The sequence below is a fragment of the Pelecanus crispus genome, chromosome 1 (assembly GCF_030463565.1).
Source record: "Pelecanus crispus isolate bPelCri1 chromosome 1, bPelCri1.pri, whole genome shotgun sequence".
NCBI lineage: Eukaryota > Metazoa > Chordata > Aves > Pelecaniformes > Pelecanidae > Pelecanus > Pelecanus crispus.
The window spans coordinates 108,728,256-108,800,344 of NC_134643.1; the positions used below are offsets into that span (position 1 = coordinate 108,728,256).

General features: G+C 39.6%; 2 protein-coding genes across 5 annotated transcripts; one reads left to right on the forward strand and one right to left on the reverse strand.

Moving 5' to 3' along the window:
• The first annotated feature begins 22,692 nt into the window (after positions 1-22,692).
• POU1F1 (POU class 1 homeobox 1) lies at positions 22,693-35,705 on the forward strand. 4 transcript variants are annotated; one of them, XM_075723576.1, is made up of 7 exons: positions 22,693-22,834; positions 24,870-24,875; positions 25,678-25,743; positions 27,811-28,056; positions 29,874-30,038; positions 31,511-31,571; positions 35,492-35,705. In XM_075723576.1, the coding sequence occupies exons 1-7, from the start codon at positions 22,693-22,695 to the stop codon at positions 35,703-35,705; spliced, it is 900 nt and encodes a 299-aa protein (XP_075579691.1). The 4 variants fall into 4 exon arrangements, with proteins under 4 accessions (XP_075579691.1, XP_075579669.1, XP_075579677.1 ...); XM_075723554.1 differs by lacking the exon at positions 24,870-24,875 and adding an exon at positions 26,666-26,783 and having other exon boundaries at positions 25,594-25,743; positions 27,815-28,056; XM_075723562.1 differs by lacking the exon at positions 24,870-24,875 and adding an exon at positions 26,666-26,783 and having other exon boundaries at positions 27,815-28,056.
• Positions 35,706-40,032: 4,327 nt separating this feature from the next.
• CHMP2B (charged multivesicular body protein 2B) lies at positions 40,033-52,434 on the reverse strand. Its single transcript, XM_075715112.1, has 6 exons — positions 52,374-52,434; positions 49,061-49,152; positions 45,882-46,076; positions 43,219-43,321; positions 42,037-42,143; positions 40,033-41,880 (listed from the first exon to the last, which is right to left on the reverse strand). The coding sequence occupies exons 1-6, from the start codon at positions 52,405-52,407 to the stop codon at positions 41,767-41,769; spliced, it is 645 nt and encodes a 214-aa protein (XP_075571227.1). The 5' UTR covers positions 52,408-52,434; the 3' UTR covers positions 40,033-41,766.
• Positions 52,435-72,089: the final 19,655 nt, after the last annotated feature.

Consider the following 72,089-nt stretch of genomic DNA (forward strand, 5'->3'; position numbering starts at 1 on the left):
CTGGAAACATTTTAGAATTAAATGGATTTGGAGGTGATGGTTTTGCTTCTCTGGTTGGTAGGCGTAAGCATAACCCTTGCCTGTCCTGGAGGCTGGGGACCAGGAAGCATCAAATGGTTCTGGGCACAGCTGAAACAGTGTCTGCTGAAGTACCAATCTGTGTCTGGCATTCGAGACTCTGAGACCTGAATGAACATGCCAAGGTCCTGTAGGCTGTCAGCTCTCTAACAGACTGAGCTCACGCTGCACCTTCTGCCCTGCTGAGCTCTGTGCTCAGCTGCTTTTATTTTGTAGTCAAACCTGGAAAAATATGTATCACTGAGAGACAGCTTTTGGTGTGCAAACAGATGGGTACACACGTGCACGTTCACGCGCACAAAACGTGACTGCTGAAGCCCTGTTTCCCTGGGGACATAAGCTAGTTGTTTGTTAGCTCTTGCTGTTGTTTGGGGGTGTTTGTTGTGGGTTTTTTTTCCAGGAGTGGTAGTGTAGTAAACGTAATCACGAGGGTGATGCAATGCCATAATGCTGTGCCTGTTCTCTGAACGTGACTGCGTGAAGACACGGAGTGTGTCCGTGGATCGTTTTGCAGTGTTTTGCTGGCTGTTTGGGGTTGCCACCTGCTGGTAAAAATACTGCATAGCTTGTTTTCTCATCTTCTGGAAGGAGACAAAAGTACAAATGAGCTGCAAAAGTACATGAGTGGGTTTTTTTCCTGATGAAATTATTTCCTTTTTTTTTCTTGGAAATTTGTTTTGAGTGTAGCTATAGTTATTGTGTTTCTCAAATATAATTTATGTGGCTTTAGTGTTCTTTGTTTTTTGCAGATTATACAAATCTCCAAATACTTAAAGATCAATGTTTAAATTATTGTGTAAATTGCCAGGGCCCAGTTCTCATTTATTGCAATTTTTTTAACCACTGTAACAGTCAGTTTTTCAAAGGGGCCTAAAGGACCTGAATTTTGCAATTCCATTAAAAGTCAAGGGTTTCAAATTGCCTACAGCAGCTTTGGAGAACTCATCCTGAAATGCATTTCAAAAGCTGGTCAGGACAAAAAAGCATTTTTGTGCCCAGAGTTGAATTCAGCATGCAAAGACACCATATATTGCACAGCCTTTATTTTGCCCAAGGAAGATGCCTTCCTTGTTCATTTTTCAAAGTTTCAATACAACATCCTCTAGAGCATGACTAGATGACACTAGGAGGTAGGTGCTCTAAATTTCCTCCCAGAATTAAGTGTGACTGCCATTGTTTCTGCCTCAAGCTCCAGCACGTGACTTGTGGTGATTTGCAAGTTGTCATATTAATAGTGCTACTGTAGTAACTGCCCATGCACATGTTCCTGCTCCGTTGGCTCCCTTTATGTATGTGACCTCTGCTAGCTTGAAGATCTTATGCACTGTATGGCTTTAAAAGCTTGCATCTCTGCTGTTCGAATTCAGAGATGTGTAGCAAATGTGCCAGGGGGGTGAGGAGATGGTTTTTGCTCAGAAACTTGCAAGGACCCCACAGGAAATGCTGCTTGTGTGTGCTACAGCCCTGCACTGACCATTGCTGGTCAACAGGGACCTGCTGGTTGAAGGAGGTCAGCTTTGAAAAACACGCAACTGGGAGCCTTGGGGAGGGGTAGTGGTGAAGTTTGGTGGCCCTTTGCTAGCCCCATAGCAAAGGGGATGTGCATGGGAGTGGGGGCCTTGAGGATCCTATTGCTTTCTAAGTGGTTACTCGTGAGTGCCAGCTTAGTGTTGCCAACCTGTTTCAGGAACTAATCTCATTGTCTTCTGCATAACACATATTTTTGCACTGTACAATAATTATCAGCTATCTCCTGGTAATTAATAATTTAAAACCCTGTAAAACGTGTGCCATTTGCTGCTTGAACAGAGATTTGATGACTTGTGAAGCGGGAGCTGGGTATAGGTGAGGTCTGAGACCTCCTGTGGCAACTGCAGGGAAGGGGAGACAATTCAAACGACTTGTGTAAGGACCTGCAGGTCAGATGCTTGAAGGGGACTTGTTATAGCAGGGTGGTTTTATTCAAGGCCATGAAGTCTGTGCCGCGTGGTCCTGCTCCACACCATTGTACATGCCTGTTATTTGTCCCTAACAAAATTAATTTTCAGATGGATCTGTGCATATGGTGGTTCTGCAAGGGGACCTGCTTTTCCTCTTCTCCGTGTGGTTGTAGGGAGAGAGAGGACACTGTGCTCCCTCTGCTTCCTTTTCTTTTTTTTTTTTTTTTTTTGTCCTCCCTCCAGTTTGTGAAAGGGTTGTTTTCCACTTCTCTCCTAGCCTCCCCTATTGATGTGTGTGGAGACTGGAGGCAGGACAGGTGACTCCTTGGGCTTCAGCTTTAATTCTTTCAAGGCATTATAATAAATATCTATTCCCTTCCCTCATGAAAAATTGGTTGAGTTATAGCCAGGGTTGCCTATTGTTAAGGCTGCCCAGCCCTTTGTCTGATAGCATGTTGCTTGTAGTTATTTATAGCTGTCAGGCTTTGACAATTCAGGATGAAATTTTTCATGCTTAGTGGGAGTCTCAGATGAATTTTTATGGACAGTTTCATCAGTTCCACTTTCTATAAGAGAAGAACAAGGGAAAATACTTCAATTGTGTTTAAAAAAAACCCAACAAACCAAACAAAAACCCCTCTCTCTTGAATTGCTTCTGTTTTGTCCTCACGATTAAAATTTGGAATTTGGATATTCTTTTGTCAGAAAGATGTGTTTTAACATACCTTTGAAAACTGGTTTGTGCTTGGTCAATGAACTGGCATTGAAAAACTGCAGTTTGCTCCAAAACAGCAAACTTTTTCTGGACATTAAAAGGGTGCAATAATGAACATTTATGAATCTTCCTTCTTGAAGAAGGTGAGGTGAGTGCAGCAGCGATGATAAACCAGAGGTGTGGGGACAAATATGAGATGGGGGCAGACTGGAGAATATCGATCAAAAAGGGTTCAAATGTATAAAGAATCGGCAGTAGTGAAGACTGCATATGTTAATGCCACTGAAGCCTTATTCAGGATATGTTTATTTTGAAGGGGTTAGATAAATATATCCTTAATTTTGAGATATCTGCATTCTGAGTATTTGACTTTGCAGATATGGTGTGTGCCTAGGCAAGAGCAAATAATTGTTTTGATTTGCTTGTAACTAGTAGGTCTATGGTAAACAATAGAGGTTGACCTATTAATATGTCAGAAAAGTTACTCTGAAGATAGGGCTTACAATTTTTTCTTAAATGTTTTTTCTCTTTTACAATACAACGAATACCACAAAGACTACCATTTTGCCCAGAAGAAAATGCAAGTGAGAAACTGTACACAGAACCAGGCACAGCCCCAGCAGAACTGGAGGTCAGAGGCTGTATGTTAACATGCCTGCATTGTGCTATAGTAGCATCTAGCACAGTGGCGAGCGCTTTAGCAGAGATCATAGACCCCTTACACTCCTCACTGCTTTGCAACTGGGGAACACGTACGACTACAAAATGTTTCAGGTCCGGCTAATGGCATTGACTTTGGATAGACGCTGAATATGCTATTTCATCGGGGAGGAAGGGAATTGAAAGGGGAAAGGAAGACCTTGTTGCTAGCCACAGGAGAATGTCACGTACTCGTGCCTGTATTTTAAGGGTCCATGGGGAGGCAAATCTCTCCCTCCTTCACTGAATGCAGATGAGGTACTTTTGAAAGCAGTCTAAACAGCTACCACTGAAAGCCTAAACCTTTCAAAGATTGTACCTTGGTGTCCCCCTAAAGAACTGTAGCTCACCAGTGAAATACAGTCGTCCTCAGACTTCAGTCCTGGGCCTCTAAGCTCTGAATATAAATGGCCCAATTTTAAAGGCTACAGTGCAACGAATGAGACTGCTGAGACCAGGAAGGTGATACTCTCAGCAGCTTGCTCATGGCTCTGGGACTGCCCTTGGAGCGTGTAGGAACAGCTAGCAATTTCTTAGCTTTCAGAACAAATCTACTGCTCCAGTCATGTGCATTACGTACGCTCCTGGCTCAATAAGTAGGAGAAAAGGTATACGTGTTTTATCTTTCTTAAATGACAGTTCACTTGAATTTAAAATCAAAGCTTTTCACCCTAAGATCAGAAAAAGGAACAAAGACCATACCTTATGGGTTTAGGATGGCAAAGCCCACTGTGGTGAGCGGCATCGCACAAGAGCAGTGGTGGCATGGCTTAGTCTTACTAGTGATATGTGACTTAATGCAAGTCTCTGTCAGTCATAAAGTCCAAATCAGGAACCCCTGGTGGAGCAGGTGAACTTGAGCTACGTCAACAAGCCTCCTTACTTGTGCCAGTAGTTTGTAGCTCTACTTTCTAAGAAGTGGATCCACATATTATGAGAGAGAGGTATTCAGACAGAGTAGCTTAAGTATGTGTGATGTTGGGAAAGAAAAGGTGTGGGACACTTGTTAAAGCAAGAGGTCAAGAGTTAGGTGATCTGAGTTGCCATTTCTGACTGGCACTTGTTGTTTTGTAAATCCTCACTTAATTTCTGTAGAGAAGCTTGCAACAACTCTTGGGTACCAATTTCTCTAATTGTGGGGTCAATAGGTACTGGCACAGAACAAAGAATTGGTTGCTTCTGCCTGAAGAATTAATCTGACATAAAATTAAAAGAGAAGACAATGAGACCGACCTGTAATTAAGTTTTATGGTATCTGATTGAGTTTGAGCACTGAAACCTTGCCTAATTATTTTATCCCATTATTCAAAAATGGAAAGAGTAATGGTGCAAATACACACCTAAAATTTCTGTAGGGCAATGTTTCTGCCTCTCTACAGAAAAACTAGATGAAGCCTACATAGACTAGAACACTGGATTGACTGTGAGGGAGTTAATTTATCCACTGTGCTTTAGCTTGAATATAGGTACAAAATGCTTGCTGAAACAAAGAAACCTTACTTTTGATTTTTGATGTGCCAAAAATTCAAGCCAATGCTATGGAAAGGTTACAATATAGAGATTAGTGTGTGTGTGTGCATGTGCGCATGAGCACACAACTTTTCATAATCGGTGTCTTTGTAACATCCGATTCATTTTTATGCTAATTTTTTCCATAGAAAAGATTCAGTGTGTTGTAAAATCTGGCAGCAAGACATATTGAATGCTGCCAGCTACTTCTTTTTTTTTTTTTTTTTTTTTTTTGAAAGATGAAACTCAAATCAGTTTTATTGCTCCTTTATTTTTCAATTACTAAGAAAAAAAATCCAGGCAATTCTTTTTTTTTAATGTTTCAGTTTACTTCATTTAACCCTAATTCCCAAGTTCTTTTCTTAGGTATTTGATATGAAAGTTTATCTGTTACATGTGTCCACATGTCTGTACCCTCTCCAGAGGTGATCTTATTACTGCAGTATTTGACTATATTCCCATATTGTATTGATCACTGAGGTTGACTGATGTTCTTAATGGTGATCATGTTTGTAGCTATTTCATTAAAAAAAAAAAAATCTTGCAACAATTTAAGGTATGTAAGAGTGGTTTTGAGGGGCTAAGAGGAAGTTTAAATGTATGTGTGGTTTAAATTAGAAAACAGAAAGTAGAAGGGTACTAAGTAAATATAGTGAGACTTGTGATCGTTCTGTGTTGAACCAGTTGCTAAGGAAATTCTGTATGTTACACAAATAAACTTTATTCCTCAGAAAATTTAATTCAAAGATTGCATTTGGAAACCACATTGAACCTCAACTCTTGGTGATTTTTTTAAAGTATATTTTGAGGTATTTTATTTAAAGTATGTAATAGCTCTCACTATCAGAGAACACAGATTTATTGGCTTAAATCCACATTCATGTACCTACTTTTACATCACTTTCTATTTTCCAAATTTCAGTTAAGAGAAGGTTGTTGTAGACGTATTTAGACAATCTCAATAAACCCAGACAAATGCTCAACAAAAATGGGCATAATGCTTTTCAAAACATCTAGCCTTTATTAAACTTTTTCCTCTCTGCAGGAATCCAGGTTGGCAGCTGAGGAAAGTTGAACTAGCTGATATGTTTGAACAGAGCCATAGTCCACCTTTCACTTAATTCACTTTCTTCCAGTTAAGGAAAGGGGGATAATTCTTTCCTTGTTTAAATATGTGTTTCATTGTTAACTTTCCCAAAATGACCTGTATGCAGGATGGTGTTTGGGCATACATGAAGTTTGGAATGGGACTGTGGAAGCTCTAAAATCCCCCAAACAACTTGCCTTTCAAAATGGAAGCTTTAAACAATATTTTCTCTGAAAACAGTAGTGAAAATCATTATTTCAAATGGTATTTCAGATTTAATTTACATCAGTGTAAGAAAAGTAAAAAAACTTAGATGACAGTTAAGTACAAATGGGTATTTCTATTTTATACCAGTTATCATACGACCCTCACATGCCCTGGTATCTCAGCTCTCTCAATACTTTTCAGTCCTGTGCTTAATGATATGACCAAAACATATCAAAAGCATTTTATTTTATTACTCCTACTATGCCATTTGCCAATACTTTGGTGTCTTCAGCTTTTCTGGAAATGGCTAATATTCATGAAAAATATGAAATTATTAGTTCAGAGCATCATTTCATGGAATTAACAAAGATCTTAATTTTAGAAAGAAGCTGTATGGATATTAAATGGCCATTTTATTTCAGTCCATGACATAAGCACACAGTCTATCTCTCTGTCCAAAGCAAAGTTGTGAAGTATGTATATATATTTGCATATAAATGAATATATTTTGTAAACTATGAGCATTTTTGCCTATGGATTTTCTATGCTTATAAGATGATTCTTGATCATGGAAAAATTGTGATCTTGCAAAGTTACCTTCTGAGAGTCAACAGGCTCACAGTGAGAGCCAAGCATGCTGCCAAAACTACTATTAGAATAGTAGCCTTATTTTTAACATGTAGTTTAATGTAAGAATCTTACTGGGTTATTTAGGTTTTTAAATCCAAACACACTGTAAAATGGTGTCTTGCCTACCTCTTTTATGGCAAATAATTTTGTGTCAGCATATACCTCCTTTCTAATATTCTTTAGTATCTTTCACTACAGGTGATACTTTTGAAACAGACATCACCTAATGTGATACTATACTGGTTTATATCATTCTTAACCATTGAGCAAATAGTGAAAATTAAATAAGTAATCTCTACCTAAGAATGATTATTTAAAGCTAAGCTATTAATAAAATCCTCTGACAGGTGGAGGCACTTAGTAATATCAATTAGTTCTCTCTTTAGATATGAAGTATTCATTTTATAAATTTATTTATTCTCTATATAAAGTTTGTTGCCTCTTGAAAAATGGCTTGCTATTGGGAATACATCATGCTATTCATTTAGAAGAATATTCCCTAGATGATATGGACGTGTTTTCAACAGTTTGGGGAAAAAAGAACAAGTGGTTATGTTTTGCAAACATGAAGATGAGTCTGAGTGTTGGATTAAGAAAAAGATTAAGAGATGGCTTTGTGGAAATCTTCCGCTCAGGTACCGCGTTTACTATGTGGAGACGCTAGGTTATCGTAGGCATTACTAGTGACATATGGTTTTTTTATAATGCCATATTTCTTAGTTAGCTTTCTCTGTAAAAGCTTTTGTGAACTCTAAGGTGATTTGTTTCAGGCTAGTATAAAACAGTCGCTGAGAGTGGTAGAATTTCATTGTAAGGACTTAATTAGTCATTCAGATTGCTCGGCTGATGGTCTGCATGAAAGCTGTATAGCAGAATAAATAACAATAGCTGTGAATCACATCAGGATGGGGATGTTAAAAAAAAAAAATCAAATGTGTTTATCCCAGGCATTTGGAAAAGTCATCATGCTCTCAGTGCCCTGGAATAGAGAGGAGCAATCTGATTTTGTGTGCCTTTTGCTCTGTGTCAGGGTACATGATGCAAACAGGGGGGGCAGGTGCCTGCATGCTCCTTGTCAAGGAGCAGTCAGGTAGTTCACCAGCTTTTTTAAAAAACTCCAACAAGACTGAAAATCAAAAGCTGGTATTTATTCAGATCTAATGAAGGCTTTCTCCTGTGGGGAAGGTAGCTATTTAGTCAGTCTGAGACAATCCAAAGGGAAGTTCTGGAAGAAATCAACTTATGGCTAATATCACTAGTGTTAAATAAAAGCAGTTGGAATAGGGTGGTATTACAATGATCTGCTTCTAGTAAATGCCAACTGGCAGAGAAAACGGTGGTGGTTTTCACCTTTACTATAGTTTTGTGACAGGGGATGTGCTGGATGTTCCAGTTAAATATAAAAAGGTTAGACTGTACCTAATCTCTGAACAAGTGTGCTAAAACTAGCTTTCTTTCAGACATGCTGGCTCCCTTTTTAATATATTGTATATTTTTTTCTACTTGTAGTTTTAAGTTTTACTGGACAACAAGGAAAAGGTGGTGTCCACTAATGCAAGTGATTTTGCACATGTGATCGAGTCAACTGAGTAGTTGGAGGGAGCTTAGAAAAGGGAATTGCAGCCAATTCTAAGCCGGAAGGAAAGCAGGGACTGAAAAGAGGTGGAAACAACAAAGAGAAGTAACTAGGTGACAGAAAAGGGAAAAATTTCCTCGCCTGTTTTGTCAACCAGAGGGTGTTGGGAAGATGCACTCAATCAGATTACATTTTGCAGGGTAACGTGCTTCTTGTAAATGCTCGGCTTGAGGTTTTTCTTGTGTTTTATAATGGATTGTGTTATGGAAAGATCAGTAAACGTGGCCTTTTCCTTTTCTTTTTTTATTTCTTTTTTTTTTCCTTCTTCACTTGAACTGTTGCTGTCCACAGTTATGGTTGTAAATGTATTTCATAGTGCAGTGGTGGGGATATGGCACCATCATCAGTGTAGGTCTCGAGACCACACTGAAGTCAAATATTTTGTTTTCAAACCATCTCTCTGTGCTTGCTTCTACTTTACTTCTGAAAATACTCATTCATGCTGATCTGAACCAGAGAGGGTGAATGGTGAGTGGAATTCTGTTAGAGCTCTTCCATTGCCCCTTCCTAGGCTGTGTTATGTAGATAAGGAGTTCCTTTCATTTCTGTATATTCACATCCTTTGTCCAGATAGCACGGGTAGGAAACGTTAGTATTTCCCTGGGAATAGTCCTCTTGGAGTATGTAGTCTGCACAGAATCCTCTGTATTACTGACTTGTTACTCAACATCACCCATGGATAGCTATTCTTGTAAAAGAAACCCCATAGTTTGACAGTGACTTATGAAGAATACTATTTGTGTTTCTTGGTGTTAAGTTACTACAAAGATTGGCTTCTGCCTTCCTGGCAATACCTTCCTTATTTCCCCTCAGCCACTGCAATATCATGGTAAATGGTGTAAAAGGTGTGGAGAATAGTGGTCAGCGTGTGCACCTTGTTCCTTCCCTACCCCATCCTTTCTACGCAGGGGAGGCTGCAACAGTGACTTCCTCCCCTCATAGAAAGGGAGTGTGTGGAGAAAAATCATATTTAAAGTCCCTAGATGGGTGTGTTGTGCTCCAAACTATGGGAGTGCCCTGATTTAATGCATCTTTTGCAGGAGTGTCCTAATGGAGACTTCCTTAAAAGCCCAGTTCCTGCAGCCACCATGCAGTCCCAAGATGGGCATGGCAGGTGAAAGGAAAAGGGCATCGCCTAGAAGGATCCTCCAGGTTCCTTGTGGGGTTCCTGCAGGCACTGGGGAATAACAAGCTGGGGAGCATTTGACTGCTCTGGAGGGGAAGAAATCCCCTTCCAAAATGGAATTCCTGCAAAGTTATCTGACTGCTGCACCTCACACATGAAATACAAGAGTTCCCAGGTGGCTGTCTCTCATGCTGATGTTCCCCAGCTGCCTGCTGACCCCACAGGACAGCTGACAGCCCCAGGGGGAGGTGGAGGCTGGCCAGCTGCCTCTTTCCAATGGTGGTGGAGCAGGAGGAAGGCCTCCACATTGCACAACAGCTTCAGATACAGTACATAGTACAGGAGGTCACCCATAATGGAGCCATGCTAGGAATCAAGCTCCCTATCTGCAGCCTACTGCTGCTCTCCCCACCCATGGCCCAAACCCAGGGCTTCCTTGCACAGAAATAGAGGGGATTTCAAAGTTCCAAATGCTGTTAAGCTAAACTTGGGGTTTCATTTGTCCAGGGTGATTCTCTGTAAAAAAGTCCCTTCTCCTGCTTCACAGCTCTCACATACATGTTCGAGTTGTACTTGTTTGTTTTAACACCTGGAAAATGGCACGGTATTTTATTTAAATATCTGCTCCTTCAGGCCAGCACACCTGCTGGTATAGTGAGAAGCTTCTTGCCATGTGTTAGATGTGTATGCTGTCAGATTAAAATGCAGTGCTGTGATTTAAAAGGAAATTTCAAAGTCCTATTGTGCCTGCCTCCCAGCATGGTTTCCATAAGCACAGTACCTGTCTGGTCAGGCATTTTAAAGGGAGAGCAAGACCTTAGTTTGCAGAGCAGTGATATTGTGAAAGGGCTGTAGACGTAGTTCCAATGAGAAGCTTTAAAATACTTGCCTAGGGGAGAAAGGAACACATTCACACAGTTTCAAACAAGAAGCAATTCTCATAGTCCCATGCCAATTCTTTATGACTATTGCTCCATCATTATTGTTTGAGTTTAGTTGTGTTTTGCTTTGGGAAGATTCCCACTTTCCGACTTTTACCTGAGCAATATTTTAAGATGAGTGCGTATATGAAGAAGGTAATTTTACTTCTTACCTTTAAAAAAATCAGAAAACACTCTCTCCCTAACTGCTGTTCTCACATTTGAAATGAGACGATGATCTCTCCCCTGCCAACTTGTACTGAGACTGAATCAGCTCAGACCTTGGACGGTGGCTCCTGAATTTGGAGACTGGATGAGTATTGTCTTTTGCTCTTGGACACACCCTGGAAAGTGCAAGTGAAATTTTTGAGTCCTTATGTCCACCTAGTGAAACATTTCAGGCTTTCCTCCATGGCACAGGAATACATTTCAAGGCTGTTTAGTTTTATAAGTGAAGCATTGATCAAAATGTCAGACAGATCTGGCTGCTATCCCTAGGCTGGCCACTGACTTTGTATTCTCTTGGGTGAGCTGCTTAACATATCAGTTTCCTCACCTGTAAAATGGAAGCAATACCTTTGGGGGCAATGATGAGGTCTTTAGATGGAAGAAGATATCAAAGGGTGAAGTGGTGCTATATGATAATGGTTATTCTTTTACTGAGAAGCTGCACTTTTCAGGTTTAACACTGCTTGGAAATGATTAATTGAGTTGTGTGGATTAAATTTTTAGTGAGAGTTATGAAATACTTTCCTAAAGAATAATGCATTTTAAATGTTATGTGAGATTCAAGAATTAAAATTTTGTCTCATATTTCAAAGAATTTTAAATGACCTTCAGACTGAGCCAGTCAGTGGTTTGAATATGCTAATGAAATCACTTTGCTCGCAAGATGTTTTGTTTGGTAATGAAACTCAAAACTACTGACCGTGTTGAGCTGATGATGTTTTTCTGTCTAATACACTACTATTCATCAATGCAGTGTGTGCAGGCAAAGTTCAGGTATGAATATAGATGACTAGGATTTTCTGGGAGCTCATATAATAGTCTCTTTTAGGTCTTGATCTTTGTAGCCAGCTGATGACCTTTATTTTACACTGGTAATGAAAGAAGGCAGTATTATTTTATCACTTAGCTCCATGAATACAGAAATAATTCAGTTCTCATCACTAACCATTTTAGCAAATTAGAAAGTCCCATTTAGCCCACACCTTGCCAGCTGTACTTGTACTGAGTAGTGGTTTTGGAGTACTTTGAGACTGCTTACTGCTTAACTTACTGCTCAGTGAGGATATCAGTGTCTGACCCTAATATTTTGAATGTATTTCAGAGTCTAGTTTTGGGGTTGTTTTTTTTTTTTTTTTACTTGATTGTTGCTGTCATTTTATTTAGACTGAATCTAGATGAATATAGGTAATTTTTCAGGATGAAGTATGAACGTTACAGTCATCTTGGTAAGAAAGAGCAAATTGCTTCTTTATAAACTATGATCTGAAGTATTGGAGTTGTTTAAAAAATAAAAGGCAGTAACCTCAGAAGATTCAAATTAAATTTAGAAAAATAAAAACTTTTAATTTGTGTCTTTACTACTGTAAATGTTACTAAGTAACATTGTAATCCTATAAATTATCACAAATTTGGATTAATCCCAAAAGAGTGAATGTTTTAAGTTGCAGTTTGTCTGGAAAGCTTTCCTCCCACAATTTATTCTATATGTACTATATGCATTAAACAGCACAGTAGTACTGCAGATCAAAAATCTTTGAATATTCCATCTAATGCAACCTCAGATAATTAAAAAAAAAAAAAAGGATTTGATTTATGAAAGCTCATCAAAGATGCCCAGAGCATTAGGTGAGACCTTTGATATGATTTCTGAAACTTCGAATGACTTTTTATTAAAGCTGAAATTTTCTATTTAAATAAGTTGATTGTATTTATTTTATGCCAAAATTGTTGAAACCAAAGATTTTGCTTTTAGTTTTGGAACAACTTTATAGCTGAAAATTGTTCATCAGTTCTGCTGGTTGGATATCCAAATATAATTGGGAACATACACACCTGTTCCTCTTTCTTGTGACCCGTAATGAAGGAGGAGTGGGGAGTAGGGACAGGAGGCACTGAGCAGAGGAGGGAATTAGATGAGTACACCAGAGGGTGATTGTTATGCCAGAGGGAGAAGGAGGGGGAAAAGAAAAGAGAATCCTCATTAATCAGTACATTTCCTGTGAGCTTTAACTTATCCTTGTCCCAAGTTTCCAATAAAGTTGAGCAATGGGTGGGCAAAAGTAATAATCACTCTCCCAGAATGTGATTTCAATTGTTACCTATTACATGCCTCTCAGACTTCCCTAGAGAGGCACAGGCAGATGGGGCACACGTTTGTCTCTGGCTGTGAATCATGTGAAATTGATGGCAGCTTATAAGAAGTGTCTAGACTCCCAAAGTTTCTTTGGTATTCTTTCTAATTAAGTTCATTATGAAGAGTTGGAGATGAGGTCACAAAAAGAATATATGGTAAAACACGTTCTTTCACAATGTGGCATGAAGGGGGTGAAGATGCTCATGAGGATTGTCTTGCTATAGCAGAGACTTTGCTGTGATCCACCAAGAGCTGGAAATGAGCGTAAAACCAGGTCATGAAATACATCTTCCCAGGAAAATAACAGAAGGTGTATGTTGGTCAAAGAAGGCACAGGCTGTCATTAAAGGCATCTCACTGTGATAAACAGCCATGGAAGAACGTTTTGAGCCTTTAAATGTACTCTGATCCTTTCAGGATTTTTGACCTCTAGAACAGAATTTCTGAAATCCTTTCAAAAGGTCGTGAGGCTAGTCTTTGATGCCCTGTCTGGGAATTAAAAAGAATTTTTGCTTTTGGAGATATGTGAAGTGAAAAATGTTTTCAAGAAAAATATTTGGGGATTTGCTCATTTTAATTGTTTAATACACTTGTTTAATTGTATAAGTCCAGTTTCTGAGAATAAGTTGTTTGGTAGATTTTTGCATTTTGGATAGGGGAAAGCTTCTACTGCCAGTTAGATTCTAGTTTTTATGACAGATCTTGTCATCTTTAATAGTATATGGACTAATTCATAGCAAAGCTGCAGAGATTAGATGATGTGGTCTTAGGCTATATGTAATGTTGATGAATTTCTCTATTAGGTCAGTAGGTATTTGGATGGCCGATCTGGATGGTTCCAAGGCATTTTCTGGGAAGAGTTTTATGAGTTCAGGGATCTAGGTTAGCAGCTTTACCCTGGCAAGCTGTCTCTCTTAGGTCTGATTCATTTGCTGTACTTTCTTTGCTCTGGTGTGCTTACTCTCATTCTTTTACACTTTTATTTCCTTCCACCTTTGTGTTGCTTCAGGGTATAAAGGAGCATTTCTGTATGACCTGGAGCTGGTCAGTCCTCCTTTCCATTTTTTTAATTTATTTTTTAAATAAGCATGAATTTTTTATTAACTGCATTTGGGAAGAAACTGTTTTGCTAATGAAAATATAAACTGAGAAGCAGAGGATGTATATCTTTGCACCATTTTAGGGAACATGAAGGGACCTTTGCAGTACAAGTGAATGTAACTCATTTCTATGCTTCTATAGTAAATTTTAAATGTTAGGGTTTCCCAAATATTTCATGTTACTGTCCAGCAGGCAAAAAATAAAACATATCTAACAATTATTTGTTTGCCCAGGTGCCACGCTGAGAGCTTTTCTCTTTTTAAGAAAGTACTGTGACATCAAAGTCTTAGCAGGTGATACCATTTTACAATTTTGATTGTTACAAACCTACTCTGATTTTCTTGTTGTTTGTTTTAACTAAATTTTAGTAAACACACACTATATCATATGGATGAATGATCTGGTCTTTTGAAAGTAGTTTTTTGTAATGGAACACATTTCTGAATCTGAAAATGTCAAGAAATGTTTTCTGACTGCAGAAGTTTGATTCATAATTGAAAAATCAGCTTAGATGCAGCTAGATAATGAATTCAAATATTAATAACTGTTTTTATGACTCCGTCTGACATGAGGGGAGTTTATTAACTTCTTTTAAAAAAATTTTAAAAAGGTTAGTACTTTGAAGCTGCGAGGCAATGTTGAATTTGCAAGGTTCACAGTACCATTTACATGGTGTTCAGTGTACATGAATATTTACAAAAGCTTTATGAAAGCAATGTTTGTCTTGTAATATAAAAGGGAAAACTAGGAAAGGATTAATGATTTGGCTACTGTAGCACAAGCCCTGTTTGCATGATAAAAACTTCCTATTATTACAGACACCCTTTCTGAAAGGACATAAGAAAAAATGAAAGGAGTCACTTGGACAGGAATAAAAGTGCTTACCAAAAAGTTAGGTTGTTAGAAATAGCACTGTGTGGATTTGAATTCATAACCAGGTATATGAAATTGAAAAGTTCCAATTTTCCAAATGAAAAATTACATGGAAAAATAAGATTTTTGCCACTGAAAAGGATGTTATGTGGTCCTGAATTAACTGAAAATGAGTCATACATACCACATCCAAGTTTTAAACCTGGCCTTTAACAATTGTGAAATAGTTATTATTGTCAGTATTTTGTAAATGTTTTAAAGATGTTAACTGTAACTTTTTTTTCCACACACTTGGCTAACTTTATGCCTGGTATAGGTCCACTGGCTGGGCCCTGTCATGACTATTTGCAGCCTGATCCTACACTGCTTTTCACTAGAGTTACACTGGAATGAGCTTGGACCACTGCCATGAAGTGTCAGGGTCTCTGTCCAGCAGTGTATGTGTAATATATAACGTCTTGAGAAGTACCAGTCTGACTGGGAGCATGAAGCAAACCAGTGGAACTGGTATATCTGTGTTATTTAAGTTTGTAAATCTTATCTGTAAGTTTAAACATATTTTATGATGCTCCCTGTATGGGGAGCTGCTGACAAGGCTCAGGTTGTTCTTTGAGAGCCGTGGGAACACCACCTTTCCCTGCAGATAACAGATCATGTCTGTGCTGTACGTTCAGGGGCTCTTTTCTGTGGAGATGATCTAACATTAAAGACAGGTGGTTCAGAGAAACAAATACTCTTACGTTCTTTTTGGTCTTTATCAAGTAGTCCCACTTGGTCTAAATCAGGCTTTAAGGCTATTGTTTGCTCTAATGCAATTACACGTTTTTTACCAGACTCCAGCGAACCAGACTTTGGCAGCAAGACTGGATAAGCCTTCTATAGGTTTTTAAAAGTGAATTGCATTGTGCTAGTCCCTGGGAAAGTGTCTTCCTTAATATTTTTAACCCTCCCTCCCTCCCCATCGTTTGTGGATGAAACTATCCATGGCATACACTGACAGTTAGTTAGTCATTTATGTCTTACCTAAGAAAGAAGATTTTTTCTTTTTTTTTTTTTCCCTGTGTACAGTGTAGTGCACTTAGAGATGTCTTTTTCATTTATAGTGTGGGAAGTAAACCATAAATCTATGATATCCTTCTGTCTTTTTAGTATTTCAATAACACCACGAGCATAGTAATTTCAGTTAAAGATCTTTCCAGATAGTAAAAATAAAGGGAAGAATTGTGAAACATGCAGATCTTTAGAGCAGTTGTGAACTACTGAAAATATTAAAGTCTTGAAAAAATGACACAGCATCTGCAATTATAAGACTGGTGTTTATTTCTGTCCAGGTCACTGGTTTTGTGTAATAATACTGGCATATTTAATGCTTACATTTCAAGACATGCTGAAATCTCTCTCAGCCTTGCCTTTTCGTGATGCTCAGTACTTCCAGCTCATATTGATACCACCTACTGTTGGGACCAGTCACTGTATGAAGGCAAGTCCTTGAAAAATAAAGTGCACTTGTGACACTGAGGAGCAGCCCAAGCATCTGTGTTTAAGGAAAGCTGGGGCTACTCTCACTGTTACCGTGGGCTTCACAGACCAGCTTTCCCATGTAGCCTGTGCAGCAATGATACTGAAATACAGACTATTTCTGCCTGAGGGCCAAGACCCAAATGTGCTACTGAGTTGACATGGGGAGAGGAGGAACTGAGCACTTCCTGTTTCAATAAGGATCTTTCAGAGTCTGTGTGCACATGAAATGGCCTCCTCTATGCTTTACAGATGCTCTTGTTACACAGCATTGAGCAGGCAGAGCTTGGATGCTTCATGCAGAACACTTATGACAGAGTCCTCAGCTTTGCATGATTACTGAGCAGTGCAGAGTGTGCCAGGAGTAAAATAAATTAAGAAAATACCTTACACAGAGGAATGATACAACTGAAAGCCCAAGTAGAGCTGGGACTCTTTGGAAATCTGGAATGCAGCTGAAGAATGCTCAACCTGGTGTTTTATCATGTATCTGCAAAAGGCTGTTGCTAGCAAAATAGAAACAAGTCAGAAGGTAGTTTTCTCTTTCCTTTCTATGTATTTTATAGTTTTTACCCAACTCAGTAAATTGAAATTATGGAATTGAAACCTGGGAAGATAGGTATTCTGCATAAAAATGAAATGTGACATAGGAATTTTTACATACAAGTACATTGTGCAAAAACATACAGGGGTGACACAATGCAAATTGTATCAGAAATAGAAAAAGTTAAAGATCTCCCACCCCATGTGCAGTAAAGGCAAAAGTGAAGCTTAGTCCTAAAGGAACCAGACATTCTCTGAGATGTCTATACACACACACCCTCTCCAGAGTGCAAAGGTGCATGTAGGAGATTATTTGAGTGGGATGTTTCAGCCGTAGGAGTTTCATAGTGATTATGCTTGTAGAGACTTCCATCTCTACAAGCTCTTTATTTGAACAAGCCTTATATTTGCAACTTATCTAGAAGGTCTTTGAGACCCAGGAAAAGGAATGAATGAATGATGCTGCCAAAACTTGCATAGTGCATGGTTTCCTTTGCAATTATGTAGTGCTTGGCAAAGGTGAGGACGAAAGTCTATGTTGTCGATCAGCATGGGATCATCTCTTGGGAACAGAGTTGCTGTGCTCCTGTGGAGCAAAATGATGGTGTTTTCCCTGGCTGTCTCACAGCCAGTCCTGAGAGCCTACGATGAGAGGCTCTCTGAGTTGAGAAAACCATGTGAAGAGATCTTTCTGCCACAAAAACAAATAGCTTAGTTCTGTCTAAACAAAAACTCAAAGGTTTTTTGAAGGCTCTCTTCAGTATTTTTGGATTCAGTCAGAACAGTTTTAGGGGGAAAAGAATCAGTCTCCTGACATGAAGTAAAAATTGGAGATAATTTAAGGGAAGAAACTAAAGAGAGCTCAGCATTATCCCATAATGGACATTTTAAAAGGGAGCTCAGTCACTAAAATCTTCATTTTCCCTAGTCCTCCTTATAGAAATAATAGCTATTTGAAAGGCCAGTTTCAACTGAGGATTCAGGAGGGGGCAGAGGGGCTTTACTGTGACATGTACCAACAACATATCACCATCCAATTGGAGAATGGGGTCTGTGTCTCAGGGCAGAAAACCCCCACTAAATTTTTGAGAGCAGTTTTAAGTGTAGGGAAGGGATGACCTCTTTCAGTTGATGGCAGCAGGTCTGAAATTGCCTGCAGAAACCCTCAGCTGAACTGTTACACTTTCATTTTTAACTGTTAGATGATGATTCAGAAATAAAGGAAGAGAAGGCTCTCTGGGTGTTAATGAATTCCATGTATATGACTTGGTCCACTTGAGTATGTCCAGTGAAGCCTTTCTTAATCATCAGGCACTCTCTCACCAGAAAAGGACACATCCATTTGGCTTCCATAAGCTGTCCAAATTTGGGATGCTGAGTGTTGAGATTCAGATAGTGATTGGGATTTATTAGTACATAATTAGTACAGTCCTGTCTTTAAGATCTGGCCAAAGAATATAATTTGGAGGAAGGACAGGTATAGGCCTTATATCAAAGCAAGGGGGAGTATTTCTGCTTTAAAAATATAGATAAGCTGGCACATCCTGTTGATTTTCCAGGAGGAAAAAAAAGGACCTTGAGTGGCTTTTACAGTCCTGTAAGATTAAGATTTTTTTTTTTAACAAAAACAACAAACCAACAAAAAAAAACCCCTATCACTCCAAGTCTCCCATTTCTGGTCTACCAGGCTGGAACAACTTGGGTCTTCTGTGAATGTAGTCAGAGGAGAAAAAATGCTGTTAGTTCAACCTGACTTCTCCAGTCATAAAGTCTGGTTGCTTCTTAACACAGGAGAGGAGCACTGTATCATCCTTTTTGCTTATGATTAGCACATTCTCATGGCCAGAATGGAGTATCCTTGGACAAAGGCATAGATTCCTGACATGTCAGCATGGCAGTAAGGAGGCAATTCTCAGGCCCATGCGGCCTCCCTAAACAAGTGGAAGAGTATCTATTACTGCAGATCTAGATAGGAGTTGGGATAAGAAGAGCAAATATCTGCAAAATCTTTCTGCTGTGAGGCAGAGTTTTAAAACTGACCATGAAATTACAATATACAGAGCCATAGGGTAATTTTGGGTAAGACAAACAATCTGAAGCCCAGCCAAACAGCTGAGTGTGGCTGGTGCAACAGGGCCTCACCACCAAGGGATTCTTCTTGGCAGAACAGAAGTAGTAACAGACTTAGCACAGTATCCACCGAGGGTTGTAACAAAGCTTTAAGAGAGGTGCTACTCTCATTAGAAATGAGCTCTATTATTCTACCTGATGAATGTGAAACTTGTCAAATACCTAGTATTGGTAACAGAGTCTAGCTATTCAGGATCGTCAAAAATACCACCAAATAACTTTATTTTAAACTGATTACAACTAAAAACTCAGTCATAATCAAAACAAAAATAGTGAAGTTGTTACCTGTAGTGAGAAGTAGACAATGTGGCACAAACACATAAAAATAAAAATCCAAGTAATTCAGCAGTATGAAATACAACACTAAATAGCAGTGGCATGAAAAACTCGTTTGAGGTGGTGTCTGGAGTGGTGTCACAAAAACGCTTTTTACTGTACTCTGAGAAAAAGTTCAATACCTCATGATTGCTGGCTGCACGTACTTTCCCAGTCTTCCTTAGTCCCAGCTTCTGCAGGTGAGCACCCTTCAAGAACCTACTACCACCTCCTCTAATGAACTGTATAGGTCTGGAAAGCTTGAGCACCTGGGCAAAGTTAGGTAAGTCTCCTGACCTCAGGAAGAAATGGAAATCCGGAAGTGAGCTCCATCTCATACTTGGGGACAGGCTACAACTTCTTTGCATCTAGCTATGAGTTTGCAGTAGAAATATTACCTGTTGGGATTTGAGAAAAAAGTATTGTCAAGGCCAGGGCTGTAAAATTATTCTTAGTGTTTCTTTTTCTCCCATGGCTTCAAAACCCCAGCAGGTAGGTGGACTGAAGCTTCTTGTGGATGTATCATGCTCCTTGTTGAGGGAGAAAAGGTCACCAGAGGTGAAAATGTTTAAAATAAGTGTTGGATTTCCACTCACTTGAGTAGCAGTTTATGCATAGCACTCTGGCCTAGTGTTACACATCTGCCATTGGAGCTAACAAAATTATTTATGTCATAGAAGGATATACCATTTGAGAACGGTTTATAATCTGTAGGGTGTTATAAGACAATGTCATCATTGTTGACTTCTGTCCTAGTTTCTTTCAGTGCCATGCTCTGATCTGAGAATTTTATGGATTCCAAAACCACCCTTAGCTGAATGAAATGCTAGAGTTCTCAGTTCTCACTCATTAGTCAGCATACTCATGAATCCACGGACATTAATATATACTGGGCCAAGCCCAAAGTAATACAGATGGCAGTTCATTTGATGACAGTATCTTCCATAATATTGTAATGATTATTTTAAAGTTTTTGTATATTTTGTGATATGAAAGATCATGTATAGATAGTAGTTATGAGCATAGAGCCTCACCACTGTTAAAGCACATGTGCAATTTGCTATATGCAGTAATTCTTCTGAAATTTTTCAATAACCTCAGAACAGCCTTCCCCAAAACACATTTACAGATAATATCAAGGATTCTCCAGAATGGCTCGATGCAATACCACTTTTCTGCAATTATGCATGAAAAAATGACACAATAACATGTATGACTGCTCCCATATCATAGAATCGTAGAATGGTTTGGGTTGGAAGGGACCTTAAAGATCATCTAGTTCCAACCCCCCTGCCATGGGCAGGGACACCTTCAACTAGATCAGGTTGCTGAAAGCCCCATCCAACCTGGCCTTGAACACTTCCAGGGATGGGGCATCCACAACTTCTCTGAGCAACCTGTTCCAGCGCCTCACCACCCTCGTTGTAAAAAATTTCTTCCTTATATCTAATCTAAATCTACTCTCTTTCAGTTTAAAGCCATTACCCCTTGTCCTGTCACTAACATGTCCTTGTAAAAAGTCCCTCTCCAGCTGCCTTATAGGCCCCCTTCAGGTACTGGAAGACTGGTATAAGGTCTCCCCGGAGCCTCCTCTTCTTCAGGCTGAACAACCCCAACTCTCTCAGCCTGTATTCACAGGAGAGGTGCTCCAGCCCTCTGATCATCTTGTGGTCCTCCTCTGGACTCACTCCACCAGGTCTATGTCCTTCTTATGTTGGGGATCCCAGAGCTGGACACAGTACCCCAGGTGGGGTCTCACCAGAGTGGAGTAGAGGGGCAGAATCACCTCCCTCGACCTGCTGGCCACGCTTCTTTTGATGCAGCCCAAGATACAGTTGGCTTTCTGGGCTGCAAGCACACATTGCTGGGTCATGTTGAGCTTCTCATCAGCCAACACCCCCAAGTCCGTCTCATCAGGACTGCTCTCAATCCACTTTCTGCCCTGCCTGTATTTGTTCTTGGGATTGCCCCAACCCATGTACAGGACCTTGCACTTGGCCTTGTTGAACTTCATGAGGTTTGCATGGGCCCACCTCTCAAGCCTGTCAAGGTCCCTCTGGGTATCTGAAGTCTATGCTGTCAAAATGCTAATGCAGACATTTGAACCGGTTTGGAATACCAAACACACAGAAGGTATCATTATCTTTACATAAAATAAAAGGTCTGACCCAATCATCTTTGGCCACAAAACCCCCAAAAAACCACCCACCCCAAAACCCCTCAAAACCCAAAAAAACAGACTGCAAAAAAACCCCCTCCACATCAATACATTTTAGCTCCTATAACATAAAAATAAATGAAATAGATCATCTGCATAATTTTTTTCCTTTAAAATATATGCCATATACATAGAATATGAGACTATGGTGTACTGCAGTCATTTCCATCATTTTTAGGGTAACCTGTATGTTCTTTACTGCTCCAAAGTAATTCCCATCTCATGACAGCAAATCAGTTAGTAAATTCTTTGAGAAAAGATCCTGCTTTTACTTAGTGTGTAGCACAATAAAGACCAGGACCTTCTGGATGAGACTGTAGATACTGCAGTAGTATAAATTAATAAAAGGAACTGTGAATGAGTTTTATGTGATACTATGGATTCTTTCAAGAGTCTATCTTAGATAAACATTTAGCACTTCGTGCTTATGTAAAGCTATCTGTTCAGAAAATTCCTCCTGGATACAGCTGCTCCATATTACACATCTCTGATTTATACTAGTATATATTAAAACAAATGATCACTGTGCAACTGCTGGGAATTAGGTTAATTTAGATTATTTTGCTATCGGTTCTTGACTTTTGCAGACTTTCGATTGAGGTCTCAGCCTGGTTGCCTTCCAGAAAATTGCCCGGATGAGATTTTGGGGGCAGGTGTTAACTGTGGAAACCTACTTAGTATTAAACATACCTGTCTCGTTGCTACTGACTTCGGAGACGATACTTTTATATGTTTTTTTCTGGTCATTGTTCTTCACAAAAGACCTAATTGAAAATATCTGACAAATCATGTCTCTGGTTTCCCCCTTCTTTCCCTGCTATTAATTGGACACGTATTGTGTTTGTGTGGGAAGGAAGGAGGCTCTATAGCAGTATAGCAATATTGCTGGGAAAAGAACATTAAAATGGATAAAGGGATTTCCTAGTGGTATAAATACCTGCACACGACCTCCCTGTGCTCTGGAGCCCTCCTGTATATGTATATGCAGGTAAAAAGCCTGGAATAGAGTTTGAGCTGCCGTTAACCGCGCAGGACCTGTTCTGTTAGAAAATAGGGGCAAGTGGCTCTTTTGCCTGTTGGAGGGTATGACTTGCCAAGCGTTTGCTTCATCTGACACCTTTGTACCCTTGAATTCTGACTCTTCTCCCTCTCTGCCTCTGATAATGCATCACAGCGCCGCAGAGTGCCTGCCGGTTTCTAACCATGCCACCAATGTTGTGTCTACAGGTACTTTTTAAAAATAATCTTGCTCTCAGTAACTCTCATTTGTAATGCTTTTAGATGCTACCTGTTCATAGAGTTCTGCAATATTTAAAGCGTTTGGTATCAATGCTGTGTCAGATTGGGACTACATTAAAGTACAAACACTTCCACAAAACTTTGCATGATGAGTAAATCAGGAACACCCCAAAGGTTTGTGTTTTAGCTAATGTTTGTGTTTAATCTAGCTGTAGATTTCTCTTAGTTTGTTACAAGATTAGGGTCAAGTATGCTACCAATGCATTAACTTAAAACAGGTTCAAACACTGTCGCTGTTGTAAAGGCTATATAGTCTTCAGTGACAAGTATCATATAAATTAATTGAAAGTTTGTTTATTATATAACCACAATTTAAAATAATATAACTTCAAATAAGAAATGTATTAAAACAGGTCAGGTCTAAATATCATTTGGGGAAGCTTTCAAGAAAGAAAAACATTGCTTTACAAAGCATATTGCATACTGAATCAAGACTAAGATTTAAGTGGGATGTTCAAAACTAGTGGCAGAAATCTCATCAATATTTTTGAATTTTGTGTGTTTGTGTATATAATCCAATTAATTGCATTTAAATACTAGGACTGTGTAATCACTGAACTATCTGAGAGAGAGACAGAGAGAGAGAGAGAGTTTTCTTGCAGCCTTAAACCTGCAGAAGTGGGATTCTGGAATACAGGAATTGTTGATGGAAAGCTTTCAGGAACAGAAAAAGAAATAGTTTTGATTTATTTGAAATTCTATTAAGGTAAGAATTTTATTTGGAGTCTTAACAAGGAACCAGCCTTCTTCTGAAATGCATTGGTAATAAAACATTTTAATAAGAAGAAAAAGCATGTAAATGATGAAAACAGAGCATTGGTGATAGATAACAGGATCTTATACATTAAGTAGGAGGCTCAAAATATCCTAATATGGCTGTTGGTTAGCAGTGGTAGAAGGGAATAGTAGAATTTAAATTTTGTATGAGGCCAGATTTATGTATCTGTATCATAGCAGTATTTTCTAGATTCATCTGATTCATAATAAAAAGTATATGGTGACAGCCAGCCAAAAGCATTTGCTCCTCTGCTTCAGGTTTGGGTTTTGATATTTTGTAGTTACCACCCAAGAACAAATACCACTGTAGTCAGTGGGAATTTTGTTTGTGGGATCACATCTAGCAGATGACCCTGTGAGAAAGGAAGCAGCGACAGAGGGTGCTAGCTATAATGAGTAAAGGTTTACAAACTTCACACATAGATTCAGAAATTGTAATAAATAATGTCATTCTGGTGAAAGCATCTAAGGAGAATTTGTGCACAAAGTAGACAAAGAATTTTGAATAATGACTTATGTTAAATGTCAATTTTTTTTAAATGCATGTGACAATTCTGCATAACAAAGGAGAGGTGAATATACTTCTGTTCAAATACTATACCACGTCATGCAGCTAATGTTTTGCAGTATTCTTAACACTTTAATTGTTATTATTTAATTTAAATAACATTATCCTCACTATTTGATTTTAAATCCTTATTAACATGTTGAAAATACTATTTTTATGGATAAAAGTTGTAGTCTATGGATTATGAAGTAACAGAAGAAAATAAACACCAGTAAACACTTAGATCTTATCTCAACAGAAAAGTTGCATTGCTCTAAATGCATTAGTATTATTAATGCAATCTTTATTTTGGGTGTATTTATACAGCATAAGCATGCCTGTTTTAGTAGATTTTGTATCTGTATAAGTGTATCTAAACAGGACATTTTACTGTTGTGATTACTGTTATAAAAAAAAGACATTCTAATCCGTAATTAATTATATTGTTTTGAATAACTGGAATGTGTGCTCTAAAGTGCAGTTTTACATATCTGAATGTACATGAACATGAATTTTTAATATTATACTTTATAGCAGTTGTTAAGAGGGGACAGTACATGCATTTCTGTGCCTACTTATGCATAAGAAACAGCCATATCTCTCATTTTGCATTCAGTAAAAAATTGCCTGATTCTTCAGGCACTGGTGATTACTGAGCACAGATCTGAAACACCCCGGTGAAAACATTAGAGAGAAATTAATTGTGTGTTTGTTGGTGCTGATGATGGAAAATGTTGACTTTTTAGAAGAGCCTAAGTCTATTGTCCTATTTCCCTAGCACCATGCCAAAGCACTGTGAAATGTTTTGGGTGGCTTGGCACTTACGAAAATGTGACTTCTGGATGCTTCAAAGCAAATGTCCCAAACGGCTGCTTTTGGAAACCCAGGTCTTAGACATGCATAAAATATCACTTTCCTTGATGCCTGTGTTGACTGGGGTTTGCACGACAGTGAAGCCAATCAATTTTCTGGGAACATAGAACAAGCTTTTATGTAAGATTAAATGAAATGGTGTGTGAGTTTGGATGGGGAGAGGAACTGGTCTTCTCCTGGAGAGTTCAATGCTTCCCTTGCTCAGCAGTATATGTAAACTGAGTTATACCCATAGATTGTACTAAAAATAATGGATCGAGACCACAGCATGACGGTTTCTGGTCTTGGCTCAGAGCGTATCTCACTGTTTATACTGGCAGTCTCATCTGGTGTGACCTGGCCAAGTGTCTGGACTTCCAGCAGTGTTAACCTGATGGTTATGGCCCAGAGTTAAATGCTTACTGAATGCACACAAAAACTGCATACAGGGATACTGTCTGCCTCTGAACTTAAAGGCTGTGTTTTGAATCCTCACACGTTTTCTTACCAGTCCCGTCTGTTTTGTCTTTGATCCAAACTCCTATATGCTCCTGTGCCCGCTTTGCTCTGACGACTCTGGGAAACACTTTGGCAGGCCTTCATTACTCTGTGCCTTCCTGTCATTATGGAAATCAACCGTCTACCTATGGGGTGATGGCAGGTAAGAGATGTACACTCAACTGGGTGAGCTACTAGCATGTTGATTTTGGTCAGTTTTCCTTTAGAGGGACTGATTCAAGGCAGTTGCTTAAAGATGACAGGACTGGGGTTAAGGTACTAGAAGGGGTTAGGAAATTAGGCGCCAGTGCCCAGAGTTTCCCCAAACCTCTGCATCTCTTGGCAAATCACTCTGTACCTTATTTCTCTCTACAAGACTGAGGCAGTGCTGCTCTTTTTGCTCACCTACGTCCACTTTGCCTGGTGATCATCACTTTTTGAGAGACCAGGAGTGATGTACCTGATATATCTATGTATTACTAGTACCTGGGGTGATGGAGCCCTGACTGGAGCTATAAAATAAAATGGTGGCATAATGGAAGGATAGCTGAATTCAGTGGGCAGATCATACAGATGATTGTGGATTTTTACACTCATGAATGTATGCTAGGAGTGTATGCTAGCATCCTGCTCAGTTTTGCATGTCCCAGGCTGAGTAAGAAAGAGGAACTGTTATTCTATGCAAGTTCAAGTAGCAGTTAATGAGATAACATGATAAGCCAAATTTACATAACTCCCAAGATATAATCATGACCCAGAGCTAATCCAAATTCAAACTCTGCATTTTATTTCACTTAAGATGAAGGAAATATTACAGTAAGTCAGCATAGATGAATATATCTGCATAAGGACTTTTTACGGATGGTGAGTAGACTTCCTTCACTGTGTGTAAATGTCCAAATGCTCCTATTTCATTGTCCATTAATGTACCTGTTGCAAATGTTCCTGGTATTGTTCAGGTCCCCAGAAAAAGTCCATAGGTATTAAACAAAAGGTATTGCTTGGAAGTTCATTATGTTTCATTCCAAAATAAACACATCTTCATTTTTCTCCTTTCTTTTTTTGCCATTACTTTTTTTTTTTAGGCATCAAGCCTGCAACTCCAGAGATGTTATCAGCAAGTCTCTCCCAGAGTCGCATCTTACAGACATGCAGCATGCCACATCCCAATGTGGTAAATGGTGTCAGCACCTTGCAAAGCAAGTCCTTCTCTCTCTTTTTTTTTTTAGTCTTTTCCTTTATTTTTTGAGAAAATCTTCTTTTGCGGTTATTCTGTGTGAAGCGTATGAAGTATTCCTATGGGGTTAGAACTTCCAGTGCTGGTGAGAGCAATTGGGTTAGCGAAGACAAGAAAAGTAAACAGAGGAAGGAGTGGGAGGCTAATGAAGCTCTGAGTTCTCCTACAAGGTTTTGTGTAATTTAGAAAATTGGGAAGGATGTTGTCAGAACCTGGAATTTACTGGCTGCTCCAGATACACTGAAGACTGTTAGCATTTATCTAATTCCACACACCCCACCCCACCCCACCCCCACCCCCCCCCCCCCAGGTCAGAGACTCTTCAGCTCTATGTACAATATATAGAAAAAAACCCAGCCTTCATTCTTAACTGAATCTCCTTGTTAAGTCTGATATTTGTGAACAAAAGGTAGCATGAGATAGTTTTGTTTTGTCCTTGAGCAATTTCTTTTTAAGCCAGAACAATCATTCTGAATGTGTTCTGGGTTTTGTTTTCTTTTTTTTTTCCTTTGAGCTCTTGCCTGTGCACTTTCCTCAAACAAATTTTATACTGAAGCTAAACCAAGATAGTATCTTGTCTGAGCATCAAATGGTATTTACATGGAAATATTCTTTGTACCAGAAAATAGAGACTGGCACATTTTAGGTGGCTCAAAATGACATAAATCCATCAATCTTGTTGTGCCACTTAATTCCAGCTGAGGCCTTGGATTGTTATTTGTTTAAGTTTGGACCATTTACCATCTTATTTAAGTGCATCACAGTTTGCTAAGAAATAGCATAGCTGTGGTCTGTGAAAATGGCTGTTGGTCAGTTTTCATGTATTGGGACAAGACAGAGACCATATTTCCTCGGAGATCCTCACTCTTGGATACTTTTGCATATGTTATATAATAAATATTACAGGCATGGATTATGAGATGATGAAGGTATTCTCTACTGCTACGCAATAAAAACATAACTGTACTGAGTTTTCTTTTTGGTGTTGCTCAGGTAGCCTGACCCCTTGCCTTTATAAATTCCCGGAGCATGCCCTGAGCGCCAGCTCCTGTGCCCTGGGCCATGGCTTCACGCCCATGCACCAGTCCCTCCTCACAGACGATCCCGCTGCCACAGACTTCAAGCAGGAGTTCCGCAGAAAAAGCAAGTCTGCTGAGGAGCCTGTCGACATGGACTCCCCTGAAATCAGGGAACTGGAGAAATTTGCTAACGAATTTAAGCTGCGGAGAATTAAGCTGGGTACGTGCTTTATGTCCATGAACAAAAGGCTGAAAAATTCCAGTGAAAGTCCAATTACTTCCAAATGTTTTATTGTCTAGCCTCTGCAGTTGTCTAATCATAACTCTAATCCTGCCTTGCACTGCCAAACTTTCTCCATTTCTAGAAGACTTGCACAGAATTAATGAACTTCAGCTTTTTGCGACTTAGTACAGAAGAAGTGACTTTAAATTTTCCTGCCCTTAAATTATTTGTCTTAAGTACAGAGAGAATTATTGCTGTTCATTAAATTATGTTCAGTAGCAGGTGTGTTATTTTGCACAGCCCCAAATTTTCTGCAACTTAGGACAGCGCATGCTCTAACCTCTCATATCGATCATCTTCCCCATGAAGTGTTTCATCTGATGGTGCAATGTGATTTCAGTATACAAGATGGGTGACATCCATGGCAAATCTTTCATACCAGAAAGAAGCTTCTCTTTCTGGTTTATTTTCTTGTGCCAAGGCATAGGTACAGCAGCTACTGATATCTTTGTTGCTGTCTGATAACTACTGGGGCTGATGCGAGATGGATTGCATTAGAGGGTCTCCAGTGAGGTGCTTGTCTTTCACTGGACAACCTTAGCTGAGGGTGAAGGTGGACTGAGCCCTGTCTTTCTCACCTGTAGGGGATAGAGGTACATTGCAAAGTAAAAACTTGTCTCACCCTTGTTTGAACTGTACTGAAAAAAAATAACATCCAGCACTGCAGATTCAGCCCACTTATAAATACTGGGTACTCTGAAGAGTTGCAATTTTGACATTATTGCTTATAACATTACATTGTATTGTTACAAAATAGGGCATCCTTCTGGCTTTATAAATACAAGAAAATTATAAGGTTATTACAGGTATCTATGCGTTATCTCAACAGCTAGAAAGTTAACGTGTTCCATTTGCAGTGTAAAAATAAGGACTGAAAAAAAAATTAGGGCTTAAAATAGTATTTGCAACTTGGTCAGTTTTGCTGTATAACATGTATTTAATGTCAGCCACAGCAATGGAAAGGTTTGCTAGGCCCCACGCTGTTAATCACTGTAATTATTACTGCATCTTCAGCCTGAATTTGTGAGGGAACAAAACTTCCTCTTACAGGCTCTGTGTCATTTGTTTGCATCAGACTGGGCTTAATGCTCTGATGGGAAAAATGCAATTTGCACAGGAAAAAGAATCTGAGGTTGAGCTTTACAAGGGAAGACAGAGTTAATATGGGCTGTGGGTCTGAGACAGAGACACAGAGTTAATGCAATCAAAATGGTGGTAAAAAGCTGCCTCGTGAGACATTCAGCATCTAAAGAGATCCTGCCTGTTCCCGTGCAGAGACAGAAAGGGAGGATGATGAGCCAGACCCCTGAACATGGCAGGTATACATTCAGGACACTGAATGGGAAGCTTCTGTTACAAAGTCAGTGTCCGCATGGAAACTGCAGAATTTCTCCGATTGCTTAGTTGTTGCAACAAATAACAGGAGACCAGAGGTGCCACCAGGGATTAGCTTATTGCCATTGCACCATCTGTAGAAAGAGAGATATACGCTGTCTGGATCCTTCTCAAATCCCTAATCTCGGAGTGCAATACTCCATTAAATCAGTGTAAAACTCCACTGAAACCAACAGGAGAGTGAACGTGTCTCTGAGGTGAGCTCAGAGTCACCCACAGAGAGCTCTGCAGAAAGCCCGTCCAGAAGATACTGCAGGCATACACTGTTCGTAAGTCAGCAGTGAAGAGCTAAGTGTCTCAAGGAAAGTAACCCTTTCTAGAAAGCTCCAAAGTTACTTTTTTCTCTTTGTTTTTGACAGGTTATACACAAACCAATGTTGGGGAAGCACTGGCTGCTGTGCACGGCTCTGAATTCAGCCAAACTACTATTTGCCGGTTTGAAAACTTGCAGCTGAGTTTCAAGAATGCATGCAAACTGAAATCGATACTGTCCAAGTGGCTGGAGGAAGCAGAACAAGTAGGAGGTAAAGAATTGAAATCCTCTAAATATTGATTTGCATTTAAACCAAGTATCCTGTAAATATGTTGAAGGACTAGTATGTGTCTTCCATAGACTAAAGTTTTTGTTTTATGAGCTTTAAGTGCTAAGGTGTGCTTATATTAAATTTTGGTTATCTTTTTTGGGTGACCAAGGAGGAGCAAACTGAAATGTATGGAGGGTACAAAATAGCAGAAACATTGCTTGGCCTACTAGAAGAAATTTCTTTCAGTCCCACCACAGCAAACTAGCTCCATTCCTGTCGCATAGGTCAGAGTTGCTATTAGGATCTGCAGGACAGCCTGTTTAGCAGCGTACAGGGATTCTTCATGAGCAAAGGACTCTTCCATCCAACCTCTGGCATATGAGATGTGGCCATGGGGGAAAGGATTTGAGTTCAGCTGAGGCAGTGGTCTTTAAACCCTGAAGAAGAATAGCATGGCATAGAGGTTTTTGATGTGACCTTTTTGCTGCTAGAGGATTCCTGGATTCCTTTCCTTTTGCCCAGTTACTTTTCAGTGGCAGGAAGAGTCATGGGGTTCACTGGGCAAAGTGTACTTTAGAACAGGTTGGTTGATTTAAAGGAAATGGGTTGCCTTAAAGAACAGCCTTTTCAGCTGGATGAATTGCGATGCTGGGAAGCAGTATGTCTGGAGGTGACAGCGAAAGCCAACACTACCACTGTGCAGCACTCACCTGGCATGGGAAGAAAGAGAAGATGATCTTAATGCTCCTTTTTGGATTTGCCATTGTATTCAACAGTAGGAAATGCTGTTAAACAGCTGCTTCCTCCACACACTTCAGTTTCCTTTGAACCAAATGTAGAAAGCTTCCTTCCCCTGTAACTGCACTAGAAACCAGAGGCTCTCTTAATGTGGCTGGCACATTGCGATAATCGCTTGTGAGGGGTTGTGGTGGGTAGTAGCTGCTGACCGCCTGAGCAGCGTTACAGGCTTGAGCGGCAGGGTAAGATCATGCGTGCAGGGAGAGGCCTCTGGGAAGCAAGGGGGGACTTGTCCATCAGAAAGTGGGGTGGAAGAGGCAGATGAAGAAATGGGGTTGGGGGCCAAGGCTGTATTTCTGAAGAAAGAGGGCGAGGTAGCGAAGGGGTATAGAAATGGGCTCTGTCTCCCTAGACTGTACCCTGGAGGGTAGGAGGGAGAAAGTATGCCAAAGGAGGGAGCTGAAATATGGCTCCACAGGCACAGAGCCAGCACCATTTGCAGCTTTACCAGTGGCACACCATTTTTGCTTATAACCATTTAAAACAGGTAAAACAATGACCAAGCACCTTAAAGAAAGAAGTGCTCCTCTCTGTGGTATTGCTCTTATTCAGCGGCATTATCTGTTATGCTTTCTTCTGTCTTCAAAGAAAGGGACTTTTTTTCTGAAGATGATTGTGCTTGTTTCATTCTCTGTGGAAGGTAACTGCCAGGTTTTGTTTTGTTTTTAATACAGCTTTATACAATGAAAAAGTTGGAGTGAATGAGCGGAAGAGGAAGCGCAGAACCACCATTAGGTAATAAATACTTAGGGCCTTACATGTTAGAAACCACTTTGGCTAAGATGCTTCTTTTACTTGGGTTCAAAATCAAAGTGCTATTCGCTATTAATGAATCTCTATAGCTAGTGCTTCAAAATGTTCACTATTTTGAAACATTCCAGGGGAAAATAACAGCATAATCCTCCAAAAGCCCAATTTGCTCCAAATACACTACTTTCCCAATTAAAGACTTTTTTCAACATAGGACAACACACTTTAATATGAAAAAAAATGTTTTATTCCAATTCTGCCCAAAATTTATAATATCTATATAGTGAATAAGGTATCAGAACACCCTTGTTTTCATTTTGGGAGGTTCTACACTATACCAAAATAAATTGCATTATTTTGCCAGAGAATTGAAGTCTGGGAAGTTTGAGAGCAAGCTTTTACAAACAACATGACATCCCTGTCCCTATCCTCTGCCACTGGATTCTTTGGAGTTCCCAAAGAAACTCTTTAATGAGCAAAAGGGGAAAAAAAGGGAATTATTTGGGGAACCTCCTTCTCCTGTTTCTCACATCTCTGGTGGCCAACATCTACCATCTATCTAGCCTCAACTCCATATGGAAATCAAGTAAGCTGGTAAATCATATTACAAAAACAATTACCGAATAGGCAAAATGAGGACATGGAATATTTCCTTCTCCTTTAGATATCCCAGAGTCTTATAACCTTTGGTGAAGAAGAATTCATTCAGGGGGGCCTCCAAGGAGCTGTAGTATTCTTCTACAGGAAGGGAATTTGGCTGCCTCTGGGCACAACTCTGGTGCTGTTGGGCCCTACCTGTTACAGTGAAGCGCCTGTTCTTTCAACAGGGATCATTCCCAAAGTGCGGTGCCACCTCCCAGAGATGTAGGCTGCTCTGTTGTCCCACAGCCACAACATGTACCTTCTCCTCTCATATTCCACTTGAGATTTTTTTTGAGTCATAGAATCATAGAATAGTTTTGGTTGGAAGGGACCTTTAAAAGTCATCTTGTCCAACCTCCCTGCAATGAGCAGGAACAACTTCAACTAGATCAGGTTGCTCAGAGCCCTGTCCAACCTGACCTTGAATGTTTCCAGGGGTGAGGCTTCTACCACCTCTCTGGGCAACCTGTTCTAGTGTTTCACCACCCTCATGATAAAACATTTCTTCCTTATATTCAGTCTAAATCTACACTCTTTTAGTTTAAAACCATTACCCCTTGTCCTATTGCAACAGGCCCTACTAAAAAGTTTGTCCACACCTTTCTTATAGGCCCCTTTAAGTACTGAAAGGCTGCAATAAGGTCTCCCCAGAGCGTTCTCTTCTCCAGGCTCAATAACCCCAACTCTCTCAGCCTTTCTTCACAACAGACATGTTCCATTCTTCTGATCATTCTTGTGGCCCTCCTCTGGACCTGCTCCAACAGGTCCATGTCTTTCCTGTGCTGAGGGCCCCAGAGCTGGACGCAGTACTCCAGGTGAGGTCTCACCAGAGTGGAGTAGAGGGAGAGAATCACCTCCCTCGACCTGCTGGCCACGCTGCTTTTGATGCAGCCCAGGATACAGTTGGCCTTCTGGGCTGCGAGCACACACTGCCAGCTTGTGTCCAGGATGATCTCCATCTGGACATTGAGCCATTGACAGCTACCCACTGGATACGACCATCCAGCCAATTCCTCCTCCACCAAACAGTCCACCCATCAAATCCGTATCTCCCCAATTTAGAGAGAAGGATGTTGTGGGGGACAATGTCAAAGGCCTTACAGAAGTCCAGACAGACAACATCCTGGCTCTTCCCTTGCCCACTGATGTTGTCACTCCATCATAGAAAGCCACTTGGTGAATCTGTGCTGGCTGTCTCGAATCACCTCCCTGTCCTCCATGTGCTTGAGCATAGCTTCTAGGAGGATCTGTTCCATGATCTTCCCAGGCACAGAGGTGAGGCTGACAGGTCGGTAGTTCCCAGGGTCTTCCTTTCTACCATTTTTAAAAATGGGTGCAATGTTTCCCTTTTTCCAGTCACCAGGGACTTCATCTGACTGCCATGACTTTTCAAATATCATGGAGAGTGGCTTGGCAACTGCATCAGCCAATTCTCTCAGGACTCTGGGATGCATCTCATCAGTCATATTACCTTTGATATAAAGAATAAAATGAAGATGTGATTTCTCTCTGACTTTTGAATTAAGTATTCCTCTGAGGGGATGCTTCTCAGTTAGGAGTGACTTTGGGATGGCAGATGCTTCATAGCTCATTTGCTCATCACAGCACCTCACAAGGGATGAAGCTTTACTCTTGGGAGGTCAGTTTCTCCTCTCACCTTCTCTACAAGCTAGTAAGAACTTGAGTGGCAGTGCCAAGATCTTGCCCAGTTTATGCCTGCATGAGAGCTCTGACTTGAGACCATCTCTGTCCCAGGGCTTTTCCCCTGGTTAGGAACACACTGAAGACTGTTCATCTAACATTGTGGGGTTTGGTGTTGTTTTTTAACAACTATTGAGAAAATCAGTCCTCATATTAAGCATTTTTTAATTACTCCTGCTTTTTCATATAACGCCACTGCACTGGGAGTATCAAACATGGCAGGTTGTCAAGGGCACAGATAATTGAGGGAAAGTTCAGGACCAAATCCCATATCGTAAGAAAATATTAATTGTTCCTTTGAAGGCATATAGGACCTCAGTTTGAAGACCTGAAACAATTCAGGGAGACGCACTTTATCTGAACTGCAGCCATACTTTTAGCAATTCTTAATGGATGCTTGAAGGCAAACTAGAGGTAAAGCAAAAGTCCCACAAACTAAATTATGTTAGTCATACCCTGAGAAAAAACTAATTAATTTGAATTTGTGGAAGTTATTTTTATTTTATACTTTGATCAAAGCCTGGGAAGCTATTAGTGAAAGATAATGATGTTTCTATACTTCTGTGTGTGCAGAACACCATGCTGTTAATTAGGTAGTTTTGGTAACATTAGTAAATATTGCAAAATTGACCTGTAAATGAAAGAGCAACAACATATTACAGATGAAGTAATGAAATAACTAGAACTCCAGCAGATACTTTGTATAGTTCTGTAACACAAATACCTGCACCTCATTTCCAGAATAATGCATGAAGTGCCCTCTTGTGTCCAAAGAAATTACAGCTAATGCTAAAGCTAATTCTGGAAGCGTCCTGGTAGCACAAAAGCATGTTGCAGATACTCCGTGTTTTCTGAGAATATGTAACACAAATGGGAAGCAAATTCTATCTGACAATAAGAAAAGATAGTAGTCTTAAATTATTTTGTTTATTGAACCACTCAAATTTGGTCACTGCTGACTCTGAAGAATAGATTAAGGCAGACTTTTAGAAAATGTGGTGATTGCTAAAACAGCTTGCCATTATCCCTGTGATTTCTAGAAATACTCTAGTGCCCTCTCTGTAACAAAATGAGATGCAGAAATTGATACAACATACAACATTTCCCAAATTACAAGTGATGGAGCTCTTCCCCTTTGTAAATCCAAATGATTTGATACAACCAGATAGCCCCAGTAATGTGCATTTGCTGAACCCCTACGACACTGCTGTGACTGGGGTAAAATGGATGGTGATTCCATTCATGTCTAGTTAGCTGTATCTCTTAGAGAACATCAAGAAGCATAAATATTTCATGATTACCACTGAAATTGCACCAAACTTGATGCTAGTTTTGCCTTTAAATTACTCCATGCTGAAATTCTGCATGATGTGATGCTGTTCATGTCAGCAAAGAACTACAGTGTACTTTAAGCTCTGCGAGTTTCTTTTATGTAGAAAAACAGGAAAACAAACCAAGTCACTGCCTTCAGTGGTCTTACTTGACCCTTCTCCTGATCTAGTGGTGAAAGCCTGAATGTGTCAGGAAAGTTTTTAAATGTGAAATTTTATCCCTTTACCCAGTATCGCTGCCAAAGAAGCCCTAGAGAGGCACTTTGGAGAACAAAGTAAGCCTTCTTCTCAGGAAATTATGAGGATGGCTGAGGGGCTCAATCTTGAGAAAGAAGTTGTAAGAGTTTGGTTTTGCAACAGAAGACAAAGGGAAAAAAGAGTGAAGACAAGTTTACATCAGAACGCCTTTAGTTCTATTATCAAGGAGCATCATGAATGCCGGTAAAGCTTTTCCATGTATAGATGTGGATATCTCTTGCTTTTTGTAAATATTGTAAATTGTTTAAAAAAAAAAAAAAAAAAAAAAAAAATTGGTAAGCCACTTGTTCTCTTACAAACTAGCCAGCTTCAGATGTAGTGTGTTGTGGAAGACCCCATTTTAATGTAAAAGGTTGGAAACAAATTACATGCTAGTTATACTTAAAGAGTTGGAGGCCTTTGCTTAATTGCAAGGAACCTATTATGCATTATTCAACCAGAAATGCTTTCCAAGTTGCCCAAGGACTTGCAGTTTCCCTGTGCTGTGCCTTTCTTGCATCTGCGCTACATTTAATGATTAATGGCGAACCCCACGTAGGTGCCCTAAGCATCAGGAAACAAAGCCTTTGCATTGTATGTGAAAAAAGGTTACAAAGCTTGGTAGCAGCAGCTATAGTATTGAAAGTATCTTGAGTCTGCATGTCTGTGCATGTGCTTTATGCCTGTCATCACCCCCACCCCCGCTAACTGCGCTAACCTGTGTGATATTGTAAGCCATTAGGCACATGGCAGGGTACCGTCTCCAGCGGTGAACGCTGAGCGTCAGCGAGAAATTAGAACTTCAAAGAAGAGAAGGTGAATAAATGACGTTAAACAAGCAGTGGTGACACTGCTGAATACCTAGTTATGGCCAAGGATGGAATACACCCATGGGATCTTGTGGGACTGCCACTAGATCTGAGCGCCAGGTAGAACACCAGCTGAAGACCTGCTGTTCCAAGGGACGGCTCAAACACAGCTGCCCACTCACAACAGCTGTACACCTCTGAATAATTTCAGGTAAATTCCTTGTGTAAGTTCAGGACAAAGCCATTAGAAATGTGCCATAATTGCTGTCATTATTTACTTTAGATGAAGCTTTTAGAGTAAGCTTACCAGTACGGAGGTGTCAACACTCTTCCTACTCTGTCTCCGCATACCACTTGACTGCCTTAAATGGGTGCCAAGTAGAAATGACTTTTTTTTATACTTGTTATCAAAGGTAATTCTTGCTAATTTATTATATGCCTTAAAGTTTAATTTGGATACGCTTAGCTATAAAAATTGGGATACCATTTACCTTAAGATTTTGTGACTTGAGGGGGGAAAAAAAATAGAGAATTACCAGGGTTTTTATTACTTTGGGCTTTCTCTGCATTGTATTTTTTTCTGATTAAATCCATGTGTGGACATACTACACCAGAGATAGTGTGTTAAGCTAAAAAAAGAAGGCCCTTGCGCTCTCAAATAAGTATCCAAATGAAGCATTTATTGCACTGCACATTCCCACTCTCTTACACCCCACTAATTGAAAATAATCCCTTAATTGTCATCCTCTAGCCTAGAGAGATAATCGAGGGGAAAAAAACCCAGTGCCAGAGCTCCACCAATCAGAAAGCCAGGCACTGAGAAACTGAATTAATGACTGTAGTACTCACCAGGGATAGATTATCCAGCCATCTCATCAGCCCTGTTCATTGTTATTAGAATAGCCCATTACCATATATGTATTTTTTACTGTATTCCCAGGACTGAAATTAATTGAGTACACACAAGTAGTAATGGCCAGATACATTTTATTTTTCCATAAAACAGACCTGATGATTTAGAAAATGACTAGATAATAGGCCCACAGAAAGCAAAAGAAGGTTAATGTTCAAGACCACTTAGAAGCAGTGTGTACAAGTTAAGTGCGCTCTCTCTCTCTAGTGTACATTACATTATCTCCAATACCTATTATGGTGACCATAGGCATACTCAGCTATGGAAATGTGGCTCCTAGATTTTAAAAAATACATTTTTACAGATGAATGTATTTGTTACAACCCCTTAATTTAGAAGAAACCTTCAATTTAATAACTCAAAGAGGAGAAACTCTGCTATTTACTCTCTTCAGGTTGTTCTCACTAGCCTAGCTTACCCACTACAGCAGAGAATGACCAAGCCTTAGCCTTTATCCACCACATGTGTATCAGCAGATCATGAGCTGTCCAAAAGGATGAAAGATAAATACAGTTGAGAAGATTAGCACTCAATAAAGGTGGTGGCATGCATTTGCGTACCTTTGATGTTATGTGATTGAATGTTATTTACATTGAAACTATCTCATATACATAAAAATTATTTATATTCTAAGTTATTTTCTTAATTATAAAAGGCTTCCTAGAAATGCTATAAGCCTGTACTTCCCAAACCCCCCATCTAATAAAGTATTCTTATACATTTGGTATTCCAGGTAATGGTTTGTAGTTCTGTTTTGGTAACACTTTACTTCTTTTGGTTGTGTATAATGCTGATGTGCTTGTTCATTTTAGCATGCTGTAACAGTTAATTCAAGAGCAGACTTACCGTAACATTGTGATTTCTAGTCTTACAAAAAAAGTCCCACAACTAAAGGCTAATTGCAGAAGCATAGCGAAATAAAATGAAAGGTGACATATAATGCCATTTTCTTGCAGAAGAATGACAAAAGGCTAAATGGAGGAAGCAGCCATTATTTAAACACATCTAGCTGTTGCCACAGAAGTTACTAACAAATTAGAGCAGAATTATTTAAAGAAAAAAACCTGGATGAAATCAATTTAATGTGCTGCAGCTGCAGCCATTAGGCTTAGATAAAGTGGCAGTTCATTTTTTTTTTTCTTTAGGAACAACTTACTAGGTAATTGCCGTCAATCACTCTTGATTGGAGGAAAAAACCCTAGATAAGACTTCTGAAGGGGCAACTTTATAAACCTGCAAGTAAGAGTTTAGTTGGCTATTTGACTAACATGGGCTGCACAGTTTTTCTTTGAGGTGTTTGTGGCATTTGTTTTCTTGCTCTTACTTTTCCTATGGTAACTTTAGTTAGGGTGCTAAAACTAGAATAGAGAATAAAACAAGACATTATGACAATATGTAAATCTGTAGTTCACCTGTCTCTGAACTACTGTGTAGCATTCTGTCCCCTTCATCTGAAGGATACAACAGGCCTAGAAAAGGCCCCTATACAGGCAAAGCTGATCATTAAAGGTAAGATGAGTAACTGTTTAAACTACTGTCTCTCTTCTAGATTTAATGCGTGTGCATTGAATGCTATAGAGGTCTACTGAATTATGAGCTGTATTGAAATGCTGGATGGAGGCAGGCTGTTCACCATCTTGCCTAATATAAGAACTAGGAGTGTGCAAAGCCAGAAAGAAGCTTAAGGAAAAAACAAAAGTAGTGGTTCTTAATGTGGTGGGGAGTAGATCTGTGGAACTCCTCTACTAAAAAATGTGGGTGCCAGAAGTTTATTTATACGGACAAGTTCACAGATAGAAAGCCACTCAAAGCTGTTGTTTACAGAGGAACTTACATACAGCTCTGGAAGTGCTCTAAATTGAAAATAGTTAGAGGCTGGAAGAGTATTAGGGGAGGAAGTGTCATCTACATTTATCTTGTTCTCATGTTTTCCTGGGACTTGCTTATGGGGTAGGATTCTGGGTGAGACAGACTCCCGTCTGCCCCAACAGAACCATTCTTCAGTGCATGCACAATTGCATTGTTGTTCTTGGATGGAGGACTTTCAGATTCAGTTGCTATTAAGGTGTCAGCAAGGATAAAGGAGTTTAAGGATTGAGTGGGTTTTTTTTAGTCTGCTAAGAGTGATTTAAAAGGAATTTGTTTCTAAGTAGGGGATGCAATTTTGTTGTGACAGCTACTACATACTAACTATAATTGAAATAAATATAAGCAAGCCTGCAAACCTACACCACTTCTCACTCTGCTATTAGAAGATTTTTATACAGATTAGAGCTGCAGGACTTAAAAGATAACTGTTAACAGAAAGACTGGACAGATGTTGACAGTGGGCCTAGTTCAGCAGTCTTACTGACAGCAAAAAGCAATGCCTTTATTACGGTTTGTTGAAGACCCCATAGATAAAGAACTCATAAAATAGAATTATGCCCAATTTTGACAGTCATTAAAAGGATAAAGTGAACACTTCATTCAGAAAGGCCACAAGCCTTGGTGTTCAACCAAAATACAATCGATCGGTAACATTTTATACCTAACTAATTTCATATTATGGTTTCTCCTTCAATGCCTAAGAGCAGTACTTGGACACCCAGCTACAGACAGAAGGGAATGCAAACTTCATCAAGTCTTTACTGAATGTTGAGTTTAAGTCAAAGGCCCACAAGCAACTACAACAAATACTATGTTGCTTTATCGCTCAGGTCAAAGGAAAATTTATCAGAGCTAACAGGATTCCAAAGAAAGCCCACTAAGAGACAGTTGTGTAAGACGAACCCTACAGACAACAAAGTCATTGTGCATTAAAAAGCCTTTTATTAGATTTTTACAAAATAACCTGTAAAAAAAGAAAAAAAAAAGAATAGTCACCTTATATCAGATATATGCAATATATAAACTTACACATTCCTACCCACTACCTCACAGATTCATAGTTTGTCCACTACCTCCTTCAAAGAGAAAGAACACCTCCATTCCTATGCCAAAAACCAGATGAAGATTCACCCGTTTTTTCTTTCTCTGCTGACTTCAATCCTAAAAAGTAGATGGTGTGACAACAGTAGATTCATAGAGGTTACGGTTTCCTGCTACACCTTCTCCAGCAGCAAAGTCTCTTTATGAAGTTTGTCCCCCCATGCTCATCCTGGTCTCACTGTTGGGAGGTATTTTGCTTTTCTCTTTTTAAAGCCAAGATGATTTTGTTGTTTTTGTTCAATTAACAGCCCTACTAAATCAGCACAACTGAGGGTCAAATAATCTCCAGCAGAGTAAGGGCTGAGGAACTTCACACCATCTGGGAAGTCATAACTGGGAACTGCATTCTCAGACTTTGTCATCTATTGGAACTATCAACAGTTCTTATTTTGTTAGCCCAGTGCATTCCACCTAAAGCTAGCATCATGCTGATGCAGTTCAGAGACCATAGAAAAACCTTCACAGAATCAGAACACTTTTATTATAGTGTTTAGACAAGTAATCATCATGTATCATTCAAAATTGTTCTCAAAACTAAAATTTAGATTTAGCTTATCAATGTGATCAATTGCATCTTAGTAAACAATACAATTATGCACAGTTATCTTCCATTAAGAAATACTTAAAATATATACAAGTATTGTTTCAGGCAAGTGTCCTTTTTGCAAGTGAGCAAGTTGCATTTCTGAACAAGTGCATTTCTGAACTTCAGCACTGAGTCCCATCAAGTGTACACAGAGCTCTCACCATAGTGTTCTGTGAAACCTATCTTAATTACAGTTTACTCACCTTTCAAAGACTCATTCTGAAAAAAACTGCAAAGGTACAAGATTTATATACATAAAGGCACAGCAATTTTGTTGAAACCAGCTATGTTACAGTACAATAGAGTTCAATCAGTGCCTTTCATGCAAAAAAAGTTCACTAACAAATTTAAATCCTCTTCCATTAAAATCAACTGCACAAGGACTGTATCCTTCCCTTTCAGTAAAAAGAAAAACCAGCTATTATTTAATCAACTCAGAAGTTACTACAGGAACTTGAAACAAATACATAAAATACTTTTTCTTTCTGCCTAAATTTGCTAGACTTTCAAGCCTATTTCTCATCAAAAGAAAATAGTTTCCAACTAAGAGCAAAGGTGGTTTCATTTGTGCTAAGATGACAGACTAAGAATTTTTCTATAGCAATTGTTTTATAAAAATGGTATTATTATATAGGTGCTGTCCTAGGAGGCATCACCATCAGCCATGGAACAGCCGCTTCTAAAGGTAGATAAGGAACTGAGATAGAAGAAAACTTTGAATTCAGAGGACAGATTCAGATCAGGGATAAATGAATTTATCATTAGAACTACATCCCTGGTTGGTCAAAAAGACTCCATGCAATGGACACATCAAGTGTACATCTCCCCGTAAATTGATTCAAAATATTCTCCCCTTCTCCTTCCACCAGTACTAACTTCAAGTTATCATTTCTGAAGCTTCAGAGTTTTCCTAGATATCAGTTGCATTGAAAGAGTATTTGCACTTTTTTACATGTCTGCAGCTGAAGGCAGACTGTATATTGCTATCAAGCTAATCAACTCCCAAAGCTTTGAGCTGTCGTTCAATCTCTTCATCTGATATGGTAGCAGCTTTTGATGTTGATGCAGATGGTAAGCCTCTGGCAGCTGACGGAGCTTTGGCCATCTAGAAGATGACAGAAGTTTTCTTCAGTTAAAATAATACATGTTATGACAAGCTGACTTCTAGAACAGGACTGTAAAATAAAGGCTGCTAGAATAAACAATTTAAAAAAGGGAATGAAGGGGAAGAAGCACATGAACTAGGTAAAAATAGCTATACCTTTCCAGAGATTTCAATTCCTATCTCATCAAGGACTTGGTTAACAATATCCTGGCTTTCTTCCTCTTCATCAGAAGCATCAAAAATATCATCCAGAGTATCATTAACTTAGAAGAAAGGAAAAAAAAAATAAAATCCACACCACATTAAGCAAAGATTTCTGAAGTAACTTAGTACCATCTTTCTACCCTCCCAGAATGTAGTAGTAATACCAATGTATAAGATACCAACAGAAAGCAGCTGTATATCGGAGAGGCTTTCCTACCTCTGCCTTACAAAGCCTGCGAGCACAGCTAGCGCAACATGGTAAGGCACGACTGCTTTCATAAAAATGTTTGGTTTCACCAACATAGTTCAGTTGCTCTATTTCCCCCCCGCCATTAGATTTTAATGTTTCTTAAAAACATCTTCTACAGTTCCATAAAAATGCCTTTCTTCTTCGTCCTCCAAATAAGTTGCAAAATTGTTAAATTACTCAGCTGAATTGCAACAATACAGTTCTGTGCAGTTGAGGTGTTCACATCTTGCTCAACAATATCGTTTTGAGTCCATGCTACTTGCTACGGCCAACACAGTGGCAGGGATGAGGATAGGAAGAAGACTGTGCTAGCAACAGCAGGAAGTTTGGTATTATTTAGTCGACAGTGGACAGATGCAATCAGGAAAAAGAAACTTGCCACTGGCCCCCCCTGCCCCCAAGTCTATGGCTTAAAGTAAAAATGGAGAGAAAAACATCCTGTACCACCATGTACATAAAGCTGAGATGATCAACAAACTCAAAATTAAACTCAAGTTTTTAAGGGTCCGGTCCCAGAAGAAAAAAAGCACATGCAGAACTACCAGCTACAGAATGGTCAATTTTTCCAAGTCCCCCTACCAGTTATGCAAACAAGGTTTTGAACTGGTCTCAAATCCCTTTCCCTTCCAGTATGTTCTTTCTAGAAGTAGAATGGGTTTGTTGCATGAAGATGAGAAGAAATGGATTTATGTATCTACAGCTACTAAAAAGCCTAAGGCAGCCTCCCTGTTCAGATATGCATTGTTTTGTTTACTCTTCATTTTTGCTGTCAATCTCATGAATCGTAGAAATAAAACCTCAAGCATCAGTATTTCTAGACTGGTTCTACCCCTTCAAGAGAACTGTGGGCTGCAGCTATCTGTTCCCTGTAGTGCAGAACTTACTCATTTCTTCAGTCATTTCCATCTTCATGTTTTCCTTCTGGAAATTCTGCATAGTTTGTAGTGTCTTTTGTGGGTCCATTTTCTTATTAACTGCTTGCATTGTCTATTAATAGTGAAAAACACCCCTTAATCATACAATGAGACATTAGTAAATGCCAATAGATACATTAAGAAGGAATAAGACTTTTCTAACAAAAAACCCTTCAGGCCAAATTTCACTTTCCTTGTCTCTTTACATCCCGTGAGAACTGTAGATACATAACAGATCAATAGTACAGTCTGCACCTAGCAAGAAATATTGCTATCTACTCCCTAATAGATATGCTTTTAAATGTATGTGTCTTTCTTGCACCATGACCCTTCTCCTGGCCTTATATTATGAAAAATCTGCCTGATCTAAATGAAAAGAATGGCACAGTCTTTCCTAACTTGCAGGTTATACACTTTAAAGAGGTAAATGGCTGCAGGTTTTTTATTCAGTAAGGAACATTTATTTGAACCACCACTAGAGGACAGGCATTAAATTGCAATTGTTTCTTTATGGTATAATTTAATGGAAAAATTACTTTTCTCTGAAAAGCAAACATCAAAGTGTTCAGGAAGTATATATTAGCTTAGGGTGAACCTTTGTAATGTGCAGAGATCTTTCTGTGATAGCGTAATAAACTTCATCTGTTTTACTACAAATATGCAGCACTGCCTTTGCAGGCACCAGTATTTAATATGTTCTTCTTTCCTAATAAGCAAGCTACTGTATCTCTCATGGGACATCAAAACCTAAGCATACACATGAGCAATTCTAACAAAGTCTAACCATCTTTGAGAAGATAAAAGAGTTGGTTAATTGAAAGGGATGCTGTCAAGCTACTACAGCCACTACTGGCTTCATAGAAGCTCTTCTGCCTTCATGTCTGAGTTTATTTAAAGTGGTAATGTATTATGCTTCTAATGTTACTTGAATTTCAAAGACTATGTCCGTAGTCATACTATTTGAATTTTAAAAATTGTTCTGGACTTAGAAGGTGTTGGTTCTTTAGAATTCTTTTACAAGAGTTATAGATGAACATCAAAAATATTTGCACTAAACTGATAGAGAGTTTATATATCCTCAGAAAATAAGGGTCAGATGCATGACTAAAAGAAACAGGTAACTATTAACTGGACTTTACTATGTCCAAAATTAGTGCCATACATGCTAAAATGTATACAGAAAATACTTTGAAAGCTTTGCATTCATGTATTTTGTCTTGCTTGTTGAGGTAACCGATTCCGTACATTTTTCACTGATGGTTGCATGAGATTGAGAATAGTTTGTAGGCTTCAAAATGAATGACTGAATACTTTTCTTTTATAAGCTTCCTGTGTTGATAAGGCAAAAATACTCACTTTAAAAGTGACCAAAAGAATTTAACACCTTCCTCTCCAATAACGCTACACAAACTAGTCCATAAAAGTACCTGCTGTGTTTCAAAACCCATCACTTTTCTGGACGGTGGTTAATTTTTTTTTTTTTAATATTTTTGGGTTTTCTACTGACTTAACCTTCATAATTAGTCTAGCGATACTTTGGTTTTGAGAAATTTAATCCAAGATGTCTCATAGATAAAAAACAAGTCAACCATGTAACAATTAAAAAGCAAGACCAACTTGTTCACATCCAACACTGTTGGAGAAATACTGAATAAGCTGTTTAACTTGATCGGTTGCACAGTCAGACAAGCCCCCCCCCCCCCCCCCCCCCCCCCCCGCCCCTTTGTGGGTTAGTCATGGAGGATGGAAAGTTTGCCACAGAGCCACAGCTTTGTACCACTAAACAGCTGGTACCTGCCAACATACTGCTTCTAACAGATATCTGACAGCAAAGCCTTAGCAGTAATTACTTTCCACACTAAGTTGCGTTGCATTATTGTGTTTAACTGGCACATAACTGGATTTAACTTGGACTGTGATAAAAGAACAACTTGTCTATGATGATGTGAGCTAATTCTGTTTCCTACACCTCAAGCTGAACAATCCTCCTTGCCGAAAGCGAATTCCCTGTTTATCAATTCAGGGAAATAGGGGAAAGTTCACAACCAACTCAGATAACTGAGATTTTTCAGACTCTCTTATGAGATGAGATTCGTGAGAAAACTTAATGCAATACTGTTCCCTTAGAGCACAGAGAGTGAGAATGACAGGGAACTCCAGATCAGATTTCCTTAGGAACTTAAGATCTGAAGCAATAACCTACTTTTTGCACAAGCCATAAAGCTACTGTGACACACTGCCTTGATTTCCAGGCGAAACATGCCCTACTTTTTCCCCCATAAAAACTGCTTGTGACAAGATATACAGGAAAGACACTGTAGCAGCATGGTTTGGGTTTTTTTGATGTACTAAGAGTTCTTCCACTGTCATTAGAGTTTATTTTTATCATGCAAACATTTGACAAATGTCTAGCCCAAGAAAATATGCTTAGTTAGGTACTAACTGGCTGGACTGACTAGACAAAAATTTCATAATACGAATCAAATTGCATTTCTCTACTGTATCCTCAACTCCATTTGGGGTATTAAGCAGTAAGTTGTATCCCTTCTATTATCTTATACAAAATAACACAACTTAACTTTTGCAACAATATATTGTTTTTTAATGTAAAAGAGTATCTTGTAATGCCTTACTTTTGCTGTAGTTGACATAGCTCCTGCCATCTTCATCTGAGAGTTCATGACCTTTGTTTGAGTCGACATAGAAGTGACTTTAGAGCTAACAGCGTATGTTCGATTTTTCTGCTTCCTCAGTTGCACAAGCTGTTTTGCTAGCACTTTACAAGCTTCTTTGTTACCGGTCTTAGCCATTTTCTTTATTTCCAGTTCCTGTTAAAAAAAGGTATAAGATTAATTCTACAGAATTTTCATTCAAACAAAGACTATAATTAAGCCTTAACATTAATAATTGAATTCCAAAGGTTAACTATCCTCTTGATTTTTAAGACATTTAAAGTTACATAAATAGTCTTCCTTGCTTCTCTACCAAGGCTATTTAGCAGAAGAAATGCAATGCTGCTGTTATTTGACCAGAAGAAAAAAAAACACAACAAAACTGAATTATAGTATGGCAGCACACAGTTCCCCAAAAGGCTTCAACTTCTCCATAATGCCACATTCACTTACATGTGCACATTCAATTCCATATCTGGATAAGGAGTAACACTTCAAAAAAAAGCCACACACCCCAAAAATGAAGAAATTATTATGGCCAGCCAACTGTTAGTGCTGTGACTCTAATCATCTTTGATTTCTTGCATTCCCAGGGAATCAAACCACATCACCCATGGAAGAAGCTGGGACTTCATAGGTTCTTTTTAACACTTTTTTAGCCTTGACAGAATCTCATAACCTTTTTGGGGAAGAAGTAGATTAAGTTAGGTGAGCAATAATTATAGGCTGTTTGCCTACATAATTTTGCTGGACTTAACTTAGCACATAATAAAAGTGGTATAATTTGTCTACAACAACATGCGCTTAAACCCTAAGACAGACACTTCTGGCTTACAAAACCCCCCAAATCCCAACCTATCAATTTAAGGAGAAATAGCAAGTTATTTAGCCTGGAGGTACCAGGAAAAAGTTTGGCACAAATAATCTTGTCAGCTGGGATTTTTCAAAGTACGCCTTCTGATTTGTGACTTGGTAACGTAAACGTTTCAACTAACTTTTCCCTTTCAGCCTCTTTAAGGAGGGCTTGCCATAGTATCTCAGTTCTTTGTATATATCCAATTGCACATTTTGATTTTTTACCATTAAGTGAAAGCAGCCTTTAAAGACCAGCTTTCTCCTGTGATTTTTCAGAATATACCTGCTACAGGAATACGGTTGCTTCACTTTATGTACACTGATAGTCCAGAAAACTGCACTTATAAGAAGATATGTTGCTCTGAAAAGGTAAATACTGGCCCCCAGGATATGCAAAACAGTCATGTTTAAAGGCAAGTGTAAACTGACCCACTGCATTAGCCTTACTACTAGGAAAGACCATGGTTAAGGTTACTATAGAGATGGCACTGGCACAAGATCTCTGTAAATCCCTAATTTCTGAAGGTCTGTCATACATACTATTTTTAATGCAAGAAGGTACAGATGGGCAAATAAGGAGCACGAGACTGTTCAAACATTAGAGGTCTGAAATATATGTAGAGCTGTCTTCTTTGTAAGTAGCTCACAGAGACTGCAAAACCAAATTTCTATAGTGTACCCAGCATATCATCCCCTTTTTTCATACCTCAAGTATTGTGAAGGATAGAAGGGATTAGTTTGCACACTAGCAAACACTAGTTTGCACCCTAGTTTGCAACAGCAAACATTTGAAAATAGGGATTTTTTCCCCGAAATGAAATACCTAAGAGGCATTTATAACTTGATTTTCAAAGCTACATATAAACCTATGCCAAACATTGCTAAATTACTGCAGATAATCCAGCTGCAGAAATCAAACCCTATATATATATATAGATGATTTTATTCTTAATTAAGTAGAATTTAGGTAAAGAGCTGCAATACATTATTTGCTTCTGAGAGGTTTGGGGCAAGCTTATTAAAGTCAGTTGTGTTCTTCTAGGAAAAAAAATAATCAAAATTCCTATAGTCATATGAGGTTACTGAACTGAAACAGAACTGTCTGCATATTTTAAGGTATTTTTATACATAGAATTAATATAACTAGGTTTTCTCAGAGTAGTACCTCATAGTTAAGGAAAAAAAGGTCTTTCTTCAGAAAGTACACAACAAAGTGTCCTGAGATTGACTGACAAGCCCTTGGTCCTTTTTCACCTGATCCAACTCTGAAAATTAATATTTATTGTCCATTGATTCTCTCACCCTAACAGCAAATTTTAACTTTTTCAAAGACATATTTCACTTCTCCTTTCTTCTTCTCCTTAGAAATCCAACATCTCTGAAACATTTTACTGTAGTAAGTAACCAAAATTTCAAGCTGAGTATTCATGAAAATTAAGGTTATTTCCAAAGTCAGAATATTTCATACTGAAAAATGCCTTATCCATGAGTAACCTATTATATCTTACATGCTCAAGGCTTCCAGAAACAATTTCTCTGACTTCTTTTAGTTTATTATTCCCAGCTCTCGGTATTCATGCGACCTGCTGCCATGAAACACCACCTCAACAACTACTGAAACAGTGGCTGGATTTGCATAGCTTTTCCCACAGTCTGAGCATGTCTTCATGCATCAAACCCCACCATCTGTCACATACATTTATCCAATTATACTGCCACACAGGTGCAGCATCCATTCACTGAATACTTGATAGCTCACACACACTAAGCTTTAGATAGATCTTAATTTAGGCAGATAGTTTTACTATTATTAGCTGGTTTTAGGGAAGTTCTATATGAATGAAAATAACAATCCTATGGGGTATTCATGACACCCTATGGTTTTTCAAGTACACTCTCCCACTGGAAAGTCATGGTAACATATGATAGCACAGACACTTCTTTTAGTTTTTCCACCATAAGACCACTGATTTACAAGCCTGTTAGAAAAAAACCTTCTGAAGGATAGAGAATGCAAAAAATGGAAGGGAAAAATGAATGCGGTTATTTAATCTAAACACATTGTTTCAGGTTTTTTCTATGTTAAAGACTGAGAATCACTTTTAGATAGCAATTTTTTTCCAACACAATTTTAATAACTGAAAAGTCAAAAAGGGGAAGACAACTTTTTTAGTATTCAATTATTATACATCAAGTTGCATCTTTAGCATTTTGCTAGTTTTCTGTTATATTGGGAGTGTGTGCTTGTTTTTAAAGAGTAAAATAAAATTCCCTGCTCTACTTACCAGCTGTTTTTCCTGTTTTTCAAGTGCTGCTCTATCTCTGGTTATAGCTCTCTGTGTACCTCTTAACTCTCGATTTTGCTCCTTTATTATATCTGGAAAGAAAATATTTATAGTTGGGAAAAGTTTTCAAAACTACATAAACATCTTGTCTGCTAAGCACTCTGTATGTTTCACAGCCTCCCTTTGATCAGAATGAACTGTTAGCTATCAAAGAACATCAGCATTTCAAATATACTAAATATTAGCAAAATACAATTTTATGTATACTACATGATTATGTTTCAGCAGCATAAGGCAGTATCCTGTAACAAAAAGGCTATTTTACCTAGTATGTTTCTTTGCACCATAACCATAGCAAAAGCCTTAACCACACAGTAAGAGTTAGGTACGTACACTCTTCTGCGAGTTCAACCCTAACTCGGCAATCCCATATTCACTGCGAGCCCACTGCTTTTCAACCAGTCAGGCCTCACTGCAACAGGTAGATCAGCTGAAGAAACCTTATATATATATAAATATATATATATATATATATATGAGAGATCTCAGAGCAATTAAGGAGTTCCCATGTCCATTAAAACAGTGAAGATACTCCTAGATGCAAGTCCTGGATCTTGCTCTTCTCTGTCCTTATTCCGGTTCGATGGAGATTACTCTCCTCCACAAATGTACCGCATCTGTGCGGCCCAACTTCAAGTCAGACTATAAAGCAACAGTGTTCAAACTTCTTCAATTAGTAGAAGCTTAAGAACATTAAGATATGAAAGTAGAGGCCTTTATAGGAAATTTAAGTTTCCAAACAACTGACATAGCCAGCAGAAGCTTGAACACTGTCTGTCAGCTGAAACACATCATCTTTCATAGGAGTTTTGTCCACTTTGCTATTTAAAAATTACTTACCAGTAACATCCACTTATTAAAGCAAGTATTATTTACAATATAGGCATCAATCATGCTAGCTGCAATAAACTTTTGTTACAATTTACAGCACATGCTTAGGTGTGATTCACCTGGGCAAAGGCAAAGAGGTCTGCATCTGACTCAGCATCCTCTGACCTTCATAGAGGAAAGAAGTTAATGCTTTTAGGAAGAGATTCATCTACTCCTAATGTATGTGTCTACACAACATTAGATAAACTTTGGGTGGGAGTTTAAAAGGAGCAGACTATCACATAAACTTTGTTTACAGCTCCTTCTTCTAATCCACAGGAGTAACATCATGGCAGGGCACTGCTGTTGTACTTACAAAGTTTGAAGCACATGAAAATCAATACAAACAGGCAACGTTACTAACACAAATAAAGGCATGATGGATAAATTCTAGAAACCGCAGCCATCCTTTCCATTTTTTAAGGCTTGCGACAATTTTTCTAAAACCAGAAAGAAGCATTCACATTCTTCATTCCCACAATCAGAAATACTGTAAAACATCCATTGCTGAAATTATTTCAACCTTAATAGGTTTGAATCTGAAAAACCCCAAACCTTCAGTGGCATTTTAAAGAGGGCATATACAGTACCCCCTCCCACCAACTGTTTTTGGCCAAATAAATACATATTCCAAACAGTGCTACTACTGCTCCGAGAACTGCACAAAAAGCATGTTCAGGAGATGTAGACTTTTCAATGGACAATAAAGAAGAGCTGAAAGACGACATGGAATATAACACTCCGTTCTTCACACTGGCAAAGCAGCAGTGAAAATTATTCTGAAAACAATGCTATTAGATGAGTTATTTTGAAGGTAGACAAGTGTATATTACTTGCACAGCTGCACTTGCAAAAATGAAAGAAAAAGCTTAATAGCTACATACAAGACTGTCTTTTCTAACTACAGTAACTATTGAAAAAAAAAAATCCCTTAGCACAGAAAGCTTGAGAAGTACGAACTTCAAGACGATAAGAAACAAAGACCTGTACTTAAGTCAGGAGACAATAAGGGTGAGCACAATACTTATTTCTGTTGTTTCTGATCTCACATAGTGGCTCAAACCAAGGATAGCAATAAACTGAAAACAACTATCTGCAGTTACAGGCCCTTTCATTTGTTTTTGCAAGCAAAGGCCAAGATAAGAACTTGGTTCTTGTTTCTCTGTGGTAAGTGACACAAGTTCCTAGCTTTACTCTGGCAGACAGAAGATGACGGGGTATTCCTGAGACAGCCTTTTGCCGATAGCCGCTCCCGTGTGTCATGCTGCCGCCTCGCACGCCAGGTTAAGGAGGAAGCACCTCCATTCCTTAAAACAGGTTGGACAAGAGACACCCAGCAGGCCTTGACCTGGCCCCTACAATCTGCCTTGGTCATAGAGGCTTAGTGCCATCTCCCCCTTCCTCCCCTCTCAGCTGTTGTACCAAAAATGGGAAAAGACAAGAGGGAAACGTACGTATTCTCCCTTGGTGACATACAATTGGTTGACGCGCAGCGTCATTTCTGGTGTGCCATTTTCGAACGAGAGCCCACCTGACATGACACAGGGCACCCAATGCACCAGCCAGCCAGCTCTGGGGCTCGCCAACCCCCGGCAGCCTCCGCCCCACAGCCACGCGTGGGGCACACACCGATGCGGAGCGTTGGCTGTCGCCCACCGGACTGCCGTCAGGTAAGCGATCTTTTTTGACTTTACTTTGGCGAGCGCTATTTCTGCATTAAGACTTTTGTCGCCAGGCTGACTACAGAAACATCCCGGCCAACTTGACTACCAGGCCGGCGTACACAGCCAGGGCTGCCAGCGGCGGCGGCTCGCCAGCCCCTCCCGCTGCTCCCAGCGCAGCCCGGCAGCCGCTCCCGCCGCCTCCCCGCCGCAAGGAGCCGGCTCCCGCAGACCAGCACCGCTCGCGTCCCCGCTCATTCTCGGCTCCGGCAACTCTTCGCGGGCCTGTTTTGTTCCCTCGCTGCCAACGAGAGGCGTCGTTGTTCCTCCTCCTTCCTCACCCACCGACAGCGATCACCAGGGCCCGGCCTCCCCCCCCTACACCCCGGCCCGGCCGCCCCACAGGGCCCGAGGCCCCGGGAACCCCCCGCCTCGCCGTCCCCGGGGGCCGGCCCGGCCCGGGGGCTCTCCCCGCCGCCCCGCCTGGCCCCAGCGCCGCGGGTGAGCCACCCGGCGCGGGCCGTGGCCTCCTCCTCTCCCCGCCAGTTCCCGCTCCGCCGGGACACAGGGCCCGCAGGCACCGCCACCGCCCCCGGGCCCCCGCTCCCCCCGGGCCCAGCTCCCCGCCCGGGAGCGCAGGAGGGCTGGGGGCAGCCGCCCCCGGGCTGCGAGAGGGGCGGCGGGGCCCTCCCCGGGGGCCGCCGGCCCCGCGCCCCACTCACCGTCCACGGTCTTCTTCTTGAAGAGCGAGGCCATGGCGGCAGCCAGACCCGCAGCCGCCGGAGCCCCCCGCTGCCGCCGCCGCCGCCTCAGCGGGCTCCTGCCGCCTCCTCAGGTGACCAGGAAGCGGCCGGGCCGCGCAGACCCGCCCGGCTCCGCCTCCCCGCCGGCGAGGGGCGGGACGGGGCTGGGCCGGGCCGGGCCGCCGCGCTGCCCCCGCCTACCCTGCGGCGGTGGCTCGGGGCGGCCGCTGGGCGTGTGGGGGCCGGGCCGCGCTCCCCGCCGGGGCCGCCGCAGCAGGCGGGGGCCGCTTCTCCCCCGCCGGGGAGTCGCTGCCCGGGGCGGGGCGGAGCGGACGGGGCAGAGCCCAGCGGCAGCACCTCCGCCTCCGTGCCGGGTTTCTCTCCGCGCACGGGTTGGGCCGCACCGAGCGGCGGGAGGGACGCGCCGGGGAGCGTCCCGGGCGCCGGGCCGGGGGGGCAGGGACCAGCCTGGGACGTGGCGTGCGGGCCGGGCCGTCGCGGCTTCCCGCTCCGTGCACCGCTAAGTGGTTTCGGTCGTCTTGGTGTATATCTAATTATTAAAGATGAATTCCGTTCGGCAGGGTAGTGCTCTTCGGGCTCAGCTCCCGCGCCGCCTCTCCCCGTGCGACTTCGTCCGTGGGCAGCTGGAGGGATTCGGGCTCAGATCGTAAATGGAAACACGCGTGGGGTTAGCGTCTTCTGCCTGTGGCACACGGAGCGCGGGGCTGTAGCACACGCGTGTGGCTGGCTGAGGTGCGGGTGGAAGCACACGCGTGTGGCTGGCTGAGCGTGCAGCGCTCCAGCAGCCTTCGCAGGTACACCGTGGGTTTTCGTGAAGGAGCTTCCCAGCTTTGAACCCTCATCCTCAGCCATTGCCACGCTGAGGGAATGCATCATACGTTAATTTTCTAAGATAAGCCTTTGCCTGAGGATCGCAGCTGCCGTGGTCCACGAGATGTAAGAGTATGGAACAAGTAACAATAATTTTCTTGCTTTTCAGGGTCTAATTACAATCCTTAATTTTTAAGAAGGCAGCTTATAATGTAGCTGTGGTTTCGTCACTAGCAATTACCTACGTACATATTGTGACCTTAGAAAGTAAAAAAGGAGCTATAGTAGAAAATACAGAGCTAGTGGTTTGAAACTAGATAGACCTTCGCTTACTTGACACGCTTTGGGGGGTTATGTAAATTTGCAAGGAAAAACAAGTGATTGTAATGTAGTAATGCATTTTGATAGCTAGATATAAATTTAACCTGAGGAAGAATTGTAACTTTATGGTGGCAGTACCCTCATAAACCACGCTTTTATAACCTTGCATGGAAAAACAATCTATTAGAATATTCTAATAGCAGTGTAAAGATAGATGTGGACATAGGTAGGTACAAATTATGTATTTGGTGTCAGTATTTCTTGATTTTCTGAAAATACTGATTTTATTGCAAATAGCAAGTTTTCATTGTTTTTCACATGGCCTTTTAGTTATTTTTCTCCGATTGTGCTAGACTGAAATCCAGATCGTGTGTGATGACATAGCTACTATGGAAGTTTAGTGATTCACTATAAGTTTAATAAAATATGCTTTGCAAGTTCACTCTTATATGTCTGTACTGTCTGTTAGGTCAGATCAGTCAGAGATGAATTAGTAAGCAAAACTGAAATTCTGGCTTTGAAAATGCACAGATGAAGGGGAGGAGAGTGCTTGTAATTTAGATTCTGTTCCCCACTTTCCTTGAGAGAGAGGCCAGGCAGCTTAACTACAGGGTACTCTTAAATAGCGCTAATTAGCTATGAAACCAGAAAAGCATTTTTCCACAATATTTCTTCATGAATGTTTACTTGTGATGAGGTAAACAAAGATGTCCATAATAGGCTTCATGATTGCAATAAATAAAGTATGTCTGAACTATTGCTTGCCAAAACTTACTTTTTTGTGCTGGGATGCTACCATATACTTGATTTGAATTTTTTGGTAGTAGTGATAGGATAAGAGATGCCCTTGAATTTATCTTTTAAAAGAATAATGCTTAAACTTCAACATTTCTTTTAGATTCTCAATGTCTTGTTTCAGGATCGATTTGCAAATCAAAATGTAAAAAGGATATCTTAGTCCTTCATGCTACTCTGCTCTGGTGAGACCCCACCTGGAGCACTGCGTCCAGCTCTGGAGCCCTCAGCACAAGAAGGACATGGACCTGCTGGAGCGGGTCCAGAAGAGGGCCACAAAAATGATCCGAGGGCTGGAGCACCTCTCCTACGAGGCCAGGCTGAGAGAGTTGGGATTGTTCAGCCTGGAGAAGAGAAGGCTGCGAGGAGACCTTATTGTGACCTTCCAGTACTTAAAGGGGGCCTACAGGAAGGATGGGGACAATCTTTTTAGCAGGGCCTGTTGTGACAGGACAAGGAGGAATGGTTTTAAACTAAAGGAGAGTAGATTTAGACTGGATATAAGGAAGAAATTTTTTACAATGAGGGTGGTGAAGCACTGGAGAGAGGTAGTAGAGGCCCCATCCCTGGCAACATTCCAGGTCAGGTTGGATGGGGCTCTGAGCACCCTGATCTGGTTAAAGCTGTCCCTGCTCACTGCAGGGGGGTTGGGCTAGATGACCTCTAAAGGTCCCTTCCAACCCAAAGCATTCTATGATTCTATGCTATAGGCAAACTTTAAAAATCAACCAGATGGAATAAATAACCTTTCCTTAGTGACTATGCAAATATCAGTAGCAAACAAAAGCAGGGATGGTGTATTTTCTGTTTGTTGGATGTTGAGTAAAGCAGGACACAAAAACTGGTTCAGAAGGATGATGCAATATCCTGTATTAATTTGAAATTGAACATCTTCAAATCAAAGTATGAAAAATTAATTTGGATCAGAAAAGCAGATTAACTGCAGGAAAGCTGGTCTGTTTTCCAGAGTTGTATTTAGAAAAAGTGTTAAAATAAATATTCCAATGGACCAATGCTAGAGTAGCTTATATATAAAGTACATTGTTAATTTAAACCAGGTGATTAGGTTCAGTCTGCTTAAAGTTAAACAGGTTCAGGTGCTCAGATGAAACGGCTGCTAAGAAGAGACCCTTGCAAACCAGCTCTTTCAGGTACTATTCTGTAGAACAGTAGAGATAGTAGCTGATCTGCAAAAATACTTTTCTGATGCACTTGCAGGAGAAAAAGCGGAGGTGAGCTTTCAGGCATGTGAGTCTTACAGAAACTCTCAAGGTTATGCTTTAAATCTTTTCAAGCTTTCTGGCTATATCAGCTGGTCTAATGAAAGTTATTAGTCTTCCTTATCTCCCTTTCTAGGGTGAGGGAAACACTGCAAGTGAACTTTAGCTGACAAGCTAAGGCAGACCGCCTTGGGATTCTTTGTGGATAATGACCCAGATTCAGTACTCTGTTTGATCTATTCTGGGCCTGTCTAATTTCTCATCTGCAGATATAAAGAAATTAAATGAGGCCATGTGTAGTAAAGAATGAAGTGCATAAGTTGAAAACTGCAGGAGCCTGAAGGAGATAAATGATCAAAGACTGGTATAAATGTATTGTTACGTGAAATGCACAGCTCTTAACGTGTAAAATAAGGTTATGAGGAGAAGTGTCTTTGGGGCCTCAGCAACTGGTCATCTTCCGAATCCTGCAAGGACTCGCTAACACTTTATCTTGGAGGAGCTCCACTGAAATCAAATGACGTGGCATTTACACATGTGAGAGTTTGTAAGAGCATGCTGTACAGGCTACGTAACCTTATACCTTGTCATATGAAGGTAGGCTGAGTTAGTAGGGAGACAGAAAGGAAAAGGCAGGGAGGGAGTCCTGGACCCTGTAGAAGCTCAGGCTGCACTTCAGCTCAACACCTGAATTTCTTTCCTCATTAAGAATCTGCTGTGGCACAGGCTGAACACTGTGGCTATATTTAAATGCATGGCTCTGCTGAAGCCTGCGTGTATGTCATGATGTTCTCTCTAATTGCATTCATTAGTAATGGTAGTTGGAAATTGGAGTGCGCTCTCCAGGGTGGAGAGGTGACGGCAACATGCCCTGTGGGCACAGCATGTGAGATGCTGGGGAGAAGGTGAAGTGGAAAGGGGCAGAGGAGGTATGGTGGTCATCACAAAAGGTTTGTGCGGAAATTTGTGAAGAAGAATAAAGAGTTGGAAACAGTAGGAATAAATGAAGAAGGCCCTAGAGGGTGAGGGTAAAGAGGGTGGAGAAGAGCAGTGGAAATGGTGCGGCCGTAAGATGCTGGAGGTTCCCTCCAGTACTGTGGTTCCAAAATTCATTTTCTCTGCTTTGTTCAAAATAAAATCACTCATGTATAAATACAAGTATAAAAAAATGTTCTATACAGAGCATCTCACCCTCACCTTGCAGATCAGACAACTTTCCAGCAACTTTTGTGGGAAGCTCACAAGAACTGAGAAACACCTCATTCATAGGAGGAAAGGGGGAGTCGCATCTAGCAAACACAAAGGTATGAAATAACTGGTAGAAACACTGAAAGTAAAATTATGAGATAGATTTCATAATGGAAAACTGTTTAACTGTCTACGGATAATGGCAGTAGTGAATTGCTGTCAGGTAAGACTAGTGCCAAAATGAGGTTGCAATGGGAATCAAGTCAGTGAGCTACAGAACAATCAGTGGATTATCTATTTGGAAATAGTTTATAATTCTAAACATTTTCATTTTCCAAAAAAGGATATTTTTCATTAATGTAAGAAAACTTTGAGGAATGTGGTGAATCTGAAATATGAGTGAATGTCTTGCTTCTCATCTGTTCACAATTTAAGTTGAATTGGGCATGTATGTGAAGCAGAGTGTATTGTTGGTCTTACAACTTAATCGTTTCTTGCCTTCTCTGTCTAAAAAGGGTCAATTGCCAATAGATTGCTATTCATCCTATGCCTTACAGCGTACAAGATGTACAGGATAGAGGGGAATACACATTTAGATGTGGAAGCATGGTTTGATTAAATTTGTTCTTGTGAGGACTGTGTGACATCTGTGGAGACTGAAATTATCTTTTTATGTGAGGGGGGCATATTTTGCCTGATAATCCACTGAATTCACTTGACAGACTTCTGAGTAAGTAAAAACCAGCAAGAATGAGTTAAATTAAAACTGGTGTCTTCAATGTGAAATGTTACTGTAGAGTTTGCTGAAGAGGTTTTCGTAAACTGGAACTCTGAACATTTAAAGGATGTTGTCTTCATCTTAATTTTATACTCCTGGATGTATTTGTGAACAGTTCTGGAAAAAAACAAAAGCAAAAACCCAACTATCATTAATATATGTGAGTAACTAGACAAGTAATTTTTTTCTGTTGCGTGGAAACAGCATATCAGTGTATGCAAGACTGCACCTTAGCTTCAGTCACTTTCAGCATCTTCTTAATAAAGTTTAGGTACTTTGCACCATTTAGTATGTGCATGGAGTTCAGTACTTTGTGAAACCCTCTAAATGCCTCACCCCTCCTTACGGAAATCTGGTTTTAATTATTACCTTGATTGTTGATAATAAGATACTTTTGAGTTGCAGACTACATCTTTTATAACCTTCACATCTGATTTCAAGGTTCTGCCTTGGTGAAAGAGCAAACACTTCATTTTAAAATAGTGCCATTACTTTGTACAAGCAGATTTAGTTTTGCTTCAGTAATCAAGTACAGTAGGACATCATATTTCTGTAGGGCATTCATGAAATCAAGGTTTATACTTTTAAAAATGTTTGCTTGCAAATATCATATCTTTAAATGACTTTGCCGAAGGAGGAAAGGAAATACAGGCTAGCAACAAAATAGGTAAATACTGTTAGCATTTTATCACAACCTTCAAGAACTCCTCAAGGCATCAAGTTTAGGAAAAAAAGAGCGAGAGATTATGGGGAGGATATTTATTATTACAAACCACAAAGTCAACAGGGACTGTTAAATGTTCTTACAGTCATAATAGCCTATCTCATGTTAATTCTAGCCCAAAGCTCTGTGACTTTATGTGCAGAGATAATGGGGGGTAAAACTGTGTTTTTAGTTTAGCAGCAGATTCCTCCCAACCATGGAAAATAAATTAGAGAGCTTTGCAAACTAAAAATGATTTGGGCTTTGAAGGAATTCCCAGCAATAATATACAAGACTTATTACCTTGGGTGGTTAGAGGGTCCCGGATGTTTATGGCTGATAGTAGTCATTTTGATTGAATATTGCCTCAGTAACTTGTTTTCAGATAATTTGCCTTTAACCCAGATGTGTTGATCCTAAAGAGAAGACCTTTCTGGTAATGTTCTTATTGTTCGTACTTCCTATGTGTATCTTAGATAAAATTCAGTGTATGTTGCACAGGCAAAATGCTGCATTAGTGGTAAAGCTATTATATTTCACTTAGCTGGAATTCACTACACATCAAGATTTAACATATGAAGACCTGTGTTAAATAGGTTCAGATTTGAGAACGTGTATTTTTTTTTTTTTTCCAAGTAAAACACACTACAAGCAGTTGTTCTAAAATAATGCATTACAAACCTAGGAAATTCAGTTTAACGTTATTGTTATTCATTATTTGTGTTGCATTATTATCTAGGAACATGACTGCTTTGGGCTAGGAATGCTATAAAGATGAAACAAAGCCATTCCATCCCCCAGAGAACACGTTGTCTCAATATAATAAGAAATAATATGTGGATGTCAACAGACTGGACAGTGCAAAGAAACCAGAGGTTTTCCTCACATACTGTCTGTGCATAGGTGTCAAGGTAAAAAGATGTTAAGCGTTTGAAACAAAACCTTTCTGTCTGTTGGTGAAGAAGTCCTCCCAGCAGTGATGAGTAGGTAAGGAGAAGACAAAAGATGGTTGTCAGAAGCAAAATTAATAACTGGTTGCTAAAAGCTAGACTTAATGAGAACCAAAGGGAGGCATCAGTGTGGACTGTGAATGTGAGGTGGCATGGAGGTGGTATGGAGATTGGGATAGGCCATGGAAGGCCTTGAATAGAGATGCACTGGATTCACCAGGGGCATGAAGAAAGATGCTGCACTCATCTTCCACCACAGTAATGAGTATCTGGTCTAAAGCTTCAGCTTTGTGACTCAACAGGAAAGGCTGGTCTAGCAGAGCTGCTCTGTAAGAGGGAGTGCTAAGATTTCTATACAGCTAAAACAATGAGCATCTGGAGATGACGCTCAGCTGACCACCCTCAATAATGGAGGTAAGGGTGGTGGTGATCGTATTGGTGAGGAAAGGGAGAAGGTTGGAAGCACTGCCCTAGGGAGCTGACTATCTATAAACTAACAGTGGACAAAGAGACTGGCATTTCAATTCCAATAGAAAGAAGTCTGGAGTAGAGAAGCAGAGCTGTAAGTTATCAGAATAAGTGGGATAGTGGAGGTTTTGTAGTAGTGAATCAGACTCTTCAGAAACAGAATAGAGAGAAAGGAAACCAAGGACAGGGGCTTATGAAAATGAAAGGGTGCATCCTTAATATATGCAATTTTTTTTTTTTTAGCATTTTTGTAATTATATTTATGGAGGGGATATTTTTTAGAAGTTTGATACATTGAAAGTACTTTAATATTAATTTTATTCTAAATAAAATGCATGATAATCTTCATCCCTTAAGAAGGCAAGACATTTTTTTATTTATGATGATTTCACAATACTTTAAAACATTTATTATTCGGTCTTTTGATAGTTGTGAGAAGCAGCAAACGTTTATGTAGTGCAGTTGTGATGGTATTCTTGCATCCACATGAAGACAAAGTAATTTTAATATTTTTAGAAAAGTTAATGTTTCTTTTAAGTATAAAAGGAATACAAAATATCTCTTAACACTGGAAATGTCAAATCAAGGATTTCTCATCTTGATCTTTTTGTTAATGATTTATATTTCACTGGGGTTCAGAATGCTTGTTGCTTACGCTGTCCTTTGAGAATAGCTATAGCTACCTAATGGTCCAATCCAAAATAAAAAATATGTTTAGTTCCTGTATCACAAAAGTGTATATAAAACTCAAAGTACTAGAATCTGCTCCCAAAGCATAGACTGCCAGAAAGCCAGGTATATTTTATATTGTATTGGGCCCTGAAGTGTTATAAAAAATGGCATATCCCCTTTTTTTCGTAGCTTTATGACCAGCAAGACAGTATCAAGCAGTTTATTGCAGACCCTGTTTATGCCTTGCGAGAGTGCAGCGTAGTAGACCCTTGTGCGTGCTTTGTTTTCAGCACCAACTCTGGAAGCAATTTTGAATCTCATTTGATTTTAGTTGAATCTGTGTTCTCTTTGTTGTCTATGTGTGAATCAGTGTTGAAAAAATTAGACCAGTGTTCTTTTCACTGTTTAAAAAGGCATTCCTTTTATTTTAGATTAGTTCAAAGTCTATTTTTACATCATGTTTAACAATTTCTTTCTTAACCCTTTAATGCTATCGTCACTTTATACAGCTAGGGTAAAACATGCACCATTTTCAGGGATGGGGTTGGGGGAGCTCAACCACATGTAAATGAAGATTCAATTCTACAAAGCCAGGAAAGACATTTGGCCACATGAATTTCAGTGAGTATTCATATGGATAATCCCTTTATAAGTTAATTGGGATGTTTCATTGGTAAATGAGGTAGCCAGGATGCACATGCAAGTGTCTGTAGCCTTCTGGGAGACTCAGCTGTCGCTGACAGAAGCAATGTTGAGCAGCCTCTCCTTTGCCCCTACAACATCAAGTTTCCTGAGCTGAGCCTTTGGATCTAATTAGATCCCTATTCAGGGGCCTTGTCTGGCTTAACCTTTAAATTTTACCTGAAAAAAATGTGTCTTTATGGTGGCTCTTTTTTTCTTAACTTGCCTCAAATTGTTGAAGTGACAAACATAGCAATTGTTTGCTTGTAAAATAGTATGACTAAGTTAACTTACTCCCTGATTCTGATATGGCTATAATTGGCAAAAAAGTGCGTGTGACAATTATGGATCTTGGTCCAATGTTAGAGGGAGAGTGTGAACCACAGGTGGTTTTGATGTCCCAGTTCAGTAAAGTTCTTCTGAACCTGTATTCAAGCCTGTATACAAGTGCTTGAGCCTTCTTTCAGCATAAAAGTCTCCTTATCAGGACTTGCTCCGGTTTTGGAAATAAATCAGAGATATGGCTATTCTCCTGTCATGGTTTAACCCCAGTTGGCAACTAAGCACCACACAGCCTCTTGCTCTGTCCTCCCCACCGCCCTGCTGGGATGGGGGAGAGAATCGGAGGGGTGTGGGGGGGAAGTAAAACCCATGGGTTGAGATAGACAGTTTAACAGGACAGCAGAGGGAAGAGAAAATACTACTACTAATAATAATGATAAAAGAATACACAAAACAAGTGATGCACAATGCAATTGCTCACCACCTACTGACCGATGCCCACCCCATTCCCCGAGCAGCGATCGCTGCCCCCAGCCAACTCCCCCCAGTTTATATGCTGAGCATGACATCATATGGTATGGAGTAGCCCTTTGGTCAGTTTGGGTCAGCTGTCCTGGCTGTGCCCCCTCCCAGTTTCTTGTGCCCCTGGCAGAGCATGGGAAGCTGAAAAGTCCTTGACTAGCATAAGCAGTACTGAGCAACAACTAAGACATCAGCGTGTTATCAATGTTATTCTCATCCTAAATCCAAAGCACAGCACTATGCCTGCTACTAGGAAGAAAATTAACTCTATCCTAGCTGAAACCAGGACATCTGCCAAGAAGGAAGACTGGGGGCCTGCCTCTCTTTTTGCTGTTTTGTATAGTGTGCAGCAAACTGTAGTACGCTGAAGTCTTGCTCTGTGGAGCAGAAGGGAAAGAAGCTCAATGGCATTTTTCTTTCTGCTGCCCGGGAGAGCCACGTCCCTCCAAGCAGGAGGGGATCCTGTGGTTGGGGGAAATACAGCTGGCTGGGAAGTCAGGGAAGAGCAGCTCTGTGTGATGTGCCTTTTTTGTGATGGCGGTTTCTGATTGTAACTGCTCCTGGGAATTACAGATATTTTGGTTTTAGGAATAGTCCCTGTACAATAGGTATTTTCTATGATGGTGACAGAATTCTGAAATGGGCTGTTCTGTTCAGAGTTCTGCTGACTGCATCACTTAAGAAGTGAGGTATTTTGTTATTAAGTGCCTGATTAGAACTACTGAAATTTCTAATGTTAGCCAAATCCACCAATTTGCAATTTAGCTCTCACTGCAGTATCAATTACAGCTGGTTCTTGTGTTCGTTGTTGCCATTCATGTTCATGGAATGCCTTAATAAAGGGAATAGAAAGAGGATTATCATGCACTTTCCTCTTGTACAGAAATAGATGATATAAGCACACCAATTTTGTCTCGCTTATAAATAGCTTCCGGAAATAGTGGTCTGTAAGGGAATAGGGCTGATTGACTCATTTGTTGTGAATAATTTAGCCTGAAAAATTAGCATTTTTGTACGTGTATTATCCATGGAGACCTGAATTTACATTTATCTATTTGTTATTCATAATCTACCATTTAATAGTTTATGAATTGCTGTTTGAGTTTTTTTGAGACGTGCTTTATTCGCTGCTTTGTTACATGTGATGTGTGATGGTCCTCCGAGTTGTCTTGACAGTTTCTGGGTCCTCACTGGAGGACTGCAACTTTTAGCTGGAGAACAATTACAGTCATCCATGGTTCTTTGTAGTCACATGAGAAGATGACTCACGTGCCAGCATTTTTTAGGAAGTGGATGTTGTCAAAGGGGGCAGCTGTTCAGACTTGCAGTGGTTGTGAAATCTGTTTCACAGTGATTTTTTTAATTCAAGTTTGTGCAAGATGTCCTAATCTGGCTTTCTTACCAGAGCAAATTCCCCTTTCTTTTATGAGAAGGCAGGGTAGTACAGAGTCAGTGTGGGACTGGGAAATGGGATGTCCATTGTTACAGCTACCAACCATGAAGCGATGTACGTGGAAGCGATGGAGAGCTGCTGAGCAAAGTAGTGCAGGTGCCAGAAACGGAGTGTGTATATTAGCATGGTATTCTACCCATAAAAACTATATATCAGGCTTCTAATTAAGGAATTTCTTGGATTTCTCTACGGAATTATGTTTTGTGCGTGTATGCGTACTTACATGTGTGTATGTCCATTGTATATATACATACATATGATGTATACGTGCCTCAGTTTCACTCTTTTATTCTTTTCTGCTCTGTGGGTGGGTGACCTTGCACAGGTCTGTTTCTCATCAGCAAATAGGAATAACAATAATTTCCCACTTCCTTCGCAGGATTATTGTATTTTATTAGTCCGTGGTTTTGAGGTGCTGTGAGCATGCTGACTATTTCTATGGAAAACCCAATAGTGCTGGATTTCCAGGGTGTGCTAATGAGTGCCAGGAGGAATTAATGATATAATCACACAAGCAAATATACAAAATCACTGAATGTTAGTTTTATGCATGGTTACAATCGATGTCAAAACTATAGGATGTTGTATAATCAAATAATTTATTAGGCACAGCTGGTTAACTGCTTACAGCAAAACAACCTGTAGCTTAATTGCTCCTTCTACTGCACTGGTTTTATGCATGGGCTTTCTGGCCCCAATACCCAAAGTAGAAAACCCTGCCTTGGGCTTCTTGAGAGTTGTGCACGAAACAGTGGGTCATAACTCATCCATGTCAAATTAATGTTGTTGTCATGGGACATCGATGGCATAATGAAGGGAGAATAAGGGCATTAAGGAGAGTTAGTCCTTCAATAGGACTTCCCTTGTGATTTCATTGATATGCTAAATGCAATTGTATCTTCTCCCCACCACCCCCCCTCCAAATAATGATAATGTCTTTAAATAATTAACTATGGGGAAAAAATATGAACTTTGTTGTTTTTAAGTATTAATAATTTTATTTGTTTCCATTCAAAATTGAATTGTTTTATACATTTAAGAATACAATAAGGGAAGTTGCCACATGATGTCAATCCTAAAATGTCTTTTCCTCTGAGGTAGTTTTTGACAGTTCAACTATTTTACTCTATAAAGTACAAAGGTAAAAGTCTTGCTCTGATCCATGTTCTGGAATGGCAGTTCACTATTTTCATTGTGTTTTCAGGATCTCTCTTTTATAACTAGGTAGATGAAGCGTACTGATTCTAAATACTTGCATGCTTGGGGGTCAGTTTGAACGAAACCAAGATGGTTTCTGTGGGTCATTGATTGTAAATGAGAGAATTTGAGAAATAGTGCTTCATTTAATCATTGAAGCCCTTTACATAAGTGTTGGATTTTCAAAATAATCTCCTTGGTTTAGGGGCATGAGTCTATTGAGACAGGTGATGTTCACTCACAAGACTTGTCTGTATTCCAGTTGTTCATTTACTGTATCAACACAGATAGCTGTTCAGTCCTATGGTGTGATGGTAGATGTTTGCTTATTCCTCATTTGAAGAGAAAATTCGAACATTTTGCTGCTTTAATTATGTCCATGTTAGAAGATTGTATCCATTTAACTGTAGCCTTCACTGTTAAATATTTCAGATTTTGTTAATAGCTCGGGTACTAGTACTGTTGAAAATGTATTCATATGTCTTCATGCTTTCTGTCTTCATGTTTAGAAGCAATGATTTCTTGAATAAATACATGGGGATAGTAAATACATGAGAATAGAAATAAAACTTAACCACTTTCAGTAGTGGCATAAGTTAGCGTATCAGGTAAAATGCTCTACTTCTTGTTGCTGTTTTGCTTTTTATTTATGCAGTGGTCAGTCCAACGAATCCATACTAATTCAATGGGACTGCGAGGTCCTACTGCTTTATGAATAAAGAAATAGACAAATTGGAATGGGACTGTCTTCTGCTACTGAACACTGGGACTCGGCATGAGCAGTTCTCCGCCTTTCCTGCCTATGCTGTATTCCCTAAACCTCCCTGCATGTCTTTTGTATGCATCTTAACTATACGGAAGTTCACCCTCCATGCAGACCATTTAGCACCTTCTTCTCATGTGTCCTTCAGCCAGCATGTGTGTCGTGGAAGATGCTCCAGTGTAATTTTTAAGTCACACCAGTTATCACAATTTGTTTTTCTCTGTAGATCTAGAGGTAAGAAGCCGTGAACTCTACTGTGTCTCAGCACTTGTGCCAAAAAAATCCCTAAAACGCCATTTCATACCTACTGCTCTGACAGAGGTGCCTACCTTGGCAGAACTTAGCTGTCTCCTTGAACATTTGGTGGGTTTTTGGTTTTCACATATGCATTTGAATGGAAGGAAAAATAAATTGAAAATTTAGTTTTTCATTTGTGTTTTTGGCCATCAGATCTTGTTTAAACTGTTGAATGCAGCTAATGTACTCTGTCATATATTTCTCCCTGCTAATTTCTTCCAAGAGAAGTAGCCAGCTTTGCTCCTTTTATTCCTGTCAGGTTGGTTGGTTGGTTTGTTTTAATCAAGGGCAATGGGAAGCTGGAAGAAAAATCTTTCTGTTCACCTGCATGGTGGGCTATCACTGGAGTGATTTTCTAAGAAAAAACTAGATATTCTTAATTAACAGTTTCTAACTTGTTCTACAGAGCCCTCAACAAACCTAAGGCCTGTTTTTAACAAGTCCATGAAAAGTCAGTCAGAAAAATAATTAAATTGGCTTTTGCAGGAATCACACTTCCATGTTAAAATTCTTACGATGGCTTCCAAACAAAAACTGGTTGCAAACCAGTGCTATAGGGTGGTGTTGCACACATGCATGCATAAGGATGTATGCATATTATTTATCTGTATATTTCTTCAGCTAACTGAATGGCAACATCAAACAGGAATAATTTTCCTTCATACTGTTCTCCTTTAACCTTTCTCAGTTGGAGATTAAGTTTCGCAGTTTTTCTAAGTACTTTAGCAAGTGTACAGATTTCAAGGAAATCGAGCCATAAATTTCTCAAAACACTTGGCCATTATTCCTGTTGCCATTTTCTAAAAAGGTAGATTGTTTATAGAGCACTAAAATCAGGGTGCCAGCAATGCAGCTCAACAAAACCACATTAAAAATCATATGAAAGGGGAATCGAGTCTATTCACTGTATACATCAATGCACTGTATACTGGGAAGGAGAGACAAGGCTAACAAATACTATAACTAGTCCTGAACAACAGTGTCTGTGCTTGATGACATTTAAAACTGGATTAGAGAAAACACAGGGAAGTAAACAAGAACTAAAGGGAGCAATCTGCTGCAGTGGGGAGGATGGGGCCACATGATTCTTCCCCTCCCTGGTATGAATGAGTGTAGAAACAGTGCCATATATTCAGTGCGCTAACATTTGCATTACAAATGTTTGTACTGGGTTTAGAAAAGAGCTAACAGATTGTCATTGCCCAAAGCACTGGCATTACAATGATTGCTCCAATATAACATGGCTGTTAAACTTTTTCTTAACCCTTGTGTTACCTTCATCCAGCTTGAAAGAGTCATTTGCCTAGAGTCAGCCTTCCAAGATAAATGCACACTTTAGTGTCCACAGAGATCTGGACAAAACAGTTATCTGTTTTAATCACTAGCATGTGAGATATTGCATGTTTCAAGATGTATAGATTTTCTAAAGTGACGAAGTAATAGATGATGCACAGCTCAGTCCTCAGAGCACTGCCTCTAGGTATAATCTATTATACCCTCGGCTGGTGGGAAGATGAAGGATTATGCAAGGCTTTTCATATGTTCTGTTTTTCTTGTATTCTCTACAGTTTTCTGAAAGCTGTAGGCAATAAAGTTAACACCCTTTTGTCATTTATGCCATTGTTACAATGCTGTCATTCAGTTTAATTTCAGTTGTCCTAATTTATATTGGTGGAAGTTGGAAGACAATCTTGTCCTCTGGTTACTTGGTGAATCCTCTATAAATGAGTACATCTGGAAAATTGTAAGGGTTTGTTTTGTGAATATTTTGCTTTTAAAAATTCTTCTGTAAATGAAAAAAATCCTAAATTTCATTTGTCTTGAAGTTCCACAGCTAATTGAAAAACAGTGAATCTCACAAATTTTTGAACTTGGCTTTTTGGATCTAGGTTTTCATATCAAAGTTATCAATACCCCTAAAAGGGCATTGACATTGGGACAGGAATAATGGGAACTCTTACAGGAAAAAATGGAGGATTCTTGGCACTCTTTTGCTAAATATAGTCACAAAAACTATTTGTATGACATTTGAGTTTTATTGTATTCTTGTATGCTTATTCTTACTTGCTCACAATCATCTATTTTTATCCAGTCGGTGCTTCAAAGCTTTTTACTGGGTAATTCTTAGTGTTTTCCATCCCACTAAAGAAAAGCAGATCTGTGTAGACATCTGTCAGCCCCAAGTGTGGTTATAAAAGTTATTAATCACCTTAGCAAAGCATACCTGAAAAATGCTAAAATGTTCCTGTTCATATCAGTGCAAAAAGTGTGTATCTGAAGGAATACTCTCCCTAAAGTAAAACAAGACCAAGCTGTACTCTACTCTGTAGAAGTATATTAAGGGTAACTAAATCAGTTTATAAGTTGGCAAAGGAATTTCTATTTAAGTGTTAATGAATCCGCTTCTATCAGTAATAGTGCGCATCAATGGGAAAAGGTAGTGATCTTAATTACAGCCTGCAAACCTAACAAAATTATTTAAACTTTGTTGCTTAAAAACAGCTCCTCAGAGTCTCATACTGAAATAACCAACCAACTGGTATTAACACACTTGCATTCAAATTAAATTCCACTTTTTTTTTTGGCTTTTAACAAGGTCAATTCACGTGTCTCTTTCAGGAAACATAGCCTGAACAATCTGGTCTGTGTGTGCCAGGACAACGTGCTAGCATTTTAAGTTTTAACAGAACTTCAATTTGCTTAAAATAAATAAAAAATTCTGATAAATAAATAAATCTCTTGTGCTTTTAGAAACTCCATCTCATTATTGTCCCTGAATTATTAGTCATATTGCAGAAATGTTCATGTTCAGATGAACATATATTCTTCTGATTCAAGATCTCTTAGGAGGTAGAAGACCATTTCTTTCAATACTGCTTCAGTTCAAGTACCCCTGTCATCTTTTGGCTCAGAGGTGTCATAGGATGGTTTTACTGATGGTTCCACTTCAAGAACATTTGGAAGGTCACAACACTTCAACTTTCTAGTTCCTTTGCTTTTGCCTTTTGGTCAGGAAGATGTAAGAACTTTAGACTTTTACCTTACCTGAGACTAACTCAGCTCCAGAAAAGTTTTAATATGATGAATTAAAAAAATCAAAGAACCCCAAACTAAAACCAACTCCTCTTTTGCTATATTCATTCAATAAAATAAACCAAACTTTTTTATATTTGAACAAATATTAGTCTTTAAACTTGAATGGTTCTAAATTTAACCACTTAGTGGTTTATATTGTGATGTCATCTTCCATTTACAACGGATGATGTTGATATTAGTTGCATCAAGCAATTGTTATATGACAGCTTGCAACTACATGTAAATTTTCTTAAACCATTATCTAAAAGAAGAGTGTATCACTTTAGCATTTACTGGACAACAAAAATGTGTACTTTGAAGTGAGACATAAAAGTAGCCAATATTATCTGGAAAGTATTGCCCCTACATAAAGGATCGGTATGGCATTTGAAGAATGAGAACTTCAGAAAATTTGCAAAATAAAACTATTTCAATGCAGATATATGAATCTGAAACAAAGTTTCTTCTTGCCATAAAGGTACAAGGCCCAGTTTTATGACTGGGTAACACATCCAGATTAATTCCTTTTTTTATTCAGATATCCTGTACAGAGTGTATCGTCACATTGAGGAAGCTGAATGCATTAAAAACCCCATAGGTATTCTAAGCAATCTTTTTCAGGATAAAAATATCCCTGATAGGCTAGTGTCTTGTATAAAGGGGAGTCACTAGCTTCTTTGAGAAGATAGTATTTTGGGGGGGCTGTTTTTTGGCTCTTGGTGTTACAGTCTACCATTATTAATTAATTTATGACTTGCAGTTAAAATCTTCCATAAATATCCTATGTGGAGCGCAAAAGTGTCTAACATGCATGTCTTTCAAAACACTGCGTGAAAGAGATATAATGGCATGGTCAGAAGAAATAGCATCATAAAGCTGCATTCCAGCATTTGAACAAATGTCCCAAGAAATAATAAATAGGATTTTGTGGATTCAGGGGTGGTCATTGTATCTGTTTTCTCATCTGTGAGAGAAACAAGCTGTTTCTGCAATTATCTTGACTATTTCATCAACCTAAACCAGCCTATTGTTCTGAATTTTAAGAATGGTTTTTGGCTGAAAGAAAAGGGCAGATTTGTGATTATCTAAATTGTGAAGAGACATAATATTTTATTAGCAGTCTTGGCAGCAGTACTCATGTATGCATGCTGTAGCACAATCTATGGTATTTGTTACAGTAAAATCTAATTAAAATTTAAACTAAGCTGATGGCATTCAAACTGCCGTCGGAGAGGGAGGATCACATTCGGTGGGTGTCTTTTTATATATGTGTGCGTTTGCCATTTTGTTCATTTGTAGCCAAGCAGCTTCTGTCTGAGCTCAAAAATGTGTTAGTCTGCAGTTGTTTTGTGTGCTGTTGACAGAAAGCAAATACATAGCTCGTTATTTGCCACAGTTTTGTGTGATCCTTGATAACTTCTGTGATCCTTAATAACTTCTCTGGCCAGGCACTTTCAGCTGTCAAACACTGGAGCCCTGTTTTGGTCTGTGATTTTACTCAACACCATCGTAATGAAGATTTAGATATGCAAAATGGGTTTTATGTGAGTTTATTAGATAACAGTTGAGTCAAAATAGTTAACCACCTGCTGTCATGATTGCTCTTCTAGTACACTGAGGATGGCAGTAGTAAATCTTGTGTTTCATTTTTTTTGTGTGAAGAACGCCAGCTCAGTACAATGTTTTACTGTACGACATGTCAGCCTGGCATATAAATACGCCTCTTCTTGAAGTGCACCAAAGGCTTGAGACAGGTTTACAGAAGCTGAATAAAGAGCAGTACGTGCCATGGCTTGCTTTTACTGATGAACGCAGCTTGGGCTAACCGTCAGTAGGGCTTAGGGAAAACTATCTTTTAAGTTGGGACTGTGCTACATACCTAGTCAGCAGCTTGCTCTTCTGAAAATGAACAGTTATTCTATGCAAGTTTCTATATTGCCATTTTACTGGATTTAACTGCTACTGTTTGAGCTGGAGGCGATCAGCAAATTATCCATTTCCTTCCCTGTTTTCTGTAATATTTGTTTTGGAAAACATACCAGTAATAGTGGAAGGTCTGTTTCTTTGTGATGTTTATTCCTTCCCTTTGGTACTTAGCCAGAGAAGACTAATCCAAATATATCAGCTGGTGAATTCCAAATGGTAGGTGAAGGCAAACTATATGGAAAAAGCAGTGAATCTGTAAAAGATCAATTGCTTGATCATTCTGTGTAGGTGCATAACAGACTTTTTTTTTTTAAATTCAAATTTTTTTGTATGTGTGAAGTTTAAAAGGAAAAAGAATGCCTCTCAAAATTTCCAGGATTCTTAGTCAATACAAAATACTGCAATAATATCTATAACATCATTTGACTCTCATATCCCTGGTTTCAGTATATGCAGAGATGCAAGAAAAGATGGAGTGTTTCTGTAGTTGGTGACAAAGTGTCCTGTAGACACTGGGGAAGTGAATATTGAACAAAGATTTGAACAGTCTTACACGACAGATCTGGGAGAAAATTTGTAAAGAAATAGTGAAATAATACAGGCATCTCTTTTACTACTGATTTTTTTGACTGCTGTGGTCGTTTGTCTCCACCTCAGGGAAGTTTTCACACTACATAATTCTTAAAGTGCTTTCATTCAGAGGGAGTTTGTGTTTAATGTTTTAATGTTTTCCTGTGTAATAGAAGAAAAAGAGTTTGTTCTGTAATAATTAGCAGATAGAGTAGAATGATTGGGAGCAGACATGGAGTGTAATGGAGTTTAGTGAAAATATGGTGTAGCCTGAAATTTCTTTCCAATGGAAGCTTCTTATCAAATACAGTGAACTCTTTCCTGGCGTCCCTCAGGAGCATCTCCGTCTCTCTGGAAGTATATGAGATTTTTACATCTATTAAGGTGATTGGCAGCATTTTCAATACATCTTCCAATTATCTCTGCAAACACTTTGGAAAAGTCAATTGCCTAAAGCTCCGCCCCCCCCCCCCCCCCCCCCAAATTATGCTACTCCTTATTTAAATAAGTTAAAAAAAGAAAAAAATGTTTAGTAACAGAGCATGTCTTTGCTATGGCAAACATAAAAGGTCAGATCCTTATTGAGGAGCAAACAGGATTCGGCCAAACTATGCAAATACTTTTACAGTCATTTACGTCCTTTGACAATCTGACCAAAAGCTGCTCTGGAGTGTAACAAGTTGCTGTACTCTCTTGCACTGTCTGGAATAAGTACTTTGTCACAATAGTGTACATTGACGGTTTCATGTGCAAGAGATCATACGTATATGGAGTAAATAATTCTAAGATGTGACAGTGTTTTTAATTCTCAACCCAAAACATGCAGCGAAGTGAAAGTTTTATAGAGTGGTTTCCTCCCTGCCTCCCTGCAAGGACTTCATTATATATGGACAAGCCTGCTAATAGTCACTGAAACATTATTGTTCTTAAGCAGAAATCTGTTTTTTTTGTAAGTGGACATGAAATTCATAATCTGTTAATGTCTGTTTCGTTCCCCTACAAC

Bases quoted from the DNA above. Each gene is read 5' to 3' on its own strand.
- POU1F1 (XM_075723554.1), top strand. From the start codon at position 22,693: ATGACTTGCCAAGCGTTTGCTTCATCTGACACCTTTGTACCCTTGAAT. The intron at 25,744-26,665 runs GTAAGAGATGTA...TTTTTTTTTTAG, and splicing joins TACCTATGGGGTGATGGCAG to GCATCAAGCCTGCAACTCCA. The intron at 30,039-31,510 runs GTAAAGAATTGA...TTTTTAATACAG, and splicing joins GGAAGCAGAACAAGTAGGAG to CTTTATACAATGAAAAAGTT.
- CHMP2B (XM_075715112.1), bottom strand. From the start codon at position 52,407: ATGGCCTCGCTCTTCAAGAAGAAGACCGTGGACG. The intron at 43,322-45,881 runs GTAAGGCATTAC...CACTATTAATAG, and splicing joins CTATGTCAACTACAGCAAAA to ACAATGCAAGCAGTTAATAA. The intron at 41,881-42,036 runs GTATAGCTATTT...GTCATCTTCTAG, and splicing joins GAATTGAAATCTCTGGAAAG to ATGGCCAAAGCTCCGTCAGC.